Here is a 69430-nt window from a genome sequence, read left to right as displayed (position 1 = left end):
TGCTCTTTGGAAAACAAGGCGGCGGAATATCAAATCACTAGATGGAAAAGGACGACTGACATCATCAGCAACATTTTCATAAACCACGTCTTCAACAATTATTGACCCAGTTAATGAAGAGGTAACCTACAGAACGTAACCAAGGTTGAACTTGATGAGTCTACATTGGTTAATATGACATTGAGCATTTCTCGAGTTATGTTCTTCACTTGAATCGGTAAAAAATGGGAGACCAAATTAACCTAAACATCATTCCCTTTCTTCTTCATAACAAAAGAACTATCCTCATTCTCTCTAGAGAACTCTTTTCTCTCTATCCCAACAGGCATACCCCCATCACGACCTCTCTTTCTATCACCCACCACCACCCACAACTAGAGACCAGGCCCACCATCAAGTCTCCCCAGACCTTCTCCTTGGAAAACCCAAAAACTATTCTCCGTAATAAAATCTCCTTTTCTCTAACTATGCAGACACATCTCCACAACTCTGCTACCACTCTTTCGACCACCTACCCAAATCACCACTTCTTTATCTATGAGAGAAGAAAAGCAAGTACCGGATGGTCTTATAAAGAGCACGAGTCGCTCCACCTACAGCTTGTGCTTTTAAATGGATATTCAAGCATATTAACAGACCAAACCATTGTGTTATATCTCATTGCTATTCTCGGGCTGCTTGCCAAGCCCATTTTGTTTACAGTCGTTATTTATGCAATAGGTTGTGTTATTGTGTTCAAGCAAGATCCAGGGAATGCATTTTAAAATGCTGGTAAAGGATAAGCAAACCTGTATCAAATTTGCATAAAGCTTGGTGATGGTTTCTACAATGTATATCCTTTCCACTTAGTCTCTTAAAGTTCTAGGTTAGAATCCTAGTCCAATTTTTTTTCATTAATTCCTTTCTCACTCTAAAAGGATGAAATGATTATTTAATTTTGGAAAACTTGTCTTTTAATGACATAAATTATATGAGATACTCTGGATCATCAAGGTACAAACCATAATAACTGAAATGAATATGCAGGGTGGGTTTTATACTTTACATGAACAAATAAATTAAGAAAATCTACCAGTAGAGCTGATCATAGAGAGAAACTATGCAATAACTTTTCTTCCATTATTTACATTGGAATTTCGTTTCTTTTTTTTTCCTTTGTTTTGGAAAACAGCTAAAACCAAGTAAGAGGGTATTTAACTCACAAATGCCAGTTGCATGCGTTATCATGACCAAATAGAAAATGAAATAACATTATAAGAGACGTACAAACCTTATGCACAGTTTTTCGTTCTTTGATTCCATCACCTGCCATCATGAAACTGCAGACATGATGTTAAATTCAAGTGAGAAAGATCATAATTCATTGAATACATAATGACCTCCACACAAAAGGTTAATAGTTCTCCAGGAAAAAAAAAGGTTTGCAGAACAATAACAGTTCATTATAAGTTCTAAACCAAAACAAAGCTTTCTTTTTCTCATGGCAGCGAAGTTGTTAAAAGGAGAAAATTATGAGTAACATACGGAATTTGTGCTGAATTGTCATCTTTTCCAGGTGCCAACTGTTTAACCAGAGGAGATAAATCCTTCTGAAGAAAATCCACGAGTTAAGTATTTGTACAAATAACTTGACATAATTAAAGAGTTGACATCTCAAAAGATATGCCGAACTGAAAAGAAGTACCTGAATATCATCCATGCTGGCATTATTGTGGCTACTGTCCATTATAATCTTCATTCAAAACAAAAAATTTTGGTTAGAAGTTGTAGTTCCACAAATTTCATTGGACCGATATATCTTCAAGATAATCACAACTCTGATGCTAAGATGCTACCATTATTAAACGAGCTGCCTTTGAGCTTTCAACAACTAGCCACTGTCCTTCTTCTGAAGAGAAGAGCCATTCATGAGCTCGAGTCTGAAATCCCACATTCAGTTAAGTATTGCAAATAGAAAACAGCAATTGCCCAAATTGTGTTTGATTACTGAAGCTGAAACAAAATGAATTTAACAATAATGACATCCAAATTTTTAACAGTAATGACAGCCTACATCACATGCATGCACACTAATCTCTGCACTAGCATGTTTGCATGAAATTCACATAGAAAAAGAAATGGTAGAAGAAAATAAGATGAATAACTATGAAGATTAATACGTGGAAGCTTATTTCTGTAAGCCAAGCAATGATTTGCTTCTTTTTCTGTGTCCCAATTTTAATCAGCCCATCCATCCACCCAATAATCTCTAATGACCGGTTTAAAAAGGCACGGCGAGGCATACCCCTGAAAAACGTTTCCACTTACGAAAGTAAGAAATGTCAAAACAATTGAAAAATGAGGGGAGGACAAGTTACATCCCTGTCCAGTTTGATGGGTGTTTAGACCATTCTAGCTGGTAATGATTTACTAAGGGAGAATTGCTATTACTCTTTAGAGAACATTGCTTGGTTGCAATGGCATGATGTTCTGAGTTTGCAACCACAAGAATGCAGCTTAGAATTCTGAGAAGAACTCTGTACAGGTACTGAAATGTAAGATGTTTAAAATTGTCACCAAAGTCTCCCTTCCAGACCTCAATGCAACAGGACCTTATCTTGGCAATGAGTTTAGGACTACCATGATTCAGCTTGAATCTAAGGAAACATATTTCCCAAATTGACAACATGACTGTTTTGAGAAATATAAACAGGAAATGTATGTAATGTTAGCCGACAATGCGGACCAATAATTGCTCAAAGTAGGTTCCACCAATAGATGGCGGCATATATGTACCATTGCCGAGATAAGAATGGAACATCAAGGCACAAAGCAGTCATTTCCTTTTTCTTTCTTTTCTTTTCTTTTCTTTCTTTCTTTCTTTTTTTTTTTTTTTTGAGAAGGGCATTACAGAATTTTCTCCTAGAGAAGCAACCAAGCTGCATACTTTCAGATTAATAAACCAATAATTATAGTTTCCATGAAATGCATCCAAACAATATACTATTCAGCATACCTTTGGCACAATGAAAACCCCACAATGATAAGTGAATTGGCTAGAGCTTTCCTTGGCATCAAGAACTATGGCTTTGTAACTAAACCGGGAGTCGCCATTCCCTCCCAAAGTAAGCTGAAAACGACGACCTAGGCTAAGCTTTGACAAGTCACCTTTAGCTCCAATTAACAGATCTTCAAGAGAGTACAGTATATCAGGACCAATGGAATATTCTTTACGAATTTGATTCTCATTTTCAAGGGCTTCATGTAGACCAATAGCCTAAAAAGCATCGGCAACCATTGTCATACATCCATGAGATTTTTCTACCAGGAATTACACACAAAGTACCAAAAACAATATACAAAGCTTACAATAAAGGCAAACTATAAGTATAAATATTCCCTCACTAATACCATTTCAATTCAAGACTTAAATCATAAGTCTTAGCCCTCTTTAAAATCTAACACAGTCCATTCTGTAAATCTTATTTGCTCTATATTATTGTCATTGAAACCTATCATGTATAAAAAAAAAATACAAGGAAGCCACTTTATGATACCTGATTTCCAATACAATCAAGAGAAGAGTGATCAAACAATGCCGTTATGAAGTGCAAAGCACTAGAATTCTCTTTCTCAGCAACAACCATAAATGTACGCAGATCAGGCTTACTAGAAGGTTTCTGTGGTATAGCCTGAACACTCATTTTCCACCCAAACCGGAACTTAGAGAAGAGCAAAGCTGAAAAGGCAATGTTAAGATGTAACCTTAGAACTGAGACACATCCACATAAACAACAAATAAAATAAGAGAGCAATGGCAGGCAAAATGGATACCTAGAACATGAGATTCTGCAAGCGTCAGGCAAATAAACTTCCCTTCAAAATTCAACACTCTTTTCACCTGTTAATAAAATTTACTAGCGAGTTTAGTTTTCTCCAAAAACCAATGAAAATACACATAAAACAAATGTATGTACAAAGTTGAAGTTCAAGAAACCTCTGATAAATACTGGTTTCCCAACTTCGGGCCAAGTTCTGGCTCCATCAAAGCATCCAATCCCCCTTTATCAAGAACAACATCAAAGCTCTCATCTGCCAACTGGTAAACATTGTGATCAAATTTAGTGAACTAAAGAGGAGACCAGCAACCTAAACAGCAACAACATTAAAAAGAGAACGACAGGCCATTGGAACCATACCTGCATTTGAGTCATGTCCATGACACGCCACCGCATACCAGGCCGATCCCTCACATTCCTTCTCAACATATCAGAAATCACAACTTTCGAGAAATCAATATTCGTTATCTCCTTAAACCCTGCATCATACAAATTCTCTGACAGCTTCGAATTCCCGCAACCCGGAACCAGGATTTTCAGCAGCGGAGAAGAAGAAGAAGAATGGTTTTCATCATTTCCGGCGAGAAGAGAGAGGAGGGGATGGTGGAGCTCAGTCCACTCGGCGTACCACTCGAAGGAGTCATCAGTGCCTCTGATAGTGAAGAATTTGTCCCAGTTTTCTTTGCTTGTGAAGTCTCCTAGTGTTGTTAAGAGTTCCTCTGTTGAAGCTTTCGATGATTGTTTGTCTTTTTTTCCCATTTCTTGAGGCTTTGGTTTCTCTGTCTCTGCCTGGTTTGTTCGTGGAGTTTCTTGATTTCTCGAGTTTCAGTAGGGTTTTTGAAGGAGGGTTTTCGTATTGGGCTACATATAATGGGCTTCTTGTACCATATGTATTCTGGGCTTTTAAAGACTTCGGTTTCACCCACCTCAAGTTTCATTGGACTATCTGCTACAAAGTCAATCGGTACTTTTTCAGGTCGAATGCAAAGCTATTTAAGGGAGGTTTAGAATTGTGTTTTAAATAGTTTTTTATGTACAAAATTAAAAATAATTTTTTAAATTTTAAATTGTTTTTGATATGTCAATGTCAGAAATGATTTAAAAAAATAAAATAAAAATATTATTTTGATGCATTTCTTGACGGAAAAAACTTTGAAAAGCAAGCGATATTACATTTTCAATACCTCTTTTGAACTACATGATCTAAAGCTCGTGTCATAGTTTAGATCGATAGGGCTAATCCGGATCGATCCGATCAATCAAAATAATATTATTTATTATACATATACTAACTTTCAAATAATTGTTGACCATGAGAGACCCATGCAATACACATGTATCGTATTATATTGCATCCAGCATATTGACATATTTTGGACGTGGGACAAATGAAATGCCATTTTTTTTCTAGTAGCAAGTGGAACTCTAAATTCTATTTAGCTACAACTTTTTTTAGTTGGTAGATGCTAAAGGCTAGGAGGCAACAAAGAAAGGGGAAGCTAGAAATATATATATATATATTCCATCGTGAAAATGAGTGTAGGTGGAAGATGCCATATTGGTCCGTTGAGGCTTAAGATAAAGAATCAAGATGGAAATGGCGAATCCTAATTGTGTGAAAAAAGGGTCTTAGATAAGCTAATATATAATGGACTGTGGGCAACCTGTGTTTCGCCAATACAAAACATTAATATTGATATTTAAGTTTCAGTGTAATATGTGGTGTACCAGTCTGTTAAAACAATATTTTTTTAGGTTTTTTTTTTAAAAAAATAAAGATCTTATTTACTTGAATTAATCCTAACTCATAACCTTGATTCTAGACTAGATCAAAATAAAGATTTTGATCTCGCGGTTTACCAATATGCTAAAACAATAATTTTTAGAGTTTTTATTTAAAAAAATAAAAATTAGGTTTACTTAAATTAGTTTTAACTAACTCGTGACGTTGGTTCTGAACTAGATCAACTTTTTTATGCAAAATAGCCAAAAATAAGATATTTCATCGGTTCTGAACTAGATCAACTTTTTTATGCAAAATAGCCAAAAATAAGATATTTCATCCTATACCCAAAGCATCTATATCACTTTCTTACCATCACAGTGAAAAAATACCTCAAATTCAAAGCATCTATATAACTTTTTTACCACCACTCTGAAACATACCAAATACTTCAAGAAACTGTGAAAACACTGCAATGTTCTTATATAATCAAATTGCTTTATATATAAATATATCTTGAAAGTTTTGTCCAGCAAATGAATGTACCAAAATCTTCCCAAAGAAAGGCTAGTGCGATATATGCACACGAATCCACTATCCGACTACTAACAAAGCTAGGCACAAATCCTCACCACCCCCCTTGGAGTTCTTCTCTAGCTCTCACACTCCACCATCAAGGCTCTTCCTTTTATGCATGAAAGCTGAAATCCAACCCAAATACATAAAAGATGTTTCTCAGCTTATTGGGAAGGCATGCGTGGCTTGCATTAAAAGGGTTCGTCCAAACAAGACTTCCTTGTAAAATCAACAAGCATCGCAGATTCCACCCTATTGGTCTGCTAAAAACATGCATGCACCTCTGTAAAACCCGGGTCATCAGCTGATTTAGTCAAGAATCTAAGTTGATTTCTTGACTCTGTCGACTCGGCTTTCAACCTTTTAACTTTTTTATAAAAAAAATTATCAAAATAATATTATTCTGATTTTTTTTTAAAATAAAAATCCTCCCTCTTAATCCATGACTCGAAGCTTAATTCCTCCTATCATGTTTTACAACTCTGTGCAATCTGTGTTGAGTGTTATCAAAGTGAGATAAATACTGGGCTGTCCAGAAGGCGCTCACATGTGCTTTGTTGGGATATAGAATCAGAAAATTATAAATAATTGCAAGAAGTTGCTGTACATGGCACAAGATTCTAACCTGGAAAGGTACTTGTGTGATATTTAAGGCAGAGATGACAAGAGATAAAGTTTGGTTGATTGTGGTTTCTAGGGGTTGGGATGATGGTTCTTCTGCCACATACTTTTGCATCAACTTGAGATATAGATAGAGAGATGCTGTCACATGCTAAAGCATAGTGCCTCCATTTTTATTAACTCTACGTCGATCCAGTGTTACCGGCTTCTGCATCTAATTCCCTTTATAGGTTTAGGAAATCGAAATACAGAGAGAAACTAGTTTATTGCACACGGGTTCCATAAAAAAAAAAAAAAAAATCCCAACATGAAAAAAATATATTTAAGTTACATGTAACTATTCCATATTGTTATTAAATGTTAGCTAGTCGATCAACCTTAAAATCTCCCAACTCAGTTTTTTACTAAGCTCGGGTTTAAATCAACCCACATGAGAATTGTCTTCACAAGACCCGATCAATTTGATGGGTTCTAAAGTAATCCACATAATCGGTAATAAAGCATGGTTTGACTTTAAGAAAAATCCAGAACAACGTCTTTTTTATTTTAATATTATGATGGTAGTTTATTGAATCAACCTGGTTTCGTGGTTTAACCCGTTAAACCCACGACCCGGATCATATACTTCACTAGATTTAACAACTTTGTTTGTTTTTTAAAAAAAACTATTTTTTACGTAATAATATGATAATAAAAATAGGCACTTGCAAAATTAAACACCAAACAAATACCAGGACATTTGTTCGTGATTGCGATACCTTCGTAGAAAACAAACTAAGACAAATTATAAAGATCAATTGAAAACCAAATATTGAATGATGAAATTAAAAAAATAAAACCCAAAAAGGATTCAATCGTAAGAAAAATTTAGGGCTTGTGGTTATTGATTTGAATGGATTCAATAATCTCAGTTAATTTAATAATATGATTAAAAAAATCAAACAACAATAAAAGGTTAATGACCAATAAAAAAACAAACACTCAACAATATTATGAAAAAAAAACCCTCTAAATATTATTAAAAGGTCTTAAGAATCTTATTTGATAACAAAACAAAAATTGAATGAGAATGAGATAATTTCATGAAGACAAAAATAAAAAAAATTATCGAAGCTCAATTACTAGTAAATCAAATGTTAAAGAACAAATTGAAAAAAAATCAATTCTAAAAAAGGAAAAAATTCCTGACTCGAGTCAGCATGCCAAATATTCCCAACATAAAGTCGGGATAACCCATATAGAAAAAAATAACCATGAAGGTGATCTCTCAAGCAAAATTAAATGATGAAAGAAGACACCACTATATCCTAGTTATTTCACGGTGCCAACAAAACATAAAACATCCTTGCTCCTAATCTATATAAAAATGACAAATAATTTCTATAGAAAAAACCGAATTACTTTTAATAGCTAGTTAATTGATTTTGTTTAAGAATGATAAAATAATTATTATATCATTTTAATTCACAATAATATAAATCTAAAGATACAATAAAACACTAAAAGCTTTATTCTTTTTTTACAAAATAATTTTGTTTGTTGATTTTAAACTCGTGAAAGTTCAACATCCTTGTTAATAATTTATAGTCATTAGTAAAAGAGAGTGGTTGTATTTTATGTTCAAGGATAGTTTTGATAGTTAAGAAAATGCCGTCATTTTCTTAATATTAAAAAGAACTATTATATTTTTAATTATTTTAAATTAATGTAAAAAATATATTTTTTAAATTACATAAAGATTTTAATCTCAATTGATGCATCATCTGATTAAAAACATATATACCGTTAGGTAAAAGAAATCATGAGGATTTGTTTTGTAGTATTTATATGTTATATCCTAAGTTAGAATTATATTTATTAAAAGTGATTTAAGGCAATATTTTTTAAAAAATAAATGCAATATAAAGTAAAAGATAAAAAACACTAATTTCTTATTAAATCAAGATTTTGATTCGATTTTATAGTAAATTATTTATTTAAAATAAAGCTATCTGAAATCAAATATATTTCTAATATGTTCTTGAATTAAAGATTTATAAAACTCATATTAGAAAAATAAACTCAATTCGGGACCCGCTGTGTGAGTTCATTTTGTCTCTATATACTGTAATTTGTCAGAATGACTAGAGCAAGATTGATCACGCAAGTACAAGTTCAGGTCAAATAACGACAAGGAACATATCATTGGGCACTAAATACGATGACGTTTATTAATACAAGATGGATTGTCTTCCTAATTGTAATATTGTTCTTCGTTATAATGCTTCTACCTGGAATTTCAGGATTCCTCAAAATTGTAACATTTTTTTTATTTCTTCATTTTTTTTATTCTATACTAAAAAAAATTCTTTAAATAGAGTAATTATAAAAATAAAATAAAAAAATTACATGATTTAACAAATTGCATTACTAAAATCACCCTAATTATTTAAATTTATACCTTTTAAAGTAGAACAACCATAAAAAAAAAAATTACCATATCATTTATATAAATATAAACAGTGTTTGAAATTGCATTCAGATATTAACATATTAAAAACAATTTAAAATTGTAAAAAATAATTTAAAATAAAAAAATTATAAATTTTGAAAAACATTTTTTAAATAAAAAAACACACTCGTAATGATTTATAAACACACGTAGCGTTTCGACCCAATCCATGACATTTCCCCTTGACCGATGCTATCAAGCAGATTGATAATGACATTGAAAACATTTATTGTCGACGAAGCCTGGTTGTAACTGTAGTTGTAGATATGCCTGTGGGCTGCCATGGGAAAGATCTCTGAGTTAACCTGTGATCTGACTATTGACTAATATATTTTGTATATTACATATGTAAGGAGAAGTTTAATTTCTTGATTTTTTGTAAATTATATATATATATATATATATATATATATATATATATATATATATAATACCAGCGTATTAGAATTAATAAAAATTACCTAATTTAATATTTTTTAAAATAAAAAACAGATTAAACTAAAAAACAATTACGGGAAGCCAAGCTAAGCAGGAAACCTGTTATGGAAGGATGAAAAGGCAGTAAGCTCGCATTGGGAAGCGGACAACCTTGGGAAAGGAGACCTCCCAATCATCCTCTTACACAGGTGTGAAGCTTACACTTTCATCACTTCAACTATCCTTTGTACACGTGTCCTCTTTCCGACCCCACTCCACACAATCCTCCCTCTCCCTCCTTTCTCCCCTCCATTTTTCACCATCACGGACACACACAATACAGTCCTACCCTTGCTACAAGCCCCCCTCCTCTCAAACAACGGATATCTGCATGACCCTTATTTTCTTGAATCAAGGAAACACTTGAGAGATATTCAAGAACCTAGAAAGGCAACCCTTTTGTTAATTTCTTGGTGTATATTCAGTTTGATTTCTGCAAGTGAATTCGATATTGAAACCCTTTGCTTTCTTCTTGTTCTATCGAGTGCTGCTACTCTATCACAGACCAATGTGAAAAAGAAAAAAAGAAGAAAAAAAAATAGAAAAGAAAACCCTTTTGTTATCATTACCAAGAAATCATACTTTTGTGACTCCATTTGTCAGGATTGTGACAAGAGGTAAAAGAAAGAAGAAAAGTGGGGTTATTTCTGTGAAACAATGCCTGGAAATGAGTGGATAAATGGATACTTGGAAGCAATATTGAATAGTGGAGGAGGAGCAGGTGCAATTGAAGAACACAAGCCTGCACCAACTGTGAATTTAAGAGAAACAGGGCATTTTAATCCAACAAAGTATTTTGTTGAGGAGGTTGTTAGAGGAGTTGATGAGACTGATTTACATAGAACTTGGATAAAAGTTGTTGCCACTCGCAACACCAGGGAACGCAGTTCCAGGCTCGAAAACATGTGTTGGCGAATTTGGCACCTCACTCGCAAGAAGAAGCAGGTCACTCTCTTATACGTGTTTGGGTTGATTTACATAGAGAGATATGGAATTGTGTTTGTGTATTGTGTAATCGGGTCACTGTCAAGAAATCTTGGTTCTCGAAGAGCCCCTATAACTGGCTCAGTTGCCATTTTGTGTGTATCTTTTTTTTAGGGGTGTTGATCAAGAAGTTGATTCGTAGAAATATAGCTGTAGCTTAAAATTATGAACATAACCAGTGTACTTGATCACGGGAGGACTGGATCAATGATGTGTGTTTATGCTTGTCATAGTGTGTGTTCTTGAATGGTTGACCATGTCCTGGCTGTCTTGTTTGTTAAAAGCACAGCCATATTCCATATTTTGGTTCCCCTGCTTCATTCTATGTAGTTTTCTTCTCTAATCAACCTGACATAACTGCATGCTACCATGTTTTTGATCTAATTCCTTGTGTGTGAATTTTTTGGAGGGGAATTCTAGTTTTTTGTCCTCTACGTGTGGGATCGTGTGGTCCTGTTCTGGTCCTTGAACTCAGCTGCCATGCTACTGAAACAAGTCTGAGAATAATGTCATTTAACTTTTTAATATGATAAATTTGTATCAAGACTAAAATTTCATGTTTATGTTGTGAATAGTTGGAGTGGGAGGAACTACAGCGGTTGGCGAATCGGAGATGGGAAAGGGAACAAGGACGTCGGGATGCAACCGAAGACATGTCTGAGGATTTATCAGAAGGAGAGAAAGGAGATGGGTTGGGGGAGCTGGCACAAAGCGAGACGCCAAGGAAAAAGTTCCAGAGAAGCCTTTCCAACCCGGAAGTGTGGTCGGATGATAAGAAGGAAAAGAAACTCTATATTGTCCTTATCAGGTATGGTGCTTCCTAGTACGTTAGTCATGCCCGAGTCTACGAATTTGAGCTAAATAGCTGTTTGAACATAATATAGCACACCATTCTATTTTTATGTTGTCATTTTAAATCTTCAATGCGAAGTAATTTATCTCCTAGAGTGCAATGGGAGACAGATAGATTTAGGAACGATTGCTTCTGATGTCACTACAAATCATTGCCCAGCTTGAAATGTCTTTTATCTTTCTGTTTAATGGTCTGCCAAGGTACAAGGGGGGATGGAGGAATGGGAATTCTTTACAAGGATTTGCTTGCTTTTTTTTTGTGTGTTTTTCTTTAATTGTTTTTCACACGAAGAGTTGCTTGCTATTTTTCCGTTCATAAGTTTTCAAGTCTACATTCATGCTGAAAGGCCAATTAGACTCTATTTCTACATTTCTTTGACTATCCAATGTAGTTCATTAACGTGACATCTTTATGAGCAGTATACATGGTTTGGTCCGAGGAGAAAATATGGAGCTCGGTCGAGATTCTGACACTGGTGGACAGGTAAATGCTTCATTTTGATACAAATGAAGGATAATCTTCTAGTTGTTAACGTATCCTTTCTCCATTTCATCGTGTCTTACACTTTTATAAGCAATTTCTCAGGTCAAATATGTGGTGGAACTTGCTCGTGCACTTGCTAGAATGCCTGGAGTGTACAGGGTAGATCTTTTTACTCGCCAGATCTCCTCCCCTGAAGTTGATTGGAGCTACGGTGAACCAACAGAGATGCTAACTTCAGGCCCTGAAGATGATGATGGCAATGAGGTGGGAGAGAGCAGTGGGGCATATATTGTCAGGATTCCCTTTGGTCCACACGATAAGTATCTCGGAAAAGAATTACTGTGGCCTTATATTCAAGAATTTGTAGATGGAGCTCTCAGTCACATTCTTAATATGTCAAAAGTTTTGGGTGAACAAATTGGAGGAGGCCAGCCTGTGTGGCCATATGTAATTCATGGCCATTATGCTGATGCAGGTGATAGTGCTGCTCTTTTATCAGGTGCTTTGAATGTTCCTATGGTTTTAACGGGACATTCGCTTGGGAGAAACAAGCTGGAACAGCTTCTTAAACAGGGGCGACAATCAAAGGAGGACATCAATTCAACATATAAAATAATGCGGAGGATAGAAGGAGAAGAGCTTTCACTTGATGCTGCAGAACTTGTAATCACAAGTACCAGACAAGAGATTGATGAGCAATGGGGACTTTATGATGGGTTTGATGTCAAGCTTGAGAAAGTTTTGCGTGCTCGTGCTAGACGTGGTGTCAATTGCCATGGCCGTTACATGCCAAGAATGGTGGTAAGGAAGTGTTTGTAGGTTTTTTTTTTTGACATTTTATTACTAACTGCTAAGCTCATGCCTTATCACTTGTCTATGAGTTAAGAGAAAATAGAAATGTGGGAGGCAAGATTGAAATTGTACAAAATTGTACTTTGATATCTTTTACAGCTTTAAGGAATGTTAGTGTTATTTAGTTCCCTAGTGCATTTAACTTGGCTTTCAATCATCGTCCTGGAAAAGCAAACAAATATAACTAAAAATAGTCTAAATTCACAACGAAAGATTCATTTGGACCTCCCAAGAAAATACTGATGCAAAATCTCTTTTCAGGTTATTCCTCCAGGCATGGACTTCAGCAGTGTTGTGGTTCAAGAAGATGCTCCTGAGGTCGATGGGGAGCTTGCAACACTCATCAGCAGTACTGATGGTTCTTCCCCAAAAGCAATTCCACCAATATGGTCTGAAGTGAGTGCCACCTTGTGTTTTCCTTGTTGTTTTACATGATCATGAATACAACTATTTCTGCCTCATGGCTAACATCCTCTGACAGATCATGCGGTTCCTTACAAATCCCCATAAGCCGATGATTTTGGCCTTATCAAGGCCTGATCCAAAGAAGAATATTACAACTCTTTTGAAAGCCTTTGGAGAGTGCCGCCCATTAAGAGAGCTTGCCAATCTTGTAAGTCCTTGTATGTGGATTATTACTAGATACTCAATTTGTTTGTTTGATGACATGGGATGATAGCACTCGAGAACTAATATACTCTCATGCAGACACTGATTATGGGAAACAGGGATGATATAGAGGAGATGACTGGTGGAAATGGGAGTGTGCTCACGACAGTGTTGAAGATGATTGACAAGTATGATCTTTATGGGCTGGTCGCCTATCCGAAACATCACAAGCAAGCTGATGTTCCAGAAATATATCGGCTTGCTGCCAAAACAAAGGTTCATTGGCAATGTTTTCAAAATTACATCTGTGTGATTTTTTCATGATTAATTAGCTAAGCAATTGGATATATGTCAGGGGGTTTTCATAAATCCAGCATTGGTCGAGCCTTTTGGCCTTACCTTGATTGAGGTTGGTTTTGATTTCTTGTTTCTTTCATTACCTACCTTCCTTTACTTGTGGAAATGAAATTGATCAATTCATGTTTGAACTGATGCAGGCAGCAGCTCACGGGCTTCCAATGGTGGCTACTAAAAATGGCGGACCAGTTGACATCCATCGGGTAAAAGATGGCCTCCATCTGTTTCATCTTAATGGACCAAAAAAAAAAAAAATTTGACAAGAAGCACCTAGTTGGGATTCTGTTTAGATATTTAAATTTCTCCTCTCCTCCTGTTTCCTCAGTTGTTAAGAAGATGCAAATCATGCAATGGTAACTTGATTATAGAAAATGTACTTTTGTTTCTTATTTCCTGTTTTGGTTGTAGGCACTGAACAACGGTCTGCTTGTTGACCCTCATGATCAGCAAGCTATTGCTGATGCACTGCTTAAGTTGGTGTCCGAAAAGAACTTATGGGCTCTCTGCAGGAAGAATGGCTTGAAGAATATACACCTGTTCTCATGGCCTGAACACTGCCGGACGTACTTGACCAGGGTAGCAGCCTGCCGGATGAGGCATCCACAATGGCAAACTGATACCCCAGAGGATGAGATAGCTGCAGAAGAGTCATCTCTCAATGATTCGCTCAAGGATGTGCAGGATATGTCCCTCAGGCTGTCAATTGATGGAGACAAACCTTCTCTGAATGGATCTCTTGACTATTCAGCTGTGTCTTCTGGGGACCCTGCACTGCAAGATCAAGTACAACGGGTCCTAAACAAGATAAAGAAACCAGAATCTGAGCCAGTAGTTTCTGAAGGTGCAAGGCATGAGGCTGTTGTAAGCAAATATCCCATGCTGAGGCGACGGCGCAGATTGATTGTTATAGCTCTTGACTGCTACGATAGCAAAGGATTTCCCGAGATGAAAATGATTCAGATTGTGCAAGATATAATTAAAGCTGTTCGGTCAGACTCACTATTTGCAAGAGTGACAGGGCTTGCTCTATCAACAGCTATGTCATTAACAGAAACAACAGAGTTCTTGACATCAGCAAAGATTCACGCAAATGAGTTTGACGCATTGATTTGTAACAGTGGGGGCGAAGTATATTACCCCGGTACTTGTACTCAAGTAGATGGAAAGCTTGTTCGAGATCCAGATTATGCAGCTCATATAGACTACCGTTGGGGCTGCGATGGCCTAAAGAAAACCATTTGGAAGTTGATGAATACAACTGAAGGTGGGAAACAATCTGATGAGTCTTCCAACCCCATCGAGGAAGACAAAAAATCCAGGAATGCCCATTGCATAGCATACCTTGTAAAGGATCGCAGTAAGGTGATGAAGATATTAATGCATCTGCTGGAAGTTCAAGATGCAGTTTCTTATATATTTTCTTTCTATAGGCATATTTTCATACTAATTTGCTTTTTCAGGTCAAGAGAGTGGATGATTTGAGGCAGAAGCTTAGGATGCGAGGTCTCCGTTGTCATCTAATGTATTGTAGGAACTCAACAAGATTGCAAATTATTCCACACCTTGCATCACGCGCGCAAGCACTCAGGTACTATCATATATTCTAAACTCAGGAATGCATTAACAATCATTCCGATCCCTTCCTATATGCTACAATTTTATGCACAGCCAATCCTTCTTCCGTCCCATGGACTGAATGCAGAACTGCCGCCATACAGGCACCCTCATATGGACCTTATAGCACCGGGAAATAATTTTTCAGTATGTTGAGAATATTGATTTCCATAACTCTCTGTGATTATTAGGTACCTTTTTGTTCGTTGGAGATTGAATGTTGCCAATATGTTTGTGATTCTTGGTGAAAATGGAGATACCGATTACGAGGAAATGATATCTGGTGCTCATAAGACGATAATATTGAAAGATGTGGTGACAAAGGGTTCTGAAGACTTGCTAAGAACCACAGACCTAAGAGATGACATTGTTCCTAAGGAGAGTCCCCTGATTGCTTATTTGAGTGGAAAAGCAACGGCTAGCGAGATCGCTGATGTTCTGAAGCAAGTGTCAAAAGCTTCTGCTGGGATGTGAGATAGCACTGTAATATCGGAGCAAAATTATCATTGTATTCCCTTAACCCTTCCCTTGTCTCAACATTCAAACTCCTCCCCCCTGGAGCATTTTTCTAGTTTTGGTTTTTAACACGAACGCAGCTAGATAATGACTCCTACTGTGGCAGAAATTCTCTCTTGTTATGTAGATAATTTGGTCTACACAGTCTAGACAGCTGGCCGGCAGGTATTATATTCCTGACAGGATTCCCAGGTACTGTATCAAAAAGCAAGAGTTGGGTTTTTTCTCAAGTGTCTTCTGAGCTTTTTTTGTCCAAAAAACCACGATTTTGTTTTATTATAAAAAACAGGAAACAAATTTAAATCCCAACAACTTCTGTGGACAAGAACCTTGGATCTTACGTGCAAGGCCACTGTGTTGAAATCAGCTACTCCTACAAAGCAAACTGCACTAAAACTTGGAACGTTTAAATTATTATATTATTACTCTAAAAGGAAAAAAGAAAAGAAAAGGTCGTCCAATCCTCTTCAGTCTAAGTGTAATCACAGTGGAAATGAAAAAAGGAAACAATTTCAGAAACTACAACTGGATTCTTTCTTTCCACTCTCATATAAAGTGGTCTCCTTGTACAGTAATATAAAGCTGTTTGGTTTGGTTGGTGTTTTACGAGTGTGTTTTTAGTTTTAAATATATTAAAATAATATATTTTTTTATTTTTTTATATATATATTTTTGATATTATTAATACACAAAAACAAAATGTTTTGTATTTTACTTTGTGCGAATGAAATCTGATGTAAACATCTTCTAGTCTTTAAAATATCAGAAAAAACACAAACAATAATTTATTAAAACCCTTAAAATAAAAATTCATAAAAAGTTATTTTTATGTAAAAAAATAATGTAATAAAAATAAAAAATATTTTAAAAATAATAACTATCACGATTGTTTATAAAAATAATAAAAGTTTATTCTTAAAGTTTACTCGTTCGAGTGTTATAAATTTTAGAGCAATTGAAGATTTATATAATTGTTATTTTCAGTATCTTAAGGAATTAATTAAGATCTACGTAAAACTGACTTGAAAATTATTAAAAAAATAAAAAATGATAAAAAATAAAAAAGGTAAGCTGATGTTGACTACCCAGTCCGTCAGCATTGCGACCGTGTCAGCTTCCTTTGTGTGCCCTCCAAGTCAGCACCTGATCAAGGCCGTATATGGGCCAGCAGCAGTCCACGGACGGTTACAAACTTCCAATTTGCAAATCCAGAAGACCCAACCAAAAGCTCCTCTCCCCTTCCCATGGCACATTGACATAACCCCTTTGGCAAAGACCCTTCTAAACTCTGTTTCGCGGCCGTTACATACCCGTAATTTCTTCAAAATCGACCGTAAAATTTTAACTGACGCCACCCTACTGATGTTAGCTTACTCTTGCAGCACTCACCCGCCTGCCTATCTTTGATTCTGATTCTCCTGTGCTTTTAAAAACCCCAAATCGCCAACGCTGAATCCAATTTTTTTTCTCTCTAAAATCCTCACCACCTGCTGCTGCAGCAGCAGCTAAGCTACTGTAACCATGGAAGATCTCAATCGGACGGCCCCGAAGCTACCTATCCCGGGAAAGCGAAACATACTGATAACCAGTGCTTTGCCTTATGTCAATAACGTCCCTCATCTCGGGAACATCATCGGCTGTGAGTCATTTTCATTTTAAGGAGTTTATCTCATTTTTTTCTTCTGATTTTGGTGTCGTTTTGGTTGGTTAGGTGTGTTGAGTGCTGATGTTTTTGCTCGATACTGTCGTCTTCGAGGATATAACGCGATTTATATTTGTGGAACTGACGAGTATGGGACTGCGACTGAGACTAAAGCCATGGAGGAGAATTCCACTCCTAAACAAATTTGTGACAAGTAATTTTCTTTCTTTTTTTAAAATTTTCCTTTTCTTTTAAATTGAATAAGTTATTTTTTACGTATTTGCTGAATTGTTGTTTTGTTGTGAATTTTAAATTGGTTGTGTATTTATAGGTATTATGCGATTCATAGGGAGGTTTATAAATGGTTTAATATAAGTTTTGATGAATTTGGACGTACGTCGAGTCCGCAGCAAACGGAAATTTGTCAAGCAATTTTTAAGAAATTGTTAGAGAATAACTGGCTTTCGGAGAACTCAATGCAACAGGTACAGTCTCATGAGCAATGGCTTATTTCACTGTTTTGTTTGGACGTGTTGTTGTCTAGTTCAGTACCCTGTGTCTGTTTCAGCTCAATTTTGCTGTTTGGTGGTTCATTGATTGATGTGCTTAGCTGTTATCATGATACAGCTGTACTGTGATACATGCGAAAGATTCTTAGCTGATCGACTTGTGGAAGGTAATTGTCCAACGGAAGGATGTAATTATGATTCTGCACGAGGAGATCAGTGTGAAAATTGTGGAAAGCTTTTGAATCCTACAGAGTTAATAAATCCCAGGTGCAAGGTGTGAGATTGATCTCTCTCTTTTTTTAGTGAATTCGTTGTGTATAATTTCAGCTATATCTTAGTTTCTGGTAATTGTTGGTCACATGGTTGTATATTCATCCAGAGTTGGACTGAAATGAATTGCATAACGTAGTAAATAGGCTAAATGTCTAGAAGGCCATTTTACTGCCAAAATTATTACATGACACTCGCTAGATATGGCCATGTTTTCCCTGGGTAATGTCCTAAATAAGAAGTCAGCGAATAAGTGATCATCGACAGTTGTGCCTCTTCCATACATATAGCAATAACATTGTAAGACTCTGCTGATTTCATTTTGTATTTACTTGTATATTCCAATCTGATATGTGAACAGCAATGTAAAAACACACCACGAATCCGTGATACAAATCACTTGTTTCTTGAGCTTCCTCTACTGAAGGATAAATTAGTACACTATATCGAGAGCACATCTGTAGCTGGGGGCTGGAGCCAAAATGCTATTCAAACAACAAATGCATGGCTTAAAGAAGGATTAAAACCACGATGCATTACTAGGGATCTGAAGTGGGGTGTTCCCGTTCCACTTGAAGAATTTAAGGACAAGGTTAGAAATCTTGTTTAGTATCATTTCCATTTTATCCTATTCAAAGCCTGTTAAAAAGATGTGATTTTTTTAAAAAAAACAAAAAACCATGCTGAATCTCCCTCTTCTGGTATTTTGTCAAACTAATATACACATAACTGTTCCGTTAGGTTTTCATGTTGTAACTTCAGATTGTATTATTGGTAGGTGTTCTATGTTTGGTTTGATGCTCCTATTGGATATGTCTCCATTACTTCTTGCTACACTCCTGATTGGGAGAAGTGGTGGAAGAATCCTGAGAATGTTGAGCTGTATCAGTTTATGGGAAAAGACAATGTGCCATTCCACACTGTAAGTATTGCCCTTCAGAATTTTTGGCCTGCACATGGAAGTTATTATTATCTACATTTTTATGTTTTGATCTTGTGCAATTTTCTATTTGCATTATTTGTATAATGAGATTTCCTTTTTGCTTGAAATTTCCTATGTCTGAGTGATTTTAGGGCAGATTTGATGTGATCGTTATATTGTTTTTCTTCTGTTTGATTTTACTTGATGCCTGATGGGCTTTCCATTGTTTGTGCTTCGATGTTTCTTTTTTGGTTGCTATTTTATGTTGAGCTCCAAAATTGCTGTCCATATGCATGGTTTGCCTTGTGATAATGTTGTAAAGTTTCATTTCTTCAAATGTGTATGCATTTCTCTTTCCAGGTGATGTTTCCTTCTACGCTTCTTGGAACAGGTGAAAATTGGACTTTGATGAAGACTATAAGTGTAACTGAATACTTAAATTATGAAGCAGGTTTGTCAGCTGTGTTATTGACTTAATTTAGCCAATATGCAATGCTTGGTGAATTTTCATGTATTCAAATGATAACTGATTAGATAACCCTTTGCTTACTAACAAGCTGCCTTTTGCTTTTGACCATTTTGAATTTTCTAATTTTATTTGGTTGGCTAATGCAGGAAAGTTTTCCAAGAGTAAAGGTGTAGGAGTGTTTGGTAATGATGCAAAGGATACAAATATTCCTGTAGAAGTTTGGAGATATTATTTGCTAACCAATAGGCCTGAGGCAATCCTCTTGTTGCTGATAATGCTTTCATTCTGCAGTTGAATATTTCATCATTCAACAGGAAAGTGCTAATTTGATGTGTCTGTGTTGATTAGGTGTCTGACACACTATTTACATGGTCTGATTTGCAAGCAAAAAGTAACAATGAGTTGCTGAATAATTTGGGCAACTTTATTAACCGAGTTCTGAGCTTTCTTGCTAAACCTCCAGGTAGATCAGCTGCGTGAAATTCCATATTAGGTTTCTTAGTCCTTTGTTGTTCAGCTAAATTTGTTTCTTGACAAATACATCAGAATGACAATTTTTTTTGTTGGTGGGAGAGCTGAATTGTAGATTTCTATAGCCAATAGCAGGATATTTATTTGTTTGGTTTTAATTATAATTATTAGAATTCTTATCATTTGAGTTTTGATAGCCTTTCCCTCCCTTTCAATTGTGGTATGTTGCTATTATTTTAGCTTTGGTGGTGCTTGTGAAGTGGCATTTTTTTCTAAGAACCGTCTCCTCACTATAATAGATATACTTGAAGCTTCATTGAGCAGCTGTGCGTTTCTCTTTCATTTTCTTTTGAAAATCTTTAGAAAGATGGATGGTTCTTGGAGTTTGTGGGAGGGCCAATTTATCCCTCTAATATGCTTGATACCCTTTTGGACCCCATTTGTTTTTCCTTGAAGCATGCAAGCCAAAACACTGTTGGGACATAGTGCACTAGAACATGAAGGATTGTAAATTCTTGTAGTGGTTTTTTTTATCACTTTACACTCATTTTTTTATGCATTTTTTTGGGTGTAACAAAGCACCAGCATTGTATCCTCAGACCATAGTGACTGACTGTTTTGATCTACAGGTTCAGGATATGGTTCTGTTATCCCAGATGCTCCAGGTGCAGGCTCTCATCCCCTGACAAATAAATTGGCTGAAGAAGTTGGTAAATATGTGGAGCAATACCTGGAAGCCATGGAAAAGGTATCCGTCAATCATTGTTTTGCAGGATGTGGTTGCATGTAACTGGCATCATTCTTACACCCCTGTTTGTAATTTTCTAGGTTAAATTAAAGCACGGATTGAAAACCGCAATGAGCATTTCTAGTGAGGGAAATGCATATCTGCAAGTAAGCCTGGAATATTTTTGATCTTTTGGATTCAAAAGTTTCATTAGTTGTGTGTTTTCTAACTTTTCTGTTCTTCAAGGTGGGAACTGATTTCTATTCCATTTCCCTGTAGGAAAGCCAATTCTGGAGGCTTTACAAGGAAGACCAACCTTCTTGTTCTATAGTTATAAAGACTTCATTGGGTCTAGTATATCTTCTCGCATGTTTGTTAGAACCTTTCATGCCATCTTTCTCTGTTGAGGTATCTTGGCTACCTTATTCATCTATACTCAGCACTCATGTGAATGTCTTTTATTGTTTTTATGTGCTGAGACTTTTTTTTTAAATTGGATATAAGGTCTTCAAGCAGCTTAATATGCCCCCTGAACAAGCTTCACTATGTGATGAGAAAGGTGATATGGATAAGGCAAAAAGACCCTGGGAGATCCTACCTGCTGGGCACAAGATTGGGACACCAGAGCCCTTGTTCAAGGAACTGGTATAATATGTTATGTCACATATGGTTATGTGCATGTGTGCGTCTGGGTGTTGGTTTGATTTTGCAGGTGTTTGCATGTGTGTGTTTGTGCTTTGATGCTGATGGAGATGGTGGTGAAGATCAGCATAATTTTACCTTTTCTTTGGGCCTGCAACTAATTTAAGTAACTTCATTTTCATACAGAAAATAGAAGAAGTGGAGGACTACAGGAAGAAATTTGCTGGAAGTCAGGCTGACAGACTTGAGCGGGAAGAAGTTGAAAAGGCATCTAAGCTTGCTGAGGAACTGAAGAAAAAAGCTACAGGTTTTGATCTGCTTGCAGCCATTGTGCTCATCTGATTAGTACTGATGGTGGCTAATTTGAACCAAGTCATTTATTGTGGTTGAAAAAATACATGTTCTTATCAACCTGAGTGCTTGCACCTGCTTATGATCACTGTCGGGAAGTTTATTTCCATATTATTTACCAAACTTAATGCAACAGTTGGTGGGAAGAAGCAGCAGACCAAAAAACCTGCTGGTGAAGCCAAATCAAGGGGCGCTGTTGAACCAGAAATCTCCATCACAAGACTTGATATTCGTGTTGGCCTAATTAAGAAAGCTCAGAAGCATCCTGATGCTGATTCCCTGTATGTGGAAGAAATCGACTTGGGTGAAGGAGACTGTAGAACGGTTGTAAGTGGACTTGTCAAGTATATACCTCTTGAGGAGATGCAGGTATAAATCTCTGCCACCGTAGCTCTTAATAATAGGATGCTTTTTTATGTTTAGAAAATGCCACTCAGTATACTAGGTTGTTGATTATTGTGATCATTTGGCAGAATCGGAAGGTCTGCATCCTTTGCAACCTAAAGCCTGCAAATATGAGGGGCATCAAGTCAGAGGCTATGGTTCTCGCTGCTTCCAGTAGTGACCACACCAAGGTAAGCAAACCGATCACTACCTTTTGAATTGTCATTGCATCATATATACACTTTGCTGAGGTCACACTTCCAAGTATGATATCATTCTAACCTTCATAATGGACTTGTAATATGAACTATTAACCTATGACCACAAGCGGCGCACGGATCTAGCTGTTGAAATGTTTTTTAATTGCTGGTCCAATTTTACCATTTCCGGTGATCTGGTAGGTTGAATTGGTTGATCCACCCCAATCTGCCGTTGTTGGAGAGAGAGTGACATTCCCAGGGTTTGAAGGAGAACCTGACGATGTCCTAAACCCTAAGAAGAAAGTCTGGGAGACACTACAGGTGGATCTGCAAACTAACAGTGACCTGGTAGCCTGCTACAAAGATATTCCACTAACCACATCTGCTGGTGTCTGCAAGGTTGCAACCATTAACAATGGTTCCATTAGGTAAGATAGGTCCAGCTCTTGACTATTGATAAGTCAGGATAAAGCCTCAGTTTTTTTCTCGTTGTTTCTCCTAGTGTTTGCCATTACCACTTTAACATTTCGTGTAAAAATGACTTCGCTTCATAGTGAACTGCAAAAACAATGCTGTAGGAAGCATGGAAAGTGTTCCATGTTTTTGTTTATTTGTTGGGCGGTTGAATGCCACAGAAAATATTGGAGAGCAGTTGAGCGGATGGTCTCCTCTAAAATTGAAGGACCCATGCTTAACCGCTTATTTACTCGATAAATAATCATTTCTATGTAAAAGCGACTCCTCTGCAGGGACTTTTGTCAAAAGGTTGGGAGGGAAATTTGTATCTCCGCGGAAATTCTTTTCCCACTGGATGCAAAAATTTGGATATTTGTTTGCAAATAAATAAAGGGTTGCCCTAGTGTGGGTTTAAACTTTAGAGTCAATATTTAAAGATAATTTATCCAATTTCTTTAAATATAAAAGGTTTCTCGACTAATTTGAAGATACCTCTTTACCTTTCTATAGAAGAAAATATTATGTGATTTTATATCCCATATTAGCTCATAGTTTAGCCTCCAAATTATGAAGTTATTAACCATGACAGCATGAGACAGGATCATGTAGTTTATAAAAATATATTTTTTAATAAAAAATTAAAGTTTCTAAAAGCAGCCCACGTTGCAATCGTCTCCCAGTCCACGGCAAAAGAAATAGGGAAACATACAACTTTTTCTTGGTTTAGATTCTTTATAATAATATAATAAAATGAGGCACGTGTGCAACACGCGACATCCAAATAAGATCAACTCACTAGAACAATAAAAAGAAGCATGGTAAAGTTCCTCTACCAGAACAATCCCAACCGCTCAAAAACCTAATCCAACGAATCCATCGCCTTACAAGTGTTGTCAAAACACTCGTTTCTAAAATAAAACCTTTTTCTCCACGTGCTCAGCACAGTCACTATGAAAAGCCCTAAACCGTTCCCGAATCGGCATCGGGCAGCACTGGTCCGTTTTGCTTTAGCCCTGTGCTGTTTGTTGTTGTTATTATTATTCGAAGAAGAAAGAAAGAACTGTAGAATAGATCTGATTTTTACGAAGGTTATTATTATTTTTTTACTCCACTTATTATGAATTTCCCTCTTCCCTTAGCAATGTAGCAGAAGAATAGCCAAATTTGGATGTAGTTTTTTTTATTTTTTAATGTGTTTAGGCTTTTTTAGAAGGTTGAGAGAATTATAGAAAATAAGTAAATAGTGTGGATCGGGTAGTACAATGCATAATTTAGTGATTCGGATTTCTTTTTTTGTTATGATTCGGACACAATTGGAAGTACATTGATTTCTGTTTTGTTAAGGGTTTTTTTTTCGTTGTACATTATTGATTCGGCTTGGCTTGGCTTAGGGTAGGATGTGTTTTCTCCATTGAATGAACACCATGCATAGTGTATTGCCTTTGAATAATTAGCTGTTTATATATGCATGCGTTTATGCATGCATGCATGTATGTATACATATGGTAGTGAATGATTAAGTAAAAAAACTAAGGAGATGAATGCTATGAAGATTAGACTCTAATGCCTCCGTTTTAGTTGTTATCATGTCATGATAGTGTTTATCGAATCGATCAACAGATAAGTAACTCCATTTTCGAAGCATTTGCAAATCTGGTAACTTCTCCCTTTTTGTTGTGTTACGACTGTTTCAGTGCTCAGTTTGTGATTTTGTATACGAAAATTTCTTTTCTTGATTAAAGAGAATTGCATTGCTGTAATATCTTGAAGCAATAAAAGTAACTTTGAGAAGCACAATGGTAGTCAGTGTGGTTGTACCTCAAACCATTGATACCTTTTTATGCTTTACTTATTTGAAATTCTGGACTTGTTTTTAGTGGATTTGAATTTCTTCTGTTTAATTCTAATTTAGGAAGAGTTACCATGTAGTATGAGATCGCACTTGGATTTTGACATATTGGAAACCTTGAAACATCGGAAAACAGATGGATCCTTATCCTGAAAATTTTCCTTCTTTTTCGTGAATGCAACCTTTGCCCCGAGTTGCTAGTTTCGACTATGTTTGATTGGTAAATAGCTCATTTGGTGTCCAGTACTTCGTAAGTTTACTTAACTTTAGGACCTTTTTTTTCTGGGATCGTCTTGGTTATGAATGCTTTAAAGTTGCCTCCATACTTTGCAAATCGTTGTGAGATGTTCTATATTTAATTCTTTTCCATATATTTGTATTACTGTTGCCATGCCCATCAATTTTACAAAGAATTCAATATGCAAACTACCTTGGAACTTTTATCTTCATAAATTGATTAAAGATCCACGTAATTATTCTTATTTTGTCTGGTTATAGTGTATGGATTCGGTATCAGCATCACTAATAGGATGCTTTCTAGTTCTGGTATTACTAACTGAATTGGCTATAGATGCTGATCCCTATTTTGCAGGCCATTAAAATGAAAAGAAATAGGTTTTTAGGCTTGAGAGAGCAAGGAAACTTACAATTATGTATTTATGGTAAACTGAGAGAAGAGAGGGCACCTCATGAGTAGGGGGTTATTAGGGACAAGATCTCTTTTTTTTTCCAGTGTTTTCTTCCTCTTCTTTTTTGTTTTTCATTCCAAGGTTCATTGTCTCATCTTTTTATAACAAAATAATGCAGGTTATGTTCTCTTCAATATTCTAGCAGAAAGTTTATCAGTTGAATTATCTTACACTTTGTGCATATACATCGAGGAATGGCTGAAGCAATATCGAGCTTTTGGGGACCTGTAACATCTGCAGAGTGGTGTGAAAAAAATTATGTCTATTCATCTTATATTGCTGAATTTTTCAACACCGTTTCAATTATCCCAGGCATTCTCTTGGCACTCATCGGCCTTATAAATGCTTTAAGACAACGGTTTGAGAAGAGGTTTAGCGTACTTCACATATCTAATATGATACTTGCCATTGGAAGTATGTTATACCATGCCACTCTGCAACGCATGTAAGTACACTTGTGTATTCTCCTATCTTGTTCATCATTTTCTTCTAAAAAACTTTTTCACTAATTTCTTGGATGGTTAGCAGCTCCTATACGTTTCCCTTGGAACTAATTGGTGTGTAGTTTGAAGTATGTCTTGTTTTAGCTGGATTATATTCATAAAAAGGTCTGGCTTTGAATTTATGGCATACAATACTGTAAGATGTTAGACTGTTTCTTGACAAAAAATTGTTCTAGGTGTTTATGTCTCTGCATAAGTTGATTTTAAGTTCCCATTTAATCTTTTTAACCTTTTGGGCCTTTTAGTGAGAAAAATATACAATCCTCTGCCTGTGGGCTACTGTTGAAGGAGTGCATGTGTAAAAGGGCCCTTGAGCTTTCCTATCCCAAGCAAAAGAACAACAAGGATCAATCAATTAAAGCCCGTTGACTTTTACCCTTAAAGTTCTTTTTAAAGTTCTCAATCTATTGTTTTCATCAAGGGTGATCATATTATATATTGAATTTTTTGCCCCTTCATTTTATAGTCATCTTTTCTTTTTTAACTATGTAAAGGAACTAGCACATATACTTTGAGGCGGTTTGTGGAATGAAATTCAGATGAAAGTTGGCTCTTTTAAGTACTTTCAAAGAATTAGAACTCCAATTAACTGGATTTTTCTAGGTCGATGTGGGCCAACAGCTAGAAGTTGTAGTTAGGCCCTAACTTAGTGCTTCCCAATCTTCTGTCTTTTTTCTTGTGTGAATGCCCTATTAGTTGATTGTCAAAAGCGAAAATAGAATGGAAAAAAATACTTATCTAACCTGCCTCTTATTCAATCCCTATACTTGCTGGCTGTATGGAAGTGCTTGACCGACGGCACAATAAAGGGGAGCAAGTTACTTGGTATTTGAAATGGTTTTATAATCGAGAGACATGGAAGAGCTGTTATTTAGTATGTCAATGAGCGGGACATTGTATTGGATGTCTGATGTGATTTGCTAGAATTCAATAGGTGTCATTCTTCAGATTGCTGATAGATTTGATGAGGTGCTGGTAGTAATGATTTAAAGAAGTGTTTCAATGCCATATCTTATTGCTGGATGATAGGGTTTTATTTTCTGTAAAATTTATGCATGTTGTCATATCTTATTTTATTCACTTAATTGGCATTTGCAAATGAATGCCCCAGGATTGCAAAAGCATTGAAGTTCCTAATTTTTCCCGCATCTTCTTAAATTTGATAATCGGTTCATTGAATCTAGTCTACATCTATTTTCCTTATTCCAAAGCTTTAAGAGTAGGGTCTGGTAATATAGACTTCTAGTATGTGTTCCTCTATTGAAAATGCTGGGACTCGGGACCTGTATTTTGATGTGTCGGAATTCATTCCCAAATCATGTGAACTTGCATGACATTGTGTTGGATGTTTTGTTTGGTGGTTTATTCATCATGTTGATTAAGTTGTTAGTATTCTTAATTTATCTTCAGGCAGCAGCAAGGTGATGAAACACCCATGGTTTGGGAAATGCTTTTGTATTTCTACATCCTCTACTCACCAGATTGGCACTACCGAAGTGTGATGCCCACCTTCTTGTTCCTTTATGGAGCTGCATTTGCAATTTTCCATGCACTGGTCCGTTTTGAAATTGGTTTCAAGGTACATTATGTGATTCTTTGCCTTCTCTGTGTTCCCCGGATGTACAAATACTACATCTACACAAAAGATGCATCTGCAAAGCGGCTTGCAAAACTATATTTGGCTACCATAACCACAGGAAGTCTTTGTTGGCTTTTTGATCGCTTGTTCTGCAACAACATTTCTCAGTGGTACTTCAACCCCCAGGGGCATGCTTTATGGCATGTATTGATGGGGTTCAATTCATATTTTGCAAACACATTCCTGATGTTTTGGCGTGCTCAGCAGTTGGGTTGGAATCCAAAAGTTGCCCATTTCATGGGGTTTTTCCCATATGTGAAAATTCAAAAACCAAAGACCCAGTGACAGGAGCTGCAAAGCAAATGGCGTCTTTCTTTTCCACCTCGTTTGGAGGCAGATACATGGTTTTGGAAGATTAACAACCCCTAGCAACACAATTCTTTTCTCCTTCAATTTTCTAAATGGTTGTAAATGATAGTTGAATATCTTGACATCATTAGTTGGATTTTGCCACCTTGGTTAATTTAAATTGTATAATTAGTGGGGTTTTGCTCTGAAGAAAATTTGCTTGGAGGGTTCTCTAATTTTCTCGCATGTCAAAGTTCTTTCTTTTAGCCTAAAAATGTAAATTGGCTAATTTGTTATCCTTTAATCTTAGTCATCAAACACATGAGAAGCTTTTGGAAAGTTGTCATTCATTGACGTTTCTTCTTTTTTTCTTGGCATGTACACTATACACTAGAGGTTTGTTGAATTGAATCCATGTTCCTTGTTGTACTTTAATGTATTCTGGAGAAAGTTTTCGTTTTCATTCAGATGTTTTCTATTTTCTAGAAAAATAATAAAGAAACTGGAAAACTCTCTAAAAGTAAAGGAGTCGGTTAATTTGCAGGAGCAAGAGGAAGATGCAGCCATGGATGAATGTCACATATAATATAATGCAACTTAGAGAGTTCGTTAAGAAGAGATGAGAATGGTCTCCAAATCTGAACCTCGAAAACCACTTCATGAAGAGGTCCCAAGTTCAAATTTGACATGCTACCTTCCTCTGCCTCACTTTCAATGCAGGTTTAGGATCCCTGCCCCCCTCCAATTACAGATTCTTATGACAATATCATCTTGGCAAAGAAGAAATGGAAGCAATCCATGCGAGAAACCAGTGGGTATAGTTATTGAACTTCTATAACAGTAGAAGGGATACTGATAATCGCAAGGCCAACCACGCATTTGTTCAAACAAAAGAAAGTTGAGAACATGACAGTTAGCAGGCCATAATTCAAAGTGGTTTTGTAAATGGGAATGGTGAACTATATTTCTACTTTTCGGAGCAAGCGGGCATTTGCTAAAGATGACAAACTAACTTCGATCGCAACATGACCGAGCTACATCAATAAGGAAGTTCCAGGTTCCGATTGAACAAAGCTCGAGTTATTTCTTGGTCAAATTTTAAGTTCCAAACTCATTTATCCAGAAGCAGCAAACAGATGCAAAATTTGAAAACATGAGGAATCAAATTTGTGTGCCGTCAACCATGACTTCCAGTATCTTCTTCTCCAATTCACGGCCATCAATCCAGTTTGAACTTTGTCGGTGTAAGAGTTCATGCTTCACTTTCTTCTTCTCTTCCTGCCTCTTTTCTTTCATCCTCCAATTCTCAAGCTTCTCTGCTCTTTCTTTCAACTGCATAGAACAGATCAAATCACATCAGCAATGCATTGAAGGCAGCTTTGTCAATGTAAACCTTTGACACTATCCACATGGTATTTAAGAACTATACGAGCTTAAAAAACAAGTGCATTCACATGCAAACACAACTATACACAGGCACAAGCTGAAAAACCCAGCACTTACACGTGCATACAGACTGCTGCAAACCACCCTCTACAATTGCAGCAAATTAACTTAACTCCATAGATTAAAAAAAAATAAAAAAATTCATCTAAGTTCCTTCGAACTCCTGTTGTCAGTATACATTCTAGCTTTCTAACTGGTGTCCCAACATACAAGAACAACGTAAGAACAAACACACACCCCAGTGAACCAGCCCCCCAACAAAACCACGGAAAATTTTCAATCAAATCCCTTCAGCCTCCACAGATACTTAATAGTATAGTAGCATAAAAAATGAATATCCAAGTAGAATGTGTAAAACATTCAGGAATAAATATCTGGTTTTATGGAATCTTTACAGTTTCAAAAATGCACTCTATCACCACAAATCTGCATACGTGTGTATACCTAAAGGCATCTCCACCGTTCCACATCCAATTTGATCAAAGTCCTTAACCTGGCTTGCATTGTTCTAGCTTGTAAACGTACTACCTAGACTATCTCCTGTTTACTAATCACTAATACTGCTTTCGATGCCATTAACCATTTAAAGCATGCAGCTTAAGACCATCATAAAAACACATTTTGTCTGAAAACCCAACATTGCTCAAACCTCTGAAACCCTAATCAACAATAACAATTAAAAAATAAACACAGAAGGAATAGGTTTTCCTTAAGATGGCATCAAATGCTCCACATTTGCTACCAATACCCTGAAAAAAACCCTAAAAACACCAACCAAATAATCTTACTCAAAACAATTTTTTTATTCAATTCCTTTCCCAGCCCATCAATAAAAAGAACCCATTATTTCTTTTACAGATGCAATCGATAGTTAAACATCAAAATACACAGTTTCCATTTTTTTCGAAAGGGCATTCCGAGAATCTATTATTTACTTAAATCTTCGAAAAAATCAATAATAAAAAATTAAAAACACGAATATTACCAGAAGCTTTCGAAACTCCTCTTGTTCAATCTTCCTCTCTTCAGCTCTGACTTTAGCAGCTTCAGCTTTCAATTTCTTCCTCTCTTCATTAGCAACTCGAATAGCTTCTTTTCTAGCCTCTTCTTTCCTTTGTTTCTCTATACGCAAAGCTTCGACTTCCACTATATATTCCCTTCTCAATACTTGGACTTGCTTTGCATATTCTCTTCTTAATCTAGCTAGTTTTGCCTCTGCTTCTTTTGGGGTTTTTGGTGTCTCCCAGCTTCCAATAAAGGAGTCTGGTTCTAAAAATTTGTGGTTATTTTGATGGTTGTTTTTAGGTGTGGCGTTCGTGCAGAACAAACGACGGGTCGTGCGGAGTAAGGAGCGAGAAGCGGCGGTGGCCATTTCTGAGGGAGAGGGAGAGGGAGAGCGAGAGTTGGGATTTCAGAAATTTTAGAGAGGAAAGATTGAAGGGTGTTTGGTAAATGGGCTGGGCTTGAGATTAGGCCATGTACACATAAGTAGAGAGTGCTCGGCCTATTTGAGTTTTTTTCTTTTTGTTTCAAGAATTAGAAAAATAAGCAGTAGTATGTTTTGGTCTTTGAAATTGGATTTTCCTAAATTATAGCTTAAAAGCATATGATAACTAACAAAAACAACTAAATGGTATGGGTAGGTTTAATTGTTCATATAAACAATTAACCAAGTTAATATATTTTTAAAATATTTTATGACATTCTTGTTTATAGCTAAATCGGTTAGCACGTGAATCTAGATATATTTTATAAAATATATTACCTGTTATATTTTTAAAATAAAAAATAAGGGGAAATTGATATAAAAAAGAAAAAAAAATACTAGCTTGATGCTTAGCTTACCTTAGGGGTTTTTGTTTTTTTTTTTTGTAACAAACCTAATTGCATTGAGCCACTCAAGATCGCATGTCTAAGCTCTTTTTTAACTGGTCTTTTGAGTTTTGTTGGTTTTTTTTTTATCGTTTGATTTTATTTTTCTAATTTTATCTTTTAATGTTAGGTTTTTATTGAATTTTATGCTAGTATATTGGATTTATTGTAAATCGATTTTTGTATTTTTTATCATATAATAAAATAAAAAAAATTAGTTCATTCTAATAGAGTCCATAACATGAATTGCGAGTTTAGCTTATTGACTAAGGTTAACGTGGCTGATTTTTTTTTCTTTAAACTTGCCCAGCCAACAAGATCAGGGTGCACAACCCCTTACAATTTAATTTATAATTCGAGTTAAGCAAAGAATTCAATTGGAGGTTTTAAAATTTAAACTAAAATTTACCCCTAGCAAATATATAAGAACAATTGATTTACCCCTAAAAGTTTTCTAATGTCTAGATATTATCATCAAATAGTCTAATGATAATATCTAAAAGTTTTCTAATGTCTAGATATTATTTTTTAAGAACAATTGATTTACCCCTAGCAAATATATATTTTTTAGCGCAAGGCTAGTTGGTTTGATTTTTTTCAAGGAAAAACCTTAATTTTACTATTCCATATAGAGATTTAGCCACAGCCTTTAAAATTTTGTAATATATATAACATTTCTCATTATCTGGTTATAAATTTACTGTATTCATCATTTCAAAATTGCATGAAATAGTTCAACAAACATATCCCCTGTAGGTTTATGACTTGGATGGCTCAAGTTTGAACCAACTCATGTTAAGCTATATTAATCTAAAAATAACATTGATTTTTTCAAAAAATCGAATTATATTAACTTTCAAAGTTAACCGGATAGCTCCTACCTAGCTTGTTATAAACCCAGCTTGGACCGAGTTTTGAGTTCCAGGTGGGGATGGTAACCAAGTTGAAAAAAAATCATCACTGGAACCTTTTAAAATTTAAATAAATGTCCGAGTGATAATTCGAGTAATAAAATTTCCAAAAAAAAAAAAAAAAGAGCGGAGAGAATTTGACACCACAGCATTCACGGTACTACTGTAAAATGAGGTTAACGATGATCAACAGATGACCTATAGTGTAAATGTGACCGACTGTTCACTTGGAATTCATACTTAATAATATCATTCACTATCAAGGAATTCGAATATTTCTACTGTTGAATCACTGTTACGGTACAAAATCTGTACAGCCTTGTTGCTCGACAGATGAAACTTGTAATGAGTACAGGGGAGGTTAATAACACTGCTGTCAGATGTGAAAAAGAAAACTATGTGCACAGGTCATCTCTACTGTGGTGAACACAACAATTTCCAGCTTTAGGTTTCAGCTTGGAAAATCTATAACCCTTCTCCAAATTATTGTTCCTCTGGCAATAGATTCTACTGCTCAATTATTTTCTTTGGCAATGACAAAATTGCAGAAACAATGCATTGATTCTATTGGAGGTAGTATTTTGTATCCCAAGTCCCAGCTATCTCAAGAAAACTTTGCAGACAAGCCTCAATCATCCGCTATCTCGAAATTTGTATCCTAGACAATGGATCAGAAATCATGTCAATTTGGTGTTCAATGGTGTCACGAATCAAGTCAGCAGAGAAACATCCTCCCACGTCTCAGAGACAGTGGGCATCAGAACAACCAATCGGAGCTTCCCTGATTGGCATTGTCTTGCGGGATTTCTGAATGTTGAAACCCTAGCTTTATTATTACCTAAAAGTACATGAAGAATGCTAAAACATTCACCCTTCTCAACTGCAAAGTGCCACTCTCTAGATGATATTTCAAACCAGTTCTTCATAGCGGATCTTGTAGCTTTAACTTCAATGTACTCTTTACTACTTCCCACTTCTATAACCATGTCATAGGGTAACCCGGTCTCATTATCCTGATTAACCCACTTCACGACTTGACCAAATTTTTGAGTCAAATGGTTGAAAGCAACTTGCTCACCTTCTCTCCCAGTAGCCATTGCTTGTATTGCATTAGCTGTCCCAGGACGAAGCTGATCTGTCCTGAATATTTTAGATGGACCCAATTCAGGACCATTGAACTTAGGAGTCTGGGTGTCCACATTATCAGACTCTAGCAACTCATCTGCTTTGTTTTCAACGGTGAAATCCGCATTGTTTTTAGCTGGAACTACACTAACTGCTTCTGTGACAATCTCCTCATCATTTATGCTACATCGGCTGCTATGAAAATCTGGTGCAGTTTTCCAGTCTGCAGGTGGCCAATATGAACTGACACTGGCTTTCAACTTCAAGTTTGAGGGTTTCTGTTCATTTATTGATGTTGGAGAAACATCTATTTGAAGCGATTCCTCATTCGTTGTCAAAGACTGAGTTGAGGAGAGTAACCACAAAGATTCTTCGTCAGGAAGCTTTGACACCTTCTGGCTGTTCACAATGAAGAATTCTGTTTGCTCCTCTGTGGAGCCAGATTCAGCCATGGTTGTAATCATATGAAGGAAATTTGCCAAGTGCAATTCTGGAGTACCATCAAAGAATAAACGAGATAGCTCCAAAAACAAAGCATGTGTATCAGATTCCAACCTTGTGTACAAAGTATTACCCTGAAAAATTATAATTGAAAGGCTAAGGTCATAGTAATTTTTTCCATTTCCAAAATCATGAAAGAGTAAGGGTCATATAATGCGCAGAGGTCTTGTATATCCTCAAGATCTTGCATTTCAAAATTAACAAAAAATTTCCAATGAACTTTGGTAACTTGTCCAATCAAAATTTCACATGATTCTTGCCAGCAGTTTATCAGCACTAGTCAGCTGCACATAAATGAGAGAAATGAAATAAGTAGAATAAGCAGTATCATTCCATACCTCCAGGAGACAGCTACATTGTTCTTGCCTCTTAGAAGCAAGGCGACATTTTTTTATGGCATAGTGGTAGGATAACTTATCAACAGCAATAACCTGCAGTTGCTTTAGATTATTGAATCCAGACTGCTTGAGTTTAGAGTATTTATCAGGGTGTGTGCTATATATGTAGCGCTGAGCATAAGGAAGAGCCCAGTTAATCAATGAAGCTTTGAAGCTAGAGTCTGCTGGACCATCATATATTGCCTTACGAGTTACAACCTGCATGAAGATAAATGATGAAGACTTCCCCAAGTGGTTATTTATACAAGGGATTTTAGACGGAACAATCCTGCAGCCCTGCCTTTGGTTTCACGCAGAACAAGAATCTAAAAATGCTTTCCCTCAAACCAAAAAAAAAAACTGTATTTTCAAAATCAGTTCCATTAGTGACAAAAGGAAACCAGCAATTACATACTATAATTATCAAATGAGTATAAACGGCACATCAATAAAAGAATGCCAATCAGAATGCATAACTGTTATTCGAACCACTTGAGATACAGTACAATTAGAAATTATTTATGCTTTCATAAGTTGGTGTATACTGTATAGCACACTATCTGAAAAATAAGTAGGTGGATACCTCTTAAAGACAACCATTATATGCATACATGATGTTTGAAGAAATGGCAAAACTTTAAATAAAACATTCTGAGCAATCAACAGAAATTGGTGCGAGTATTACGAAGAGAATCCTAACATAACATGCAAAATCATTGGTAAGTTAGAATTTTATAATTAATTGATTTCATGGACATTTTGCAGTACTCTTTTGGTGAGTCAACATGTTCATTTAACTGGCATAACTAAGGTGTAAGTTTACAAGTTTCCATCAAAGATTGTGAAAATAATTCAACTGACAAGGCAGAGGCAGGCAGTGAAGGAGCGCTTACCTCTGAGAGAGCAGGTATCCCCAATTTTTGCAGGAGGAGAGACACTTTAGTTTGAAGCATCTCTTGCTCACTGCCACTCAGATTGCCAAAGTACAAGAATTCTATATTACTGAAATTCTTAAATATCTTCCTCAAGTTTTTATCATCGGACCAGCATACCAGACCAAAAGATGGGTCCAAAGAAACCCATTTATCTTGTGCTGTAGGCAGTACAGTACAATCCAATTTTGTCAGACATTCTTTCAAGTGAATGATATCTTCTGTACTTAGAGATCCAGATTCCAGTCCCTCAGTCCACATCAACAAGACTTTGAAAACCTATGACATGAAAAAGAAACCTTAGATTGCCACACAACACAATCAGTTTAAGATCAAATTATTTTTCAAGTTGTGAACTTACTGCACTAGCAGCTTGTGAAGGCAAAACAGCAGTTGATAACTGCAGTAAAATATCAAGATAGCTATGGCAAGTAGGGATTTCAGATACTCCGCACTCATTAACAAAAAAGTCATGAAGGCCTGGATAAACATTGCACAATATCTTGCTTAATAGGCACTGAATAACACTTGTAGACCCGCCCTGAGAATGGATCTTTTTCAATCGGTCCATAGAGCCAGTTGGATCATGCCAATATACATCTTCAGCAGACAAAAATACACCAGGTAACAAATCCTTGTGACTAGAGCCAGATTTACTAGGAACGAAAATAAATGGTCCTGAACGGAATGCCTCTGAAACTTTGTTCCTTGAAGAAGATATTTCATCCCAGATAAATGTGTATAATTTTGACATTTGTGCTATGCTGTAGAGGAAAAAATGTCAGTTGTCATTTAAATGAGTAAGATCAAAGAAAAAGCTAACAAACAGCACACAGAAAATGGAATAAACAATATAGCAAATATGGAAAAGATAGCTGGATTTTAAATGTAGAGATAGGCAAGAAAATAAAGATACGGTTGACTTAATAAGGATATATTCAGAATCGAGCAGAATGACAAAATGAGGTTTTACAGACTCCCAATTAGTGAGTTGAATTTACAAATCCACAAAATCCATAAGAGATTGAAATCTTTGTGTGCACCATTTAGCATTGTAAGTACACAAAATAATGATAAATATCATGTCTTACACAACTCATGAGCCACGTGACCATCTAGCACAACAAAAGTGCAGCAGTACCTGGCCTTGAAAGTGGTTTCAGATTTTCTCCATGCTTTTATAATTTCCAGAACATCATCAATAGTGACTTCAGTCTTCAGGCCAAGCTCACTCAATAATTTTCTGCTTCTCACCTGTTACAAAAGGAATATAGTGGTGCAAATTAGATTAAGAAGATGCAGCCACAGTATATAATGTTTCAGAAATCATATCAGCTCAACTAAACCAAGAACTGCAAGTTTTCACATTTGACAACTGCGGATGTTTATTCCAATCTACTGTGAGCCTTCACCTAACGAGGAGGTGTCTACTTTAAACCATCTCACAAGCAAAAAACACCCACCCTACCCCTGTCTCCCCTTCCCCCACCTTATCCCTGTCTCCCCTTCCCTTTTTGGGGCAGGAAATAAAACAAAACAAACAAAGAGCACTACGTAAGGGACTGATATTTGCAGAAACACAGATTTCATATGGAATCTGATAATGACAAAACTTCACTGTATATAGCTATCTCACAAATACGTGCACCTCTGACCATCTATTTTGTTTTGATGTCACTTTATGATACCCATCAATTGCAAAACCTTTGATAAGTGCTATTCCTTTACTGCCCCTTGGTGTTATAATCAATGCAATGAAAAGAGGAAAAATTAAAAGAAAACTGTTTATTTATAATTCTACTTCCTATAAACAATTGCAGGTAATATTGGGCTTAAAGTGGGAGGGACAACTATTATAAACTATGACTCCATTCGCTGGTCATGAACATTAATCTAACCTTTGGAAGAGCATATGGCGCAGAAGCACCAAGGATAGAGCGTACTGCATCACAATCATAGAATAAATCTTTAGGGTAGTGAAGTTCATTGTCCATGCTAGAAACTACCCACTGAAAGTCACAGATTTTGCTTATAAAGGAAGACTTGAAGGATCTCCCAGTATCGCTGGACTTTAAATCATAGTAAATGGTAGCTTTGTCACTAAAGTTATCATCCCATAGCGTGTCAAGGACCTCCAAGAGATATTTACAGCGTTCTCCATCACCACTTGTGGACAAAATAAACAACAGATGCGCCAGCTCACTGGATTCCCAATCTTTTGCTGTTGATCCAGGGGAAATCAGGTCTGTATCCCATGCCATATAATTGGGAACACTATGACATAAATCAGCAACACTCTTTTCAATCTGAATAACTCGCACAAAGTCTGCAACGCCAATTTCCTGCAAAAATTCCCTCCACTTGGTCAATCCATTTGAGAGGGATTTATTAGCTGGATGCTTCAGATAGCTGATATCAACCTCATGCCATCTCATTTCCGCTATATTAATTAATTCATTCACATCAATAGGATTCCCAAATTCTCTGCTGAAATGAATTGATGTCTCAACAGGCCTTCTATATCCATGATTTGTCAATATATAAGCTTTATTTTGTAACTCATAGATAATGTGCTTCCTCTCAGCACAACAATTAGGGCAGCCAGATTGTAGGTGGATCATTATAAAGCAGAGATAATCTATCATTAGATCCTTGTCCCTATCAGTGATTCGGTCATCAGAGATAGCTTGCAAAATATGAACCTTAATAATTTCATGTGCAGACAGTTCTTGCACACCAATTCTATGAAGCATCCTAGCAACATTGTCGACTGAAGTCTCATCGACAGCTGATGCAGAAAGAAGGGCTGGATTTACAATCTGAAGTTTGGCATTCAATTTTGGAAAAGCCTCAAGTCTGTGCACACGATCAAACCCAGTGCTTAAGGTATCAGAGTGTAACCAAATTGTACTGACATCCACTGAGCTATACGTTCCATCTGAAAGGGGAATAAATGGAATACTTTGAAGGTTATCTATAAGATCAGTTTGCCCAGAAGATCGAGATAGCATTGCATAGAGGGTGTTTAGCCAAGACGATAGCCAACCCAAGCCCATCAACTTTAAGCCATTCTCTGTGCGACATAAATGGGTCATAAATTTAATTAATGTTTCAGGCCCATACTCCATGATACCCAGTGCCCTTGCAAGCGAATCAGACAAAACTATATTCTTGTCCAAGAATCCAAGTCCAAGGTACTCTTGAAGCAATCTATCAGGTAGAACATTCCGAGACTGCATATCCCAACCTCTCAGAACACTGCAAGGAGGAACCATTTTACTCCTGTCTCCTTCAATAAGCAGGCAGCTTGTTCTTCGTAATTCTAAAATAATTGCTTTAGGAAGGCCAGAAAAGAAACCATGCACCTCCCCAACAAGTGGAACAAAGCTCATATAAGTGGCCACAGCTTTGCCTGGATTCTCCCTAAAACAAGAGAGAGCACAAAAAGATCTCTCTGCACTAACAAACAAACCAGGAAACTTGGTCAACAACCATTCATTCCAGGGATTATTCTTGTCCACTTCCTCTCTTGATGAAGGTAGAATAAAATCGCCTTGAAGAATAAATTTCAGACCATAAGTTCTTAGAGGAAGAAAAGCAAAAACAGGCTGTTGGTCCAAACGTGGATTATACTCCCCATTATCTGACTCCTCGAGCGTAAATGCTATGGCAATTTCAGTTCCTTGCACTTTAGGACGACTAGCATGTGCCTCCAACTTCTGAGATGCTACAAGCCATGACATTTTATCTTTCCCACATGAAACCTTTACAATACCATCTTCCAAAATTTCTTTCCGCATGATGACGAGTGAATCATTGAGCCTGTTTCGGAACATGATACACTGGAGGCGCTGAAGGAAAAGCAGCAAAGAAGGATGAAGATCTGAAAACATCTTCGTTGCAGTATCTTCTGATTTTGACCGGAAAGGAAGCACAATACAAGTATTCCAACTGTTATTATTCATTTGATCAGGGTGCATAGACACCAACTTACTGAAAAAGTTGATATCACAAGGAGGCACAACAGTTGGCAAAACAAAACCAATCTGACCCTCGCCTATGTCAAACTTGATATGAAATCCATTGGAATGAATCTCTGGAGCATCTGTGATCTACATAAAGACCAAATGACATCAAAAAGGAAAATTATTAATAGATATAATATAGCCTATCTATAAATGCCCTTGTGTGATCTTAAATCTTATGACAAATAGTGTAAGAATTGATTCAATGCCAACAGCAAATTAAAATTATTTATCATATAACACTTTTTTTCTTTATTCAGAAAGACTTCATTATCACTTCTATTTAATAACAAAAAATTAATAAAGTGTTCTTTTGGTCACTAAAGCAGTTATATTTACCCATCTAGGTCTTTAGAATTAAAGGTGTCCTATGCATTTATGCCAAACAACTACCGGGACTATTTTCAAACATGTTAATCACAATTACAAGTTCATTTTCTTTGTGAAAAAGGAGAGGCAACTATGATCAATCAAGTAACATTTTATTCTTGTCTATTTGCAAAATCTCAAAATACATAACCAAACCTCCGTGCTTTTATGTGAATTGCCATTTTAGGTGCTATATTTGAAGTCCAAATAAAAAACTTGTTTCATTCCATATATTATAGTGATAAAGTATAAGGTTCATTAACAAGAAAGTGACTGGAACATCCTAGCAAGCAACAAGTCTTTGTTGGAAGGGACAATCATATGGCCATAGTAACAGAGACAAGTCTCTAAGATATTTTGATGATGCCTTGTACTAAGAAATTTTTTATTATATTGAAAGAATTTGCACAGAGACAGATTATCAAATAAAACACCCTTTAACAAACTTTTAGATTAAGGAACTGCTAAGTTTTGTGTTTCCTTATTTTTACATCTAAGAGAATAAAAGAAAGATGCTGAAAAACTATACAGAGACTAAGATTGCTAGCAAAATAACTTGGTTCACTCCCAAGTTCCAACTCCCCATTCTCCCTGATGCAAGTTCTTAAGATCAAAGTGGCAGTATTCAAGGCAAAGACAAGCAGAAGGGTCTGATGAGGTTTGACAGAGATCAAGCTAGTTCCAGTAAAGGGATACACTCTATAGAGGCTACACTTCCAGTATTGCACATTGGCAATAAGGAGAAATTTGCATCCAATAAATGAAGATAATCTTGTATTTCCAAGTGGCAGTAGAAGTGAATTGTAACTGTCATTGTTCTTATCTTTAATTAGTAGTTATCTATTAAATAACCATCAAATGTAACTCTATTTATTGTAGAATATTATGTCTGGTAGTTCATGTTGTAATGAAAACCTCTTTGTATTTGGTGTGATTCCAATATGAGAGTGATTCTCTTGAGTGGTGTGAGGCTACTTGTTTCCTATTCCTTGTAACTCTTGTTATTTGCAATAAAGTTATTAGAATTCTTTCCCACTGTCAATACTTTTTTCTGCTGTCATTCATACCGTGTTCATTAGTTTACACAAATTGTTCCCTTCCTTAATATCGTTTGACATTAGTCCCATAGGGCATTTGTTCCCCAGCGCTACTTTTAAATGAATTTTTCATTTGAGACTGATGGAGAGATGGCTGGGAGCGCAGATGAATATAGCAGTGCTCAAAGAAGCATACCCGAAATACTGATTTGAAGCCAATTCCTTTCTGCCCTATGTATCCACCACCAGATCCTTTCTTGGTTGAATTTCCAACATCGCAAAGAGCTCTGATATTTTGAGCAGAAAAGCCTCGCTCATTATTCAAAACAATAATACCTGATTCTTGAAGGATGAATGTCAGAGTAGGTTCCACGTTTTCAGGATAGATATTATCATCAGCATTTTGAACCTGAACAATGCTTAGCAGTTAGCTTGATAGCATGTAATAGTAAAATGAAACCTTGGGGTTAGAAACAATACTCAGAACAAACAATCCATCCCTGATTAGATTTACTTACAAGCTCAAGAAGAAAATGTGAATCTTGTGAATACAGTTCCTGGGACAGACAATGAAGAGCTCTCCCTAGGCGTGCATGCTGCTTCTTCAACATGCTGCTCTCTGTATTGAAAAGATTTGCATCCAGACCAAATTCTTCTTTCCTGATTGATTCAATTACCATGGCTGCATCCTTGTGTTGGTCAAGGTCGGATGATTGTTCTAAGCTACCACTGATAGTTTCATCACTGGAAACTACAGCATCATCAATTGTGCATCTAACTTGAGTACAAGTTGCATAATGTGCATCTTCTCTCAGAGTCACATTTTCTGTGCTTATCTCAGACCTCACAGTTTCCAAGCATGATGACCCAGAAGATACGGACAAGTCAGTGGTACTATTAGAACAAAATGCATGGTAATCATCAATCCACTCTACTACGCCGATAGATAATCCTATTTCATGAAGCATCAGGCGTTCTTTTTGGTTGCATTCATACAAAATCACTGAAGAAGCTTCTTTTATTACAGATTGCATCCCTGAGAGCAAAACATCAGCTGCAAAACCATGAAATTCTGCAGGCATAAAACCAAGACAATCAAGGACAAACCTTGACGCAAAATGTAATGCCTGGTTGATTTTAAATGATTTTTTTTGCAATTCAACAGTCAAGTTATTAGAAGCAACTCCAATTGCCTTTCCATGCAAAAAACATTTCCTGCTGTCCTCTACTTCCATATTTTCAGAATGATTATTCAAAATGACTTCAAAGGCATGGCAAGCATAACATTTTAGAAGGGACAAAGGAACATGGTTTCCCCCCCCAGCTAATGAGAGCAAGGATAACAGTTTCACTGCTGTTTGAAAAGATGATCTCTGAAGTGCAGCTTCCAGGAATGAATCTGCAGTAGCAGATTGATCAATTCTGATCACCTTGCCATCCTTTGTAACCAGACACATCAATTCTTTATCATTGACCTCACTCAACAACCATCCTACAAGAGGGCCAAGGGAGGAAGCAAATTTGAGGTCCCAATGCGACCATGAGTTCAGGTCAGACAGCATCGGTGCTCTAACCAAAACTTCAATTGCATCTTTAGATGTAACAGAATTAAATGCTGCCACTAAGTTGTCACCCTTGTTTCTCACTTCACTGGTTTCCAGCTTGTCTTCCTTAAGAGGCAATGAGTCTCCAATATGATGCATTCCTGACAACGTAGCAGAAAATAGGACACATTTTGAAATTACATTGTTCTTATACTTTCCCACAATTTGTTGAAAATCTTCTATAGAACCATTTTCCATAATGTTAAAACTAAGTAGTGGAAATTGTCTAGTAAGCAGTGCAGCAACCATCTGTTTGGTAATAGTTTCATTCTCCCACAGACTATATGAAGCTTGGGACACTAGTACCATCAACTGATCCTGGAGCATCGAGACCTCCAAAGTAGACTTTCCACATCTATCACCAGACAAGAGATTCTGTAACTTAGCAGGAAATAGAGAGGCATGTTTTTCCAGGAAAACAAAAAACTCCCCATGACCAAGGGACTCGAATTCCTTAACACCAAATTGGTCTGCTAGCCACAGCTCACAACTGGACAGCTTCCTCAATGAAATGAGTTTGTTTTCCAGAACTGATTTACCATTGCTCTGATACTCATTATCAAGCTCATAATGCCTAGTAATTTTCCCAATTATTTCTTCAACTGGGACACCTGTGAGATCCATTAACCACATATATTTGATTACATGGATACAAATCATTCCAAAATGATACAAAAAGAAACTCAAACGAAACATAGAACTTAGCAAGATAGATCAATTGCGGCACCTGAGAGATATGCTAATCAGCTGCTACTTTTGATTATATGGATAGATTATTCAAAGCAAACATATAAAACAAACTCAGAACTAAACCAATAACTACATGGATCTTAGGAAGATAGGACCCAAACATTATTCCTAGTTTTTTCCAGAAAGGCACCGTACACCAATAAAAAAACGTAGCATTCCACCACAGGTGGGCACTACTGGCACAATTTTTTATGTGAAACATCTAAATTGCCCTTCATAAACATACTGATTTCTCTCATTAATATTCATAAAATCAAAGGAAAATTTTGACATTTCTTTTGAAAAGGCTGTGCCAATAGTCTTACAGGTGAACTAATAGGATCAGCCTTCAACCTCACTGACTCTCGACATGTATTTGAACTGAAAATTGATGTGATGAATGGTACTTGCACCAAAAGGAAAGGAGAAACAAGACACAAAAGAACACTTGCAGTATAACAATAAAATTCAGCACAGCCTATTTTCAAAGTTAGCATCACTCACTGCGTGTTTGCTGTAAGCGCTCACAGGCCACTGGTGCCTGCTTTTCACCTGGTTCAGCATCAATGCATCCGTATTCATAACAATTTCCAGAAAGGGTGTTAGCTGAATCAGGTTGACTTGTGACTTGGAAAGTATCATAAATGCTATCCCACATTCCACACTTGATAGATGCAACCTGCAAAATTAATAAAATAGCTTCACTCTGGAATAAAGAACCAAAGTCGATGTTCACTAGATACACAAAGCCCTCACATCAGTCCAAAATCAAGACATGAAGGTTGCTTCTGAAAGCAACACTTGTGCCCCAGCAAGGGTTGATAAAGATCAAAGTCTACTACAGCAGAAGAACAAACAATGTTCCCTGAAAATGAAAAGGCTTCATAATCCAAAATCTTTTTTTTCACAAAATGCCAAAGTACTGCCGGGGCTATGGTAGCTGGAAACAACCACAACCCAATCAGATATGGAAAACAAAAAACTTTTAAATACCTTCTTGAGAAGAAACAGTAAATGAGACAACTTGTCAATATAAAAATTTAATAGACAATAATTAACTTACAGCTACATTGAGCATCCCGTTAAATGGGTACGATGAAAATATGCATTTGAATCTTCTCATGCATCGATTAGTTCGCTTGCGAACAGCTTTCTTGCTTTCTGTTGGTTTGTAGTACTGAAGCATTCTCTCAAGAATCTAAAAGTACAAAAGCATACCCACTGAGAAGTGCAGCTTATATTAAAATGACTTTTACATGTAACATTCAAGTTTAAATAATTACAAGATAGAAATAAAGTATAATCATTTTTGAAGCATCTAATGCATTAAAACGGCAAGAGAGGAATAACAGAACTGCTAGGCAACACTACAAGTGTGCGCTACATATAATCCTGGTAATAAAATCCAAATAAAATAGAATCCTAGTAACAATAAAATCATGAATAACATTTGAATTTCAAAATGAAATTCTGAAATAATGTAAAATTTCCAAATCAATGAAGTTACAAGCAAACTAAAAATGGTCCTTGTACACTTTCAGTCTTGCATCAAGAAAAATTACATGTTTTATTTGTGGACACTACCACCCTGCTTCTTTCAAGCAAGGAACTCGTGATTTAATGATTCCAGAAATTTCCTGCAACAAGCAGTCCACATTTTCAAAATATTAGGGACTATAAGATCTTGGATCTTTCAGTTTGAACTGAAACGCATGGTTCTCAAGACTGCATCTCTTCCATCAAAGAAATAATGCAACAATAATAATAGAGGACACTGGGCAATATTACATTCATTTGCTCTCTTGCTTAATCCAACTATTTTCTATTGGTTCAGTTAAATAAAGATTTTGAGGCTAAAGGGCAACCCTAAAAATTAAACTTAAAAGCTCTAGACTTCATTTCTTTATGGGTCACCTTAAATTAAACTGTCTCAGTTATTCTTAATGTTTAGCCAACAGCCAAAAGTTTCATGGTCTTTATGTAAACCATTAGCAAAGACAACTTGGCAAGACAAGGTACAAGACCTCTAACAACTTATTAAACCAGATTTCATCACCAAGCCACTTGGACTGCAAAAAATACAGTCTAGTAGACTGGGATGCTAGTTTGATGATGAGTCGAGCACATGGCGAAGATATCTTCTTCAAAAAAGAAGGTATATAACCAGTGCAACATTCACATTTCAACCAGAACTAATTAAAATTCCTTGAAACTCCAGCCCAGCATTGAAACAAGTCAACCCCGCTGACATGTAAGATTCCTAATGAACTTCAAGATCAACTAAATCATCAGCAGAGATCCAAGTGTTGTTATCAACAGAATGGACATAAACAAATTAAGAAACATCTAACATAAACACAGAAGGAGCACTAATGGAAAGTATAAGTATAGATATACAAAACACAGACACCTTTATTCTAGTTGGAGTATCTTTCAAGTCAAGTTTCACCATACCTCTGCCACAGTGTAATCCTTACATGCCTCCTTCCAGGTGGTGATAAAGGCCCCCAGGTCGTTGCTAGATAGTGAGATATCATCTTCACTTGGAGTAACAAACTCTTCAGTCTTGTCAAAATTATCAATAGGATGAGCATGTTTCTTATTGCTTCTGAGCAATTTTGAAGGCACAGATACATTCCAACTTGCATCTTCAAGTTTTCTTTTCTTAAAAAATGACCTGTTACTCTCTTTAGGCCTTGAGCTGCCACAATCAGGGGAAAATTGGCTACCTGTTTCACCTTTCAACCCTAGGCGTGACATCTCTTCAGTTGCAGAAGGGTAAGGACAGCTACTCACCCGATCAGAATTGCTGATAGCCTGTGCTGAAGACCTTAAGTGGCTGCCTACATTATTGCTGGTCATTTCATCTTCATTCTTTCCATCATCACTTTTTTCATCTTCAGAGCTTGATGAAACAAATCTGATGTGTTTGCCACAGAAACCATAGTTTTCCTGGGAAAATGATTTGATACGCTCGCTTACAGCAGAAAAACGTTCTTCCAGTCGCTCCTTCTCTGAAGAAAAACGCCCTTCATGCCTCTGAGATCGTACTCGAGGTCCACTTGCTCTTGCCTCTTGGCATTTCTTTAATGATCCATTCCTTGCTAATGTCTCTCGGCATTTCTTTTGTGTTGAATTTTCAGATGCTTTAGCTTCTCGAATAAAAGAAATATGTGTCCTGTTGCCACAAATTTAGCATATACATATGTTATGTATGTTTGTAAGTTTGTGTGCGTGTGTATGTAGCCACACACAAAAAAATAACATAAGAAATTCCTCATTGCAATGCAACTAGAAATAATAATTGGAAGAAGGTCAAATAGAAAAAATACAAAATGACAAAAATTGAAAATAATTCATGAATACGCACCCCAAGCTTTGAACACGCACGCCCAGCATTTCTGGTCCCTTAACTGGATAATTCTTTGAAAGAAAATGCAGAAATTCATCAACAATAATAACTTTCTTCTGACATGTGTCCATAAACTCACTAAGCAAAAGAATTATTTCCTCACTGGTTATCTTGAAAACTTCTGCACTAGCATCAGGTTTCATCGAAAAATAATGCAATACCAGTGGGTGTCTCATCAACGGCCCCAATCCCAGCTCTTCAAAGTTTTCAATACCCTCGTTCTTGCATATTGCCACTTCCAAATCATAAATTGATGTAATTCTTCGTACCCCAACAAAGCAATGTATAAAAGCATTTATCTAAATAACACAAAATCAAACAACAGAAATAAACAGCATTAACAACAACAAATTAGGAGGGAAAAAAAGGAGCTATACACTTTTGTTAGGTAATTACTGAATATTAATTAAAAAAAAAAAGGATAAAACACACTTTTGCTTTGTAATTATTAGTCACCAATTACCAATTTATAAGAAATTTATACATCATAAAATTGAAAAGAAAAAAACACTTTTCTATGTAATTACTGATTGATAGTGAAAATTTTGAAAACAGCAACTACAAAAAACTGATGACTAGCAAGCTACTAATTAGTAAGAAGTTAAAAAATCATGATTTTTTTTATAAAAAAAAAAACAGTCTTGCTTTGTAATGACTAGTTACCAATCACTAATTGCTAAGAAAATTAAACATCTTCATAAATTATTTTTTTTTAAAAAAAAAAAGGTGAAACACAATTCTGCTATGTAAATACTAGCTAAGCAATTATACTAATTAGTAGGTACTGATTACCTTGCTCTCAGTGACCATAAGCCGGAAAAGAGCAGGAACCTCTTGCATTTTAAACCCTAAAGAGTCCCATGACTCAGCTTGAAAATTCACTAACACGGACTGTGAAACTTTCCATGCAGAAACATTCTCTTCTGCGTCGGAAAGATCTTGCCGTGCTTTCTCTACTGCTCTATCAATTCTCTCTAATTGTAGCTCTTTATTGTTTTGTTTCACTTTCTTTTTAGGGTTTTGTGGAAACTTAGGCAGGTTTTGTTGTAGTGTTGCTGGCTCTTGTTGCTGCTCTTGTTGTTCTGGTGGAGGTGGTGCTCCTGGTGGCGGCGGCTCTTGATGCTGTTGTTGACGATATTGTATTTGTTGTTGTGGAGGGAGAAAAAAGTTAGGGTTTTGGATTGGGAAATTAGGGTTTTGCATTGGGAAGTTTTGTTGGAGTAAAGCATTGGTGAAGGTATGGAGAAAAAAATTTGGGTCTTGGAGAGGGACAAAATTCGGATTGAAAGTAAGAAGTTCTGTTGGTAGTTCTTGTTGTAGTGGATGTCGTTGAGGTGGTTGCCCGCGGCCGCCGGGCCGGTAGGGAGGACGGTGGCCGTGCATTGGGAGAGAGAGAGAGACGAAGAAGCCTAAGAGGCGCAGTGAAGGAAAGTATATGGTGGGGTGGGGTTTGGGGTTTTGGTGCTTGAGTGGCAGTGCAGGACGTTGGTTATGGAAGTTTAAATCAACGGTTGAAAATGATCCAAGTCAGCAAATTTTTTATATTTTTTAAAACTAGTTTTGTTCGGGTGGGAAACGAGACTATGGTAGGGTTCTGGCATGTCCCTGTAGTGGTGGCCCGTGCTAAACCTCAGCCAACTCAATTTTTTTCCCATGTAAAAAACATATTAAGGTGTCGCTATCATTTTTATAAAAGCAGAAAAAAAAAATCAAAACTCAAGTCTTTAATTTAAATTGGTTCAATAAATATCATTAATTTAATAATATAATTAATTAAAATAAAAAATACAAAATAATTAATTTTAAAAAATTAATACTTGACAATATTGTGAAAAGATATCTTTCTAGTATTTTATAACGAAAAAAAATTAAATGAGAACGTGATAATGTCATAAAAATTAAAATAAAAAAATCTGAATTTTAATTTTAAGCAAATCAAATATTGAAGAAGAAAATTAAAAAAAATAATAAAAAAATACAACCTAAGTCCACTCCATTCAACCTGCCAAAAACACGACCTAATTGTTAGACTATGATAACCTCATAAATAACAAATTGAATAAAATAATGATGTTCAAATCTTAAACAACTCAATATTAAAAGGCATGGTCGCCAGACCCACGCAACTTAGATCTGGCATTGCCGCTAGATTCAAGACGCTTAGGTTTGGCATGGTTGTCAAGGCTAGGCCCTTGTGTCATGTCAATCCTAAGCATTGACTTAAAAAATATATATAGGTTAAAAAAAAAAGAATAGAGCAAAAAAAAAGAGAAGATAAAATTTCTATTGAATGAATACTAATTCATAAACATAAAAATAAACTATTTCAATGGGAAAGTATGATTTGAATTTTTAGATTTAAAAAGTTAAATTAGATTTTTGTGAATTATTTATACTTTATTTATAAATAATTTTTAGGGCAACGTTTCTTGGGTCTGGCAAACATGTCTGACCCGAGTTTAATTGAATAATAACAATAATATACTAATAAAACAAACAACAACAATAATATACTAATAAAACAAATAACAACAACAATAATGATAATAATAAAAGATATAATTTATACTGAAGGAATAACAAATTCATAAACATAAAAAAAAAAATTATTTCAATGAAAAGATATTATTTGAATTTTTAGATCTAAAACGTTAAATTAGATTTTTATGATGATTTATTGTTTATAAATTATTTATACTTCGTTTATAAATAATTTTTAGATCTACGTTACTTAAGTCTGACAAACATATCTGATCCAAATTTACTCGAATAACAACAACAATAACAACAACTATACCAGACCTAAGCGCCTTAGGTCTAGCAAACCATGCTAAACCCAAGGTGTTTGGGTCTGACAACCATGTCTAATCCAAGTTTAGTTGGATATGAAAATATGTCAGACCAATGTTATTTGAGCTTGTACTTGGAAATTGAAAAAACTTGAATACTTTTATGGAAGAAATCTAAAAAAATATTTATTTGATCGCGAAAAAATAAAAAATTAAAATTAAAACTACTATTACAATTTACAATAAAATATCTTTTGATTTACAGTGATTTCTTCGTACCATTTAACTTTTATTATAATAAATAATGCTTATGTTTGAGGATTGAATACCAAGATGCTTATGTAATGACACTCGTTTACAACACCTTTTCTATCTAGAGATTATTGTATTTATCTAATCATAAATGATAGCTTTTAATCAGTTATATTAATGCATGTTTTTTTTTAATTTCATGATTTCTTGATAAATAAAGGGGAAATATTTTTTTTCCAACTCAATGTCTATTGCTTAAGTTTTTTTATGATATTTTTGTTGTTCAATTGAATTAGAACAATAATCTTATTTTAGTTTTGAATAAAACGTATATTTTAGTTACGGCTAATTTCAAAATCTTCGAGTTTAGGGGATTTATCAATCCTTCTTTTAGATAATTTTTTCTCTTCATTTATTTGATAATATCCAAAGTTGTATCAATTTCATCCTTATATTGATCTTAAGAAAAAGTTAATGAAACTGATATCATTTTTCTTTATCCTACAAAATATGAGAAGGTTTCAAGGAAAATTGAGAAATCACAGATCTAATAAAAATACTTTATAATATATATCATACATGTAAAGTGCTAAATAAAAAATAAAGAGCTAACATCAAGATCAAACTAAGAGCCCCGTAACCCATCATACAATAAGAGGAGTGACTAATGACATAATCTCATTAATTATTTTCCACATGGACTCATTTTAAAGAGAGAGATAAATAGAAAAATGAAAAAAAAAATCACATTTAAACCTATTAAAAATAATAAAAATATCTTCATCTAGGCATAATTTTTTTTATATAAAAAAAATTTCTTTTCCGTTCTTATCATCATTATATCTATTTATTTTTTATTGAGTATGCATGGACAATAACTCACTAGATAACATAATTATTTAAAAATATGCATGCATTAGTACATTATAGTATTAACAAGGATCCTATAGCAGAGAAATTATTAGATATACGAGGAGTTAAAGGAAGAAAATAAAATAAAAATCATAATAGAATATGATATCATAGGAATGGACTTTATCTTAAAGTAATAGTTTATTTTCGTAACTTCTTGATCATTTTTTATTGATTGAATTAATTGATAATGAATGTGATTAACTTTTATAATTATGGTTGATATTATTGTGATTTTGTTAGGTTTTTGTTTCCTATAAAATCGTATGTCTATTTCGATGAGAATTTTAACAAAGTTAATGATTTGATAATTGAGGAATTAATTGAAAATATCAGGGGTCAAATTATATTTAATATAAAATATAATGACAAAAAAATCCCATTTGAGTACTTTTTTTGTATGAAAAACAAATATAAGAACCAAAATGTATATTAAAGAATATGTGTTAAATATTAATGGTGTTGGTTACATTAATTGACAAAGAGATATGAATTTTAATTACATAGTTTTGTACAACCTCCTATGTTTTTCATCAAAAACAACCTCCTATGTTTACGGTAGAAAATTATTAATTTTAGAGCATAAAGACATTTCTAAAGTCAAGGAGAGTGAGCTATTATTAGCAAAGTCTGTAAACTGCTCTAGTAATATAAGTACTGGAATCGTCCCTGCTGAGGATCTTCTCTGAACCTAGTTCTTCTTCATTCCTTTCTTCAAAGCATTTTGTGTATTTTACTTGATTTATGGGAGATTAAAGAGCTTGAATCAATAAACAACTTACTCGTAGCACAAGTCAAGGATTTGAAGGGTAAAAGAAATAGAAATGTTAGAGCTCTTGGATTAATTCAAAAGGGGGTAACTGATCTTATCTTTCCAAGAGTCATGAGAGCCACAGCTCAAGCAAAACAAGCATGAGAGAATCTACAACGGGAATATAAAGGAGAAATAAAGGTGAGGGTTGTAAAACTACAAAATCTTAGAAAATAATTTCATAATTTGAAATCAAATGAGAGAGAATCAACTTAAGAGTGCTGCATTTTGAAAATGATTATTGCACCGTTTATGAAAAAGGTATGTCAAGACGAGTTAAAATGGTGAATAAGTGTTTTTCTTGTAACTTGAAACATATAAATAGTATAGTAATGAACATAAAATAAAAAGATAACTCATGGCTTTGCCATAAAAGGCTTGGTCATTTGAACTTCATCAGCCTTAAGTGTAATATCTTATGATCTCAAATCAAGTTAATACTTCATAATAAGTCAGGGTTAATTGAAAACCAGAATATTTTTTTTATAACTACATTCTTTTTCAACGTAGTATCGGTTCTTAAAATAAATTGGTCCTCTACCAAAATTCCTATCGAAATTTCAGCAAAGTTCCCTTTTATATCTTAGATATCTCAAGTTATTGACAATCACCTGTAAACTTCTAAAACAATTTCTCGATTCTTGATCCAACCATCCTGGATCATTTCTTTTACCATAACACGACAACCACATAGTTGTCATCATCATCAACTCATCACAATCATTTCTCCTTATAATCCAAAATAATATCATATAAAGTTATAAAGATATTACGTATAACAATACATATTAAAAATGTTCTTATTGATTGAGTACTTACATTCGAAATTGAACTATCTAGGATACATATCAACAAATGATAAGTTAATTTGAATAACATTAAAATTACTTTACATAACCAATTATACAATATACAAATTCCATTACATAAGGCTAAACAATAATAATACAACCCTAAACTACTACTCCCGACAAATCCGTTATGAACCTGAAATCAAACAATAAACATTGAAATGTATCTATTTGTCAATACAACATTAAGATACATGTAGAACTTAGTCAAAGTGTTTTTTTAATTCCTTTTAAACTCAACAATTAATCATGTAGTCAATGTCTTCAAAATCAACTCAATCTCGACTTATCCCTCATTGATATTCTTACTCTAACTATCCTTCCTGACGAGTACCATTGAACCTGACTATCCAATTTAATTATTCATAGATTCATTTATTCCTCACAAACATCAACTAGTCCAGCCATCATTTATGCTCATATATCCATCTAACTCATCTTTTCATACCCTCTATATTATTAATACTCAAAATATAATTTAGCATTTTAGAGATTTGCAATTACAAAATTCATTAAATTCTTATAACAATACAAATTATAGAGCACCTTCTTGGAACATATAAATGCCTAATTACTCTCGACTGCTGCATCCCGCCAACTTCTGCAACCTTTCCTGTATTAACAAGGTCAAGACTATCATAACTCAAGAATTCATTATTAAGATTCTATTTAGATTCTTATTTAGTTTTGTATTGACATCTCCATTAAATAGGATTCATATGATTAATGCACATTATGTAAGGATGCACATTATGTAAGGTTTAAACCTTGCAAATACTCTAATCATGTTCATTTACTGCCATGCAATATGTGACTTTGCTTAAACATGTAATCTAACATACAAGCCTTCACTTTCATGTATTCATAATCTCTCAAAGGTCTAATACCTTTCACTTTTGGCATTCACATCAATTCCCTCACTTAATATACTTGGGCTATCATTATAGCCCTCAATTTTCCATGTACTCTTTTCCCTAAATTTACTTAACTTCCACATCATATGTTATTGTCACTACCAAGTTTTTTCTTCCATGTAAGCTACCCATAATGACTTCCATCACATTACCATTAGGTTAACCTATCATCTGCTAAACCAATTACACTTTTACTATATATCATTCATCCGTATAACAGGGGTCTTGATATCCCTAACCTCCACTCACATGATCAATTAGATCAAACAATGTCGGTCATCAGTTACCACTAATGTCATTAGTCTCCAAATCATGACACACTAATCAAACAATGTTGATCATCAATAATCATTAATGTCATTAGTCTCCATATCATGATAGATTAATAAAAAAATATAGGTCATCAGTTATTACTGATGCCATTAGTCTCCACACAGTGACAAACTAATCAAACAATATCAGTCATCAGTAATAATTGATACCATTAGTCTCCACACGGTGGAAAACTGATCAAACTTTCCTTTTAAACCTCTCATACCAAGTTCTCTACACGTTCTTGGTAACATACCTAGCATATTATTTCACTTCAACCTAAGTCTTATTCATTCATCATAACACCTTCACTAGGTTACTCTAACCCAAAACTCTACATACTCACCTCATTCTTTACCCAATACCTCCTTATAATTTAAACTTATTTAATTATATCAAGTGGGATGTTTCACTCCTGAAATCTAATATCCATATTTTGAATAATCAATTTCACTTCATTAAGCATGCATACATTTTCTATTTTATAAATCGATACCTTTTACTTTTCTACTAACACACCTTATCTATATCTTTTCTATTACAACCTTTATCATTAAGTTCTGACTTTTCACATTAAATACCCATGCAAGTATTGTCTTCTAATTTCTCATATCGTAACCAATATACACTCTATATTTTTCAATATTCACTAACTTATTCTTTTCATAACACAATTATTTCAATATTCAAAAACAATATTACAAGAAACAATAACTACTCCAATAATATTTAAAATTTCTAAGAGTCAAGATTTTGGATACTTGTTGCTTGAGTATGCCCAGCGCCTCCTGCTCGTTGTCCAATTCCAACGCTCTCTTGCATCAATAGGATTTTCAACTTGTTACTGTCTTATCCAGACACAAGCATAGCCCGGACATATCAAAAGAAAGCATCCTACACTAGTTCAAATTCATTTATTTATTCTTAATCCAAAATCATTCATTTAATTCTTTTATGACATTTCTTTCAAATTCCCCATTCAAGAGTTACTCTCATACTTTGAAATTCATGTCTAAGTAAAAACTACACATTTATCATCAACCATTCAACTTTTCTAAATATTTATGCTGACCCAAAGCTTTTATATATATATATATATATATATATTCATCTTTTAAATCTTTATCAAATTTATTTATAAATATATATCACACACTCATTTATCTAAAAGAACATAATTTCTCTCCTAACTTTCATTATAATTCCAAGGTGTCAAAGTTTAAGATATGCCAAAATCTCCACTGTAATCAAATGCAAGAGTTTCTTTCAATTACAAATCATCATTAATACTTCTACACATACTATACTATGTATTTATAATTAAACAAGCAATTCATGAAATTAATCTCTAGATTTTCAACTTCTTCTCCTCAATGGCCGACATTAATTATATTAGTAACATTAAGTTCTCTTTTAATTCTTTGTTAAACTTCATTCCATAACATCGTAAAATTATACAAAAATCATATTTTTAATAAGTTTTCACACCTTTTTAATTCTTTCCCTAAAATTCCTTATTTAGCCAACATTCTCATTAATCAACCATATTCTTGTTTTTAAATTTTTTTCATAAAATCATAATTCATATCAATCTCAAAATATCTCCTACAGTACAACCCAACATAATTCTCATGTCAAATTAGAACAACAATTTAATTCCTTTTTTTTTTCAATGTTGGCCTGAAACATATACAATAAGAGTGGTATGATTTTTATTTCAAATAATCATTAATATCATCATGAATTAATTTAACACAATTAAACATACACATATAAAAATCCACAATTCTCCAAATTTCCACCATTGTGGTTGGTTCTTAATATCTCTTTGATATTAAGTTTTATTTCAATTCCTGCCATAATTTTGCTTCCATTAGCACTCATTCTAACCCAATTGATCCTCATCCAACTAACATTCAATTTGCATTTTCCCCAAATTTTCTTAAGAACCCTAACTTAAAATTCATGAATTTTAGCATCAATTATATTTGTCTTCATCTAAGCTTGTATATTTAGGTTTAGAACTCCTTACCCGATAATAAAATGAGTTTTGAATGCTAACCAGTTGAAAATTTTCCATTCATCTTCCTTTTCCCTCCAATTTGTTATGCCTTTCTCTATAGGATTCCCTTTTCTCTCATTTGATTTTCTCTTGATTCTTGTGATTGATAGGTTCAAGCATTTATCTCTCTCTTTTTCTAGCCTCAAAACTTGAATTCTCTCAAGTTTGTTTTTGGTGTAAAAATTGCAAGGAAGCAAGAAATGCTCTTTGTTTTCTTTCCAACAGAACTGGTTGTTATAAAGAGAGGAAGGAGCTGAGATTTACAGTTTATCCACTTATTTATGAAAATGCCATTAATAAGTCTATATTTTATTTTTTTCTGACTGTCAACAATCTTGTATGATCTTCCTGAACTTCAATTGCCCTAAAATTCTAACCTAAGATAACATAATGTATTAGGAAACTCCTAGTAAAATTTCATATTGATCAACGGCTGGATTAAGAGTGATGCATGATAACATAAAATTAGGTAGTTGGTGATTTTACGCCGAATAATCCAAATGTTCTTGTTCAATCCTTATATGAACAATATTAACCATTCCACTAAATTCTTAGCAATATTTTATTTTTAAAAATTTATTTTGAATTATTCTTTTATATATCAAAACTCATTACTGGTTTCACTGACGTTATGAATTTTGAACCCCAAAATTCATAAATCTCTTTTCAACTTTAAAAATACCCTTAAATTTATTTATGAAGGCCATCCATTTCATTGCTCGTCACATTTATTATTACTTCCATCATTTTTATATTTATATTTTTAAACTTAACACATGAACATTTTATCCCAACATTAAGGTCATCTTTTTAATTCAAATATTCAATTTACTATCTTCTCATAATATTTACTCACTATCCTCATGAATTTTTATCTAGGGGTTTATATTTCATATTTATTATTATTTTCACCATTTATTCATTTCTTTTCATACTGAGTTTCCATTACTCATCGAGGTCTCATTACTTTGATCTTATGTTTATGCAGGGGTTTACATTAAGTTACTCTAGTAAAAAAAATAATATAATACATGGACTTCCATTTATTGAAGAGAAGGATGGTGTTTGTGAAGGTTGTGCACTTAGAAAACATCATTAACAACCTTTTCCTAAAATAGTAGCATGGAAAGCTAAAGAAAAGCTTAAGTTGGTGCATGCGATTGTTTGTGGTCCTATACAAACTTCTTTAAATTCACTAAATAGGTATTTCACCCACTTCATTGATGATTATAGTAGAATAACTTAGGTGTACTTTATTAGGCATAAATCTAAAGTTTTTAACGTATTCAAGAAGTTTAAAGCAATTGTTGAAAAACAAAGTAGTTGCAAGATAAATGTTTTGAGAAGTGATCGTGGAAAGAAGTATATGTCAGGTGAATTTGACAAGTTTTATAAAGAATAATGTGTGCAAAGATAGTTGCTAATTGGTTATACTTCACAACTAAATGGGGTATCTGAGAGGAAAAATAAAATAGTGATGGAAATGGCCAAATCTATGTTGTTTGAGAAGGGTCTTCTAAGAAGTTTTTGGGGTGAAGCTATAAATACAACAATTTATTTAATCAACAGGTGTCCAACAAAAGCCTTAAATAATCAAACACTATTTGAAGCTTGGAGTTCAAGGAAGCCTTTGATGAATCATCTAAAAGTGTTTAGATGTGTGTGTTATGCTCAGATTTTAAAGGAGAAAAGGTACAAATTGGAAGAAACTAGTGTTAGATACATATTTCTTGGCTATAGCTCTATGTCAAAAGGCTACAGACTGTATAATCTGAAAACTAAAAAAGTTCTTATCAGCAGAGATGTGTTGTTTGATGAAAAAGCAGAAGGAAAAATTGAAGGTGATGGTGATTTAACTTGTGGTTTAAAGCAAAAATCAGTTTAATAAAAAGAAAAAAAAGGAAAAAAGAAAGAAAGAAAAGTATCTAGATCCTAGAACAAATGCATCATCATCTTCTAGCTCAACTTCAAAGAAGATGAGAAATTTACATGAGGTGTATGTAATGTGCAAGTTTTATGTTGTTAAACCAAAGAATTTTAAAGAAATAAACAAGTAGAAACATTGGAGAATAGCTATGGAGGAGGGAATAAATATGATTGAGAATAAAACTTGGATGTTGGTTGATAAGAAAAAAGACAAAGAAGTGATTTGTGTGAAATAGATTTATAAGGTGAAGCACAATCAAGATGGTTCTGTGCAAAAGAACTAGATAAGATTGATAGCTAAGGGTTATTCTTAACTGCATGAAATTGATTTCAATAAAAATTTACTTTGGTAGCTTGTTTGGATACTGTTAAAGTACTCATTGCATTTGCAACTCATAAGGGTTGGTTGTTTTATCAACTTTATGTAAAGTCAGCCTTTTAAAATTGGGACTTGAAAGAATAAGTCTATATAGTGCAACCGCAAGGTTTTGTTGTTAGTGGGAAAAAATAAGGTGTTTTTGCTGAAGAATGCATTATATGGGTTGAAACAAACTCCGAGAACTTGGTACAACCAAATTGATAGTTAGTTCATTTAGCACGGGTTTGAAAGAAGCAAAAGTGAACCTGCTTTCTATGTAAAGAAACAAGGAGAGAATGATGTTTTTATTGGTGCATTATATATTGATGATTTAATGATTATAAGTAATAATGAAAGATGCATTAAAGACTTTATGAAAAAAAATGATGAGAAGATATGCGATAAATGATATGGGGCTACTATATTATTTTTTAAGCATTAAGGTTTACCAAGATGATGGAGTTGTCTTTATTTGTTAGAAGAAGTTTGCTGAAAGAATTCTTAGAATGTTTAGCTGCAAACCTGTTGATGTACCTTTGTTGGTGAATGAAAATTTGATAAAAGATGATGGAGGAAAGAAGATGGATGGATGATATTTTTTATAGAAGTTTGGTTAGGGATATATTTTATTTGATAGCTATAATGCAAGATTTAATGTTTGCAACAAGTTTGCTTTTTAGGTTCATGAATTCTCTAAGTCACTTTCAGAAAAGAAAAGGTAAACATACTTTGGATGTGAAGAAACAATAAGAGAATGATGTTCTTATTGTTACATTATATGTTGATGATTTAATGATTACAGGTAATAATGAAAGATGGATTGAATATTTTAAGAAAGAAATTACGATGAAATATAAGATGAATGAAATGGGGTTACTTTGGGTAGTGAGGTTTACTAAAATGATGAAGGTGTTTTTATTTCTTAGAAAAAGTTTGTTGAAAGAATTCTAAAAAAAAATCAGAATATTTGGCTGCAAACCTATTGATGTATCTTTGGTGGTGAATGAAAAGTTAATAAAAGATGACAGAGGAAATAAGATGGATGTTACTTTTTATAAAAATTTGGCTGAGAATCTATTGTATTTGACAGCTAAAAGGCCAGATATAATATTTGCAACAAGTTTGCTTTGTAGGTTCATGAATTCTCCCAGTCATTTTCATCTTGAAGTTGCTAAAAAGGTGTTTAGATACATTTCAGACACTATACAGTATGTAATCAGATTTAATAGAGTTTCTTAGCTGAAGTTGATTGGATTTTATGACAGTGATTGGGATGGATGTGTTGATGATATGAGAAGTACTTCAAACTATTTTTTTCTTTTAATTCAGGTGTGTTTTCTTGGTGTTCAAAAAGGCAACAATCAGTGGCATAATCATCTATTGAAGCTGAATATGTTGCAGCTGGTTTAGCTACTGGATGTAGGTGAAAAGCAAGAAGAGCCAACAACATTGTTTTGTGATAATAAATAAGCTTTAATTTTCATAGTAGAACCAAATACATTGCAATTAAACATCATTTCTTTCCTGAAGCAATTAAAGAAAGAGAGATTTATATGAATTTCTACAAATCAAATGATGAAGTGGCTGATATCTTTACAAAAAGCATTGTCAAATAATAAATTTTAAAAGCTAAAAAATACACTAGGAATTCAAGTTTAACATATTAAAAAGGATAATAGTAAGGTTGATATGTTATGATAAGTATAAAGTTATTGTGACGGCTATTTAACTTTAAATTTAGTTAGTTAACTTGTTTCAGAAATAAAGTAAATATAGTTAGATTAAAAGGTGATTAAGATAAAAGTGGAAGGCTAAGATGTGTTGGTTTTTTTGCATGTATATGGCTGAAAGAGGCATGAATGAGTGAAAATAGAAAAGAAAAGAAAGGAAGTTAAACTGTTTTATCTCTTTGTTCATGCAATTCTGCAGAAAATTAAAACCTGTTTTCTTCCTTAAAGACTGCAATTTTTTGTGTTGTTTTGACCACACAAAAACTAATAATTTAGCCAACAACATGGTAGTTTTTTATATACATTTCTGTAGATTTCTCTCAGGGAACATTATTGGTTTGGTGAATCAATTAAGATTTCATCTGCCAATTCTTTGGCCAATGTTTCAGCACGATCATCTTGTCCGCCAGCGAAACTGTAGACTCGAAATGCTAACTGAAAAACTCTCCAAAGCATTTTAACGCTTTCTTTAGTTTTCTGATCAGGTTTAGCCATAGTTTGTTGATTTTCAACTGCTGTTTTTGATTCTCTCCTCTCCTGCAAGAGAGGCCAACATTGATGACATTAGAAAACTCTCCAATACATTAGTTGCTTTGGCCATGACATAATCGCATTACAGGACTTACCTTGAGTGCTAGCTCCATGCAGTTGGAAGAAAGATTCACCATTGATTCTCTAATCTTGGTGACTATGTGGAATTCAAAATCAATGTTATGGCTCTTAAATTTTTTGGATTCTTCGTCCTTGCTTCGTTCAAATGCATCCAGCTCTAATTTGATCTTGAGCAGAGAGAAAAGGTAAGCAGTAGTTATGAAGAGACGTTGCATCATTTAAATTTGGACATAGTTTACCTTACTCAAATATTTCTCAATCTTGTCCAAAAGCTGTCCCAAGGGAGGTACAACCTCCCAGTTCTTCAAGGTAGTGACTATCGTGTCGAATTTTGAGTACAGTGCAGCTGCTGTTCGTAATGTTTCCAACTTCTTTGAGGGAAAACCTTCAAACTTGGCAAGCACCTGCACATTTATGGTGTTCATGACTGAGAAGTGAAATTCTGAATGTTAACAACTGGAATTACTGGTGGAGTGGATTACAGAAGCTATGCTCTATTGACCTGTGATTCATCAGTTAGGAATTGAAGAATGGATTCTACATTGCTTTGAAACTTGAGCAGCTTTATCATGTCCTTTGTCTGAAAAGAATTGATGTCTGCCTTCAACTCTATGATGGATTTTGAATATATCTTAATATCTTCTTCAACTTGCTGGAAGTACGTTGATCTAGACTACCAAAAAGATAAAAAAATAATAATTATCCTTAGCTAACATTTTCGAGTTTTATTACACTGAAATCTATCGAGCTATACTCTGTTCAGCGCTAAATATCATTAGAAGCAAACCTTTTTGTCATTTCTGGTAGTGAAGCAGCCAATCCTTCCTTGCCACCCTTAGAACCTCCAAGCTGCACCTTTCTTACATTAGTTGTCTTAACAGTTAGACTAGATCCTTCCATCTTGCTCCTGAGATCACGAAACAGGTTCGGCATCTGGGTGGATCTCTTTAGTTTGGTAGTGGGTCTTGTCTGAAACAGGGACTTACCAGCACCAAATTGGGGCGGTAGAGGCGGCGGAGGCCCCTTTTTGAGCAGCATGGTGTTTGATGCCGATCCTTTCGAAGACATCATTGGTGGTGGAGGTGGGGCAGGGACAGTGTCGAGCGGCATGCCATTTGGTGTTGATCCTTTTGAAGGCATTACTGGTGGAGGAGGTGGAGGAGGTGGAGGAGGAGGACCCTTTCTGAGTGGCATTGCATTTGGTATTGACCCTTTCGAAGGCACTAAAGGCGGTGGAGGAGGTGGAGGGCCCTTTTCTAGTGGCAAGGAATTTGGTGCTGATCCTTTCGAAGGCATAGTTGGTAATGGAGATGGGGCAGGAACATTTTTGGGCGGCATGCCATTTGGTGCCGATCCTTTCAAAGACATTGCTGGTGGTGGTGGAGGTGGAGGAGGAGGACCCTTTTTGAGTGGCATTGCATCTGGTACTGATCCTTTTGAAGGCATTACTGGTGGTGGTGTCGATTGCGCCCTTTCTTTGGAGATATTGGCTGGCGGTGGAGGAGCCATTGGAATTCCTGTTCGACCAGGTTTATCATCTGGTGTCTTGATAGAATTCTCATCCATAATAGAAGCTACACCCTTTGTGTTTTTGCTTGTGGGAACTTTGCTATTTGGCTTCTGTGCCTCAATACTTTCGTTCTTTTGCATCAAGTGGCTATATTTTTTAATACCCTGGTCTCCAAGAGACTGGGGACGTGATGGAGGCTCCGAAATATTTGCAGACTCTCTAGTTTTTGCACAAACATCAGTTGCAGCAGCAGGAGAAACAAGCTTGCTGGGATAAGAAGAGGACTGTTTTAACGTGCTAGCCAATGAGCCATAATCGTTCTCCAGCTCTTCATCTTCCAGGATGTCAAATAGTTCTCTTGCTACCTTAATCATGTAATCAAACGTTGCGAACGCTGCATCAACTTCAATAACATAAGATTATAAATTTAACTACCAATATCAGGAAAATAGGAATAAAAATGGCCTAACAAGACCTTAGGGAAAGAAACTGCATACCAAGTTGTGCCCCATCGGTGTTCTTGATTCTACCAGTCTTATCATATCTGAATCTGACCATCCATGAATCTCTAATATATGTCAACGCCTTGCAGAAATGTGCTACTCTCTATAAAACATAGTTCTATCAGTAGCTCATAAAACAGTTGCATCTGCGTATCAACCAGCAATTTAAAGGATGACATTTGTCTGCTGGCTTTGAGGCAAACCTTGTCTACAGGTGTCCCTTTGATTACTGAAATAGGTATGTTCGGCAAGGCTTCTGGGTACAGCTTGTGAAGATCCTCCATTCTAACCACCAACTGCAAGAAAATATAGCTAAAGTCAAAACCTCCAGGCCATTAGTTCACAAGAAACAAAAGAATCCTGCCACAGCACATTGCAATAAAACAAGTCAAAGTGTACTTAATTACAGGGACATCTGAAATCTCCTTGATCTGAACGGATATTGCAGAAACAGACTGCTGTTTATCTCACATCTCACAATGGCCAAACTGATCACCTGGTGATCAGCCACCAGTTTAGGGTACTTCTTCTAGCTACCCCCTGTTAGCTCTGACAAATAAGCATAAATCTGTCCGAAACACACGAGTCTCCCTTGATTAATAAACCTTCAAAAATTTTCTTTCTTACCAAGAAACTCAACGTCTACAGTGACTAAGAGAAGTAGGAACCAGCTATGAATCAAACTGTGTCAACCTTCCTTGTGTTATACGTGCCTATTGCTAGCTAACTACGCATGAACAACATGGGATGCAGACCAAAAACAGCATAGTAAAAGCTAAGGAACAGAAGTTCAAGGACGACATGAAGTATATCTTGTCTTTGTTGATGCTCATGTCAGTTTGCGAAGAAGGCAAGGCGTATCAGTTAAGGAAAGCAATACTAGTCAAGACAATTAGGCGGACAAAATAGGCTGAGAACACAGATCATATCAACACGTCATGGGGAGAAAATTAATTAACTTTCCCTAGTCAAGGACGCGTTCTAGTTTTCCTGCATCCCTGTAATTTTTGGGAAGACATTTCCTTAAAAAAATTGTAGAAAGAATTCATAAAATGATTATATAAATAATTAATTTTTAGAGAATGAAGCACCTGTGAGTTCTGTGAAAAGGTATAATTAATGAATTTAGTAGAGACAATGGACCAGGTCTGTTATTTCTAGACTATAGACATAAAGCTAATCCCACGCAGCTATTAAACTTTGAGATGTCCATGACTACTTAATTTCATAGGTATCAAATCGGCCCAGGTGACCCGGCCAAGAAATTGGGTTTCAAATTATACGAGTTGAATTAGGTGAGCCTGAAAAATTAAAAAAAATATTTGAAATTTTAATATTTCATATGAAAAAATTAAAAAATAATCGATGTGAATATAGGATATACATGTTGTAAATAATGAAGTTTAAGAAATTATTTCAAAAGGTTTTTTATCCTACACTGAAAAGATACTATCTTATTTTTTTAAGTTGAAGTATTTAAACAAAAATATTTTTATCCCACATTGAAAAAACATAATTTTTTTCTTGTGAACATAGAGTATATATACTAAAGGGCTTCAAATCACATTAAAAAAATAAAACATTCTTCTAATATTTATATAGTGAACTTTGAATTGGGTTAATAACTAACTAAAAAATATGAAGAAAAAAAAAAGATCTCTGGCCAGGAAAAAAAATATATTTAAAAAAAAATATCTTTACTTAGTTTTGTCTGGTCATCTAGATTTCGAGTTGACCCGGTAAGTTAAATGGTTTTCTCTGGATTCATTGTTGGTCTAAATTTTGAATGAAATAAACCCGATCAAAGCTCCAATGTTGGATTGACTTGTTAAAGCTGGGCCAAGCTGGTACAAATCCCTTTGATCAAAATACATTTATATGAATTCGGATAAATATTTGATAATTGTTTATAGGTGAAAACTGATATGATAATACCTTTACTGTATATAAAAAAAAATCTAAATAGTACTTTTAAAACATTATTTATCATGATAATTAGCAATTGACTAAATAGTATTCCATTCATTTTTTTTACGGTTTAATTTGAATAACAATGACATCCTATTTTTTTCATAGATCAACCTTTGGGAGCAATCTAACAAGTCGTGTCAAGGATGGTTCATCTAACAATATAGTCGTTAGACTTTATTTAAATAAACAAATAAAATCTTGGTTTCTGAATTATCTAGTTAATATATGAGTTATTGAGTCAATTTAAACTTATTATTTTTATCCCAAACAACATTATTTTAATTTAAAAATTTCTTGGTTGTAACCTGGTGAGACAGATTACAAGTCACCATGTAGTTTAATGACAAAGATGTTTTCATAATATATATTCTTCTTTTGAAAATAATAAGGGTTTTTCGTTATTTTAATTTTTTTCTATAATTTTAAAATATTTTTAATCTAATTTGTTCAATGAGAAAAACATAAAAGTTGCTTTATTATACTGAAAATCTTAACGGAATTTATTGTACATATGAAACAGTGAAGTTCTTTTTTTCCATTCAATTCACCCCTCCATCATTTTTTTCGTTTCTCTCCTTTTATTTCTTTCAATTTTTTTCTTTTTTTTTCATGATTTCATCCTCAAATATCCCTTTAACAATCATTTGGGTTACTTCTAGACCGACCAAATTGATTGAATCACGTCAGGACAACTCTCACACAATTTAATTCTAAATTCGGGCTAAACAAGTAATTTAGTCAAGAGGTTTTTTTCTCAATTTATCCTTTATGATTTTTTTACTAGTCGGCTAAATTGTCTTGGATCAATTAAGTCAACTAGGTCACAACAGGCCAACTCTCACGAGATTTAATTTTAAACTCATGCTAGAAAATGAGTCGAATTAAAAGGTTTTAAGGTTAGCCCATTAGATCGTGTTCAATAACAATATTACCAAATGATTATCCATAATCTGTATCTTAGAAAAATATGAATTAAAAAAATAATATTAGAAAAAAAAGAAAGAAAAGAAGAAGCCTGAGTGTTATGGCTTAACTCGTCAAACCTGTTATTCGGGTTATAAACTCAACTGGATTCAATAATTTTTTTTCTCTTAAATTTATATTTAACCTTAACATATAAAAAAGAAACAAATGAGAGGGAAAAAACAGCCCAAGCTCGCTAAAAACAAATGGGTGGATGACCTATCATCCTCCTTTATTTCTTTTATTTTTAAAAGGCGATGTGTCGCTGCCTGCTAAGGCCACCGATGTCTTATCTACATGCCTAGATTTCAACTAATATTGTGGTGGCTAGAAAATCAAAGCAATGTTTTTTTACTTAAAAAACCTAATTTTAAAACATTTCAACCTAAAAACACTTCGCCAACATCCTAAGAGCACCTATAAACCAATCCATCAACTCAAAATACTCAAAGAGAGGTCCATAAACCCGAAATCAAATCAGGTTAGTTTCGACTTTCTTGACTTAGATCTATTTTTTTAAGCAACATTGAGTCTCTAAACAATCACCATTAAGCCCAATTGATCACATGAAACCTGTGGATACCAAGAAAAATTAATTTGGTGGTGGAAATGGTGTGAACAAATGGACTAAAAATTAATACAAATGGACTTTTGTATCAAAAGTGATTTTTTGAAATTTAAAGAGAATTAAATTATATAAATAAAGTTATTTTAAAAATTGAGGACCTAAGTGTATTTGTTACAAAATCTCTGACACACCACCCATGTTTTTTTTTTTTAATTATTTTGATCTTTCTTCTTCCAATTTCATCATTGCCTAAGAAATCAAAAGTAATTGGCCTTCAATTTAAATTAAATCGCATAAAATAAAACTTTGAGGATTAACATGAATTATTAGAAAATGAATAATAAGTTCACACTCCACCGTGTGTAAACAATTCCCATCTACTGTAAAAAATACCCTTATATCTTTTAGTGTTTTCTACTAGCTAGTTGATCTATGTTTCATTGTGGATCAAATATTTTTTTTCTCTTAAAATAATTGTATATGTAAGCTTTTCTGATGTGTTTTTATAGTTAAAAGAAAATTATAAGTGCAAATAAAATTTTTATGTATACATGTAATTAAATAAATTGAAAATTATATATATCGAGAGACAAGAGTAGATCAAGATATTTAATCTCACAAGATGAGATATTTACCCGATTTTGTTTGCTAAATTTCTTTATTAAAACATTTTTTTTAATTCAATCAAATGATAATATAAATAGACACACATATTAAATTGATTGGATAAAAAAAATTATATAAGGCTGATCATATTAGAAATATTATCTAAAAATAAATAATTTTTATTTTAAAAAATATGAATTAGAAAAATCTCTTCAAAAATAAATACACACAAAATAATATATATAAAAAAAACTATATAAAAAAAAGGTTAAATAAACAATAACAAAAAAACACAAATGAATGATATTAATTGAAACATAAATTTAAAGATTATTAATAAATATATTAAAAAAATATCAATTAAAAAAAATAATAGCCTGGGTGCTATATATATTTATATAAACAAAGAAAAAACAAAAACTAATGAGGGCAAAAAATGAGTCTACAACGTCTGGGCTTGAATTTTTTTTTTTTTTAAAGGGGTAAATGATCTATCATTCATCATTTCTAAAAAAAGAAAAAGACTTGTTGAATGCAGGCCAATGATCCGATTATTATAGTGATGGGAGACAAAACGAGCATGTATTTGCACCAAAAACCCAATTATAGCCTTTTCAACCCAATAAAAACTCGCCGACATCATTGGAATACTTACAAACCAACTCATCAATACAAAAATAATTTTAAGAACTTGAAATCAAACCAGGTTATATTTATATTTTTCGACTTAAATTTGTTTTCTAGGCAATAATGAGACTATAAAACACAACCATCAAACTTATTTCATTGCATGGAACTAGTGATCCCTTGAACAATGACTTTCTTTTTTATTACGGGATCTAGTGACCCATTTTTCTTTCTTCTCTCTAAACAGGGACTGGAAATAATACAAATAAATTTATATACTAAAAATGATTTTTTAAAATTTAAAGGGATCTAAATTATATAAATTGTGTTATTTTTAAGTATTGAGGACCGAAATATATTTTTCTTGAAATCCCCAACACACAATCTATGATTTTTCTTGAAATCTTCAACACACAATCTATGTCAGGTGTTTTTTTCATTTTGTTTTTTTTTCTAATTCTATCATTGTATAAGAAATTAAAAGTAATTACCCTTTAATTAAAATCAAATCATCCTAATAAAATTTAAAAACCAAATAAATTATTTAAAAATAAATAGTAAGTCTATATTTGTATAGTATTCGTATACTGTAAAACAACTCATACATGTTAGTATTTTCGACCACGATAACAACAATAATATTAATAATAATAATACACATAAAACAAATAAATGTAGGTCATATTTGTTTTCTGGAAAGTGATTTTCGGAAAATTATTTTCCAAACTTTCCTGTGTTTGTTTGCTATTAGGAAAGTTGGTCAACGAAAAACACTTTCCAGTCAAAGGAAAATTTAGCTTGGTTTCCAGAAAAGTGTTTTCTTGAAAAAATTGGGCGGAAAACACTTTTCGAAAGTTGTGAAAAATTTAGAAATGTCATATTATTTGCTAATTATATCAAATTTGATCATAAAAACTTTTGATTGCTATATATATATATTTTGTTTTGAATATTTATTTTTCAATTTTATCTCTTAAAATTTAATTTTTATATTAACTTTGGTCCTCATTTTTATAATTGTTATTTGCTTTTCCCTTATCATTTTTTTATTAAAAATTTTTATCTATCAAATTTGATCCTTATTCTTTTGATTGTTACTTATTTTATTTGAAATAATTTATGAAATGTTAATTATTATTATTTTAATTTCTTCATCTTTTATTTTTTTTTATTTTTTAGATTTGATCTCTATTATTTTGATTATTATTTATTTTATTCTTTTGATATAATTTATGAATTTTTTTTTTCAATTTCATTCTCATTCAACTTTTTAATTTGTAAGATTTTTTCCTTATTATTTTAATAAATTTTTTAAAAAATAAAACATTAATAAGTTATTTTCCAGCTCATTTTCCATGACATAACTAAACACTGGAAAATGTTTTTCAATTTATTTTTCATTACACTACCAAACATCATAAAATAATTCATTTTCTCGGAATTTATTTTTTTAAAATTCACTTTAAAAAAAAAACTAATTTTCAGCAAACAAACGGACCTAGTAGTCTAAACTGAAATTACAGGTAATATAAGGATTTAAATTTAAAATAAAATCTAACCAAACACGACGTCGTAGCACATACAGTCTCAATCTCTGATATACAACAGCGGTCGCCAAACTATTAGCGGTAAAAGAGAGGAGCTCTGTCTCTGCTCAATCAATGAATTCACATTTCTCTTACAATTAAAAAAAAATAAAATCAAAGTATCTGATCTCCATTTCTCCTTTAAACCCAATCAAATGAGAAGGTAAATACACATAAAATACATTACTCGATTGATCTTCTTCGATTTCTAAAAACTATTGTTTGATTTGATTTTCTGAATTTGGAAGAAGATTAGGACACCACAGGCAACACGGAAAGCAAGGAGGAGTAGGAGGAAGAGGATTATTATTGAAACTATTGATAGCAGTTTTTGTTGTTCTCTTGATCTGCACTCTTTCTTTACTCTTTTCCGCTACTATTACTGCAACTAACGGATCCAACGCTCCATCTGAGGTTCGCTACACTTATTTCCCATTTCTCAAATATTCTTTTTTTATTTTATTGCTAAGAAAATTGGTTTATATTAGTTTTATGCAATTTAGAATTTTTTTTTTATTTTTCATTGCGATTTGATTAGTGAATTGATAGAATGCTGCTGTTTTTTTTTTTTTTTTTTGCGTACATTGAGAAATTTTATTGGACGAATATGTTTTCAGTATTGATTTAGGCAAAATGTTAGTGTTTGAAACTGTAAATATTAGGTGAATATAGCGTATTGATTATTTTCTTTTATTTTTTGAGATTCTCGTTTTTTTGCTTCGATTTAGTGATTTTAAATTATTTTTTTTGGTATCTGAGTTTTATTTTTGGGATATGTTACTAAGATAAATGTAGAAAAACTATGGGAAAGTGCGAATTCGGGTGGTTGGAGGCCATCATCTTCTCCACGAACTGATTGGCCATGTACGTGCTCTTCATTTTTGTTTTTAAAAATCTTCTGATAATAATGTAAGTTTGTGCTGACGATATGTTTTTCTTGTTATATTGCGGCAGCTCCTCCAAAAGAGACCAGGGGGTATCTTCGTGTTCGCTGTAATGGTGGTTTGAATCAGCAAAGAAGTGCGGTTTGTAATCTGTTCTTGCCCAAGTCTCTTAACTTGTAGTACTATATATTTTTGTGCGTATCTTCCAAGCTGGGTTTTTTTTTAAATGTATGTTTGGGGCAAGCTTAACAAAATCTACTGCTATGGTTTTTCAGTGTGTCAGGAAGTGGTGGAAGGAAAAAAAAATTATCCTGAGAAAAAAGGAGTGTTTTTGTTTTTTATCAGAATGACAGGTTTC

The 69430-nt window shown here is 34.3% G+C and overlaps 8 protein-coding genes across 17 annotated transcripts in view; 4 read left to right on the top strand and 4 right to left on the bottom strand.

Moving 5' to 3' along the window:
- LOC7461651 (uncharacterized) overlaps positions 1-4640 on the bottom strand; it is a 7825-nt gene extending 3185 nt beyond the window's left edge. The window contains exons 1-10 of the mRNA XM_002300123.4: positions 4179-4640; positions 3977-4078; positions 3814-3880; positions 3537-3718; positions 2996-3256; positions 1836-1919; positions 1685-1732; positions 1525-1589; positions 1271-1319; positions 1-126 (exon numbers count right to left, since the gene is read on the bottom strand). The exon at positions 1-126 is cut by the window's left edge and continues 124 nt beyond it. Coding sequence (XP_002300159.1) covers positions 1-126; positions 1271-1319; positions 1525-1589; positions 1685-1732; positions 1836-1919; positions 2996-3256; positions 3537-3718; positions 3814-3880; positions 3977-4078; positions 4179-4577 — 1383 coding nt within the window. The 5' untranslated portion in view covers positions 4578-4640. The remainder of the gene's footprint in view (positions 127-1270; positions 1320-1524; positions 1590-1684; positions 1733-1835; positions 1920-2995; positions 3257-3536; positions 3719-3813; positions 3881-3976; positions 4079-4178) is intronic.
- A 5147-nt stretch (positions 4641-9787) lies between these two features.
- Positions 9788-16204, top strand: LOC7461652 (probable sucrose-phosphate synthase 3). The gene is made up of 12 exons (XM_002298648.4): positions 9788-10651; positions 11266-11498; positions 11963-12026; positions 12129-12827; positions 13140-13274; positions 13360-13491; positions 13587-13763; positions 13843-13896; positions 13985-14047; positions 14253-15206; positions 15305-15432; positions 15650-16204. The coding sequence occupies exons 1-12, from the start codon at positions 10364-10366 to the stop codon at positions 15930-15932; spliced, it is 3210 nt and encodes a 1069-aa protein (XP_002298684.1). The 5' UTR covers positions 9788-10363; the 3' UTR covers positions 15933-16204.
- Positions 16205-17160: 956 nt separating this feature from the next.
- On the top strand, positions 17161-23438 carry LOC7495848 (probable methionine--tRNA ligase). 2 transcript variants are annotated; one of them, XM_024588042.2, is made up of 17 exons: positions 17161-17613; positions 17686-17830; positions 17948-18101; positions 18244-18399; positions 18757-18987; positions 19174-19317; positions 19678-19768; positions 19933-20039; positions 20135-20249; positions 20887-21005; positions 21086-21151; positions 21264-21392; positions 21489-21629; positions 21813-21933; positions 22114-22346; positions 22451-22552; positions 22763-23438. In XM_024588042.2, the coding sequence occupies exons 1-17, from the start codon at positions 17496-17498 to the stop codon at positions 22991-22993; spliced, it is 2403 nt and encodes an 800-aa protein (XP_024443810.1). In that variant the 5' UTR covers positions 17161-17495; the 3' UTR covers positions 22994-23438. The 2 variants fall into 2 exon arrangements, with proteins under 2 accessions (XP_024443810.1, XP_024443820.1); XM_024588052.2 differs by lacking the exons at positions 17161-17613; positions 17686-17830 and having other exon boundaries at positions 17953-18101; positions 18185-18399.
- A 411-nt stretch (positions 23439-23849) lies between these two features.
- Positions 23850-28351, top strand: LOC7495849 (alkaline ceramidase). 3 transcript variants are annotated; one of them, XM_024588868.2, is made up of 4 exons: positions 23855-24105; positions 24930-25116; positions 25674-26000; positions 27469-28351. In XM_024588868.2, exons 3-4 carry the CDS (start codon positions 25750-25752, stop codon positions 27980-27982), a joined length of 765 nt encoding a protein of 254 aa, XP_024444636.1. In that variant the 5' UTR covers positions 23855-24105; positions 24930-25116; positions 25674-25749; the 3' UTR covers positions 27983-28351. The 3 variants fall into 3 exon arrangements, with proteins under 3 accessions (XP_024444640.1, XP_024444636.1, XP_002298686.1); XM_024588872.2 differs by lacking the exon at positions 24930-25116 and having other exon boundaries at positions 23850-24012; XM_002298650.4 differs by lacking the exon at positions 24930-25116 and having other exon boundaries at positions 23857-24105.
- A 484-nt stretch (positions 28352-28835) lies between these two features.
- Positions 28836-30874, bottom strand: LOC7492001 (stress response protein NST1). The gene is made up of 2 exons (XM_002300124.4): positions 30417-30874; positions 28836-29317 (listed from the first exon to the last, which is right to left on the bottom strand). The coding sequence occupies exons 1-2, from the start codon at positions 30801-30803 to the stop codon at positions 29147-29149; spliced, it is 558 nt and encodes a 185-aa protein (XP_002300160.3). The 5' UTR covers positions 30804-30874; the 3' UTR covers positions 28836-29146.
- A 1562-nt stretch (positions 30875-32436) lies between these two features.
- On the bottom strand, positions 32437-47782 carry LOC7487581 (protein NO VEIN). 2 transcript variants are annotated; one of them, XM_024598324.2, is made up of 13 exons: positions 47118-47782; positions 46284-46624; positions 45368-46091; positions 43977-44111; positions 43418-43592; positions 41099-42795; positions 40777-40989; positions 37048-39261; positions 36291-36403; positions 35511-35913; positions 35111-35428; positions 34179-34436; positions 32437-33914 (listed from the first exon to the last, which is right to left on the bottom strand). In XM_024598324.2, exons 1-13 carry the CDS (start codon positions 47706-47708, stop codon positions 32925-32927), a joined length of 8172 nt encoding a protein of 2723 aa, XP_024454092.2. In that variant the 5' UTR covers positions 47709-47782; the 3' UTR covers positions 32437-32924. The 2 variants fall into 2 exon arrangements, with proteins under 2 accessions (XP_024454092.2, XP_052302680.1); XM_052446720.1 differs by lacking the exon at positions 43977-44111.
- Positions 47783-59376: 11594 nt separating this feature from the next.
- Positions 59377-62725, bottom strand: LOC18095233 (uncharacterized protein At4g04980). Of its 5 annotated transcripts, none has more exons than XM_024607318.2 (8): positions 62267-62723; positions 62071-62163; positions 61862-61970; positions 60642-61767; positions 60357-60522; positions 60094-60258; positions 59869-60021; positions 59377-59779 (listed from the first exon to the last, which is right to left on the bottom strand). In XM_024607318.2, the coding sequence occupies exons 2-8, from the start codon at positions 62149-62151 to the stop codon at positions 59573-59575; spliced, it is 2007 nt and encodes a 668-aa protein (XP_024463086.2). In that variant the 5' UTR covers positions 62152-62163; positions 62267-62723; the 3' UTR covers positions 59377-59572. The 5 variants fall into 5 exon arrangements, 4 of the variants coding, with proteins under 4 accessions (XP_024463086.2, XP_024463095.2, XP_024463082.2 ...); XM_024607327.2 differs by having other exon boundaries at positions 60642-61758; positions 62275-62723; XM_024607314.2 differs by having other exon boundaries at positions 62275-62722.
- Positions 62726-68198: 5473 nt separating this feature from the next.
- LOC7461656 (O-fucosyltransferase 1) overlaps positions 68199-69430 on the top strand; it is a 4759-nt gene continuing 3527 nt past the window's right edge. The window contains exons 1-4 of one of the 2 annotated variants that reach the window (XM_002298651.4): positions 68199-68351; positions 68437-68602; positions 68974-69052; positions 69143-69213. In XM_002298651.4, the coding sequence (XP_002298687.4) occupies positions 68344-68351; positions 68437-68602; positions 68974-69052; positions 69143-69213 (324 nt within the window). In that variant the 5' untranslated portion in view covers positions 68199-68343. The remainder of the gene's footprint in view (positions 68352-68436; positions 68603-68973; positions 69053-69142; positions 69214-69430) is intronic. The other variant, XM_024598312.2, reaches the window with a different exon arrangement.

Source organism: Populus trichocarpa, chromosome 1, assembly GCF_000002775.5.
Source record: "Populus trichocarpa isolate Nisqually-1 chromosome 1, P.trichocarpa_v4.1, whole genome shotgun sequence".
NCBI classification, from domain to species: domain Eukaryota; kingdom Viridiplantae; phylum Streptophyta; class Magnoliopsida; order Malpighiales; family Salicaceae; genus Populus; species Populus trichocarpa.
This window is presented reverse-complemented; position numbering and strand designations above follow the sequence as displayed.

What these genes read in the sequence shown, in the direction of transcription:
- LOC7461652 (XM_002298648.4), top strand. Translation starts at nt 10,364, where the DNA reads ATGCCTGGAAATGAGTGGATAAATGGATACTTGGAAGCAATATTGAAT. An exon ending in TCACTCGCAAGAAGAAGCAG is followed by an intron (nt 10,652 to 11,265) that starts GTCACTCTCTTA and finishes TGTTGTGAATAG; the next exon opens with TTGGAGTGGGAGGAACTACA. An exon ending in GGCTTGCTGCCAAAACAAAG is followed by an intron (nt 13,764 to 13,842) that starts GTTCATTGGCAA and finishes GATATATGTCAG; the next exon opens with GGGGTTTTCATAAATCCAGC.
- LOC7495848 (XM_024588042.2), top strand. Translation starts at nt 17,496, where the DNA reads ATGGAAGATCTCAATCGGACGGCCCCGAAGCTACCTATCCCGGGAAAG. An exon ending in TTGAAGAATTTAAGGACAAG is followed by an intron (nt 18,988 to 19,173) that starts GTTAGAAATCTT and finishes TATTATTGGTAG; the next exon opens with GTGTTCTATGTTTGGTTTGA. An exon ending in ACCTGGAAGCCATGGAAAAG is followed by an intron (nt 21,006 to 21,085) that starts GTATCCGTCAAT and finishes GTAATTTTCTAG; the next exon opens with GTTAAATTAAAGCACGGATT.
- LOC7495849 (XM_024588872.2), top strand. Translation starts at nt 25,750, where the DNA reads ATGGCTGAAGCAATATCGAGCTTTTGGGGACCTGTAACATCTGCAGAG. An exon ending in CATGCCACTCTGCAACGCAT is followed by an intron (nt 26,001 to 27,468) that starts GTAAGTACACTT and finishes ATTTATCTTCAG; the next exon opens with GCAGCAGCAAGGTGATGAAA.
- LOC7492001 (XM_002300124.4), bottom strand. Translation starts at nt 30,803, where the DNA reads ATGGCCACCGCCGCTTCTCGCTCCTTACTCCGCACGACCCGTCGTTTG. An exon ending in AGGAGTTTCGAAAGCTTCTG is followed by an intron (nt 29,318 to 30,416) that starts GTAATATTCGTG and finishes TGTTCTATGCAG; the next exon opens with TTGAAAGAAAGAGCAGAGAA.
- LOC7487581 (XM_024598324.2), bottom strand. Translation starts at nt 47,708, where the DNA reads ATGCACGGCCACCGTCCTCCCTACCGGCCCGGCGGCCGCGGGCAACCA. An exon ending in GTGCGTGTTCAAAGCTTGGG is followed by an intron (nt 46,092 to 46,283) that starts GTGCGTATTCAT and finishes TTGTGGCAACAG; the next exon opens with GACACATATTTCTTTTATTC. An exon ending in CGCCATATGCTCTTCCAAAG is followed by an intron (nt 36,404 to 37,047) that starts GTTAGATTAATG and finishes CTTTTGTAACAG; the next exon opens with GTGAGAAGCAGAAAATTATT.
- LOC18095233 (XM_024607318.2), bottom strand. Translation starts at nt 62,151, where the DNA reads ATGGAGGATCTTCACAAGCTGTACCCAGAAGCCTTGCCGAACATACCT. An exon ending in CACCGATGGGGCACAACTTG is followed by an intron (nt 61,768 to 61,861) that starts GTATGCAGTTTC and finishes ATGTTATTGAAG; the next exon opens with TTGATGCAGCGTTCGCAACG. An exon ending in TTGAGAAATATTTGAGTAAG is followed by an intron (nt 60,022 to 60,093) that starts GTAAACTATGTC and finishes TCTCTGCTCAAG; the next exon opens with ATCAAATTAGAGCTGGATGC.